This window comes from Rhinolophus sinicus, linkage group LG05 (assembly GCF_036562045.2).
Source record: "Rhinolophus sinicus isolate RSC01 linkage group LG05, ASM3656204v1, whole genome shotgun sequence".
In the NCBI taxonomy this organism is placed as follows: Eukaryota; Metazoa; Chordata; class Mammalia; order Chiroptera; family Rhinolophidae; genus Rhinolophus; species Rhinolophus sinicus.
Window position 1 is genome coordinate 49,481,039 of NC_133755.1, and position 56,380 is coordinate 49,537,418.

Consider the following 56,380-nt stretch of genomic DNA (forward strand, 5'->3'; position numbering starts at 1 on the left):
GACAACATGTGTTTTTTAGTTCCTAGTACAGCAACTTGCCCATAATAGGCTGACATAGTTATAACAAACTAAAAACAGTTAACATTAATTTTTTTCTTATCATTTATTCTTGTGGCATATGTGATTTAAAAAAGATCGAAAAGCGACTCCAAAGTAATAATAATTTACTGGGCCATGTGTTAAATGCTCCACATGACTCCCAGACTAAAATGGGTTAATGGCCTGAGGTAAGAAACTCTAAGTTATATACAAGTGAATTTAAACTTGAAATGTACAAGAAAGAACTTTTTATATAAAGAAATGCTTTTGTAAAATATCTTTCTTGAAAATCAGCTTTTCTTATCCTACATTACCTTGATTTTAACTGGGCAAGCACACTTATTAGCAGTTCGCCTCACTATGGTATCCTTTTTGTGCTCATAATTCATAAAACCATTGAAAAATCACTATATTAAATAGGGCAGGAAGAAAAAGGGACAGGGAAGAGAAACCACGTTTGGACAATATCACCTTTTTTTTTTTTTTACTATTGGCTTTGATATTTGGTTTTGAACTTAACCTAGCTTGAAGTGTGTTAGAGAAAGAGAGAGAAAAGAGAGAGAAGAGAGAAATTGATTGAAAACTGATTTCACGTACTAGTTTTCATTTAGAATGCTAACAAACTTCAGATCATTAAGAAATGCTACAAACACACACAAATCATTGCATAAAATGCTAATATAACAAACAAGAAATGACATTATGCATACACTAAAACTAGCAGGCCTAAACAAAATAATCTTAGAAACAATTAAAACACATAAATATAGCTATAGCAGCTATAGATGATGCAAACAGTAACCCTATATTATTTTTAAACACAATAAGGTTTCTGGTCTCCATCTATGAGAATCCTTCCAAATTACTACAAAACGTGCCAATTCTTTCTCTAATACACAAGCAGAATTCTGTAATTTTCTTGCAGCAATAGCTATTAGAAAATCTTAACCTCATCAAGAAGTTCACAGAACATGGAAAAGACTGAGCTTACTTAATTATGGTAAATATCTTACCTTCACAATTTAAAAGTAAAAACTTTTCAAAAGACTTGACCAAAACATAAACATGCTGTTCTATATCCCTCATGATTCGGCCAAAAAAGCTCAGTGAAGAAATTACAACTTTTTGAGTATCACACTCATAGTCTACTCTAAATATTTTAATCTAAATTATTAATTTCTATTTCTGACACTAACCATCTGAAGGCACCTCAATATCACTTTATATGTTCTTCATTCCTAAGGAAGTTTCAGGGGTAGAACACAGAAAATACAGAGAGGAAAAGATGTAGGAAGTAATACAGGCATACCTCGTTTTATTGCACTTTATTTTATTATGCTTCACAGATGGTGTGTTTTTTACAAATTGAAGGCAAGACCTTCCACCAGCAAAAAGATTACGACTCACTTTATTGTGATACTCACTTTATTATGGAGGTCTGGAACCAAACCCGCAATATCCCCAAGGTATGCCTGTACTAAATTTGATGCAATCCTTCATTAATTTCAGTGTAAAGCGTATATAGCTTTTTCTAAGCCTAGCCCACCATATACATTTAGAGTCAAGTGATTAGTCAAAAGACTTACAATATCTTCCAAACAGTTGCAAAGAACTTCCAAACTGGCACAAAGGTACTAGTTTTATACAAACAAGGCAGTGAAGGGAAGTTAAAATTAACTACAGGAAATTCTTTGGGACAAAGTTGAAGAGAATTCTGAATATATCAGTATTGATTTGAGATATGTGATAGCAACTATGTGTGGGGATTTCCAAGAACAAGATAAAATATGCCATTCAGCAGAGACACACACACACACAACTGCAGACACACGAAAATAAAAACCACTTTCAGGAGATGAAAAAACAAAGAATAGGACTATCCAACAGGTATATAACCCATCTTCAAATTTAAATCATATTGTCAGTTGTCCAAAGCAACTCAAATTTGAAGTCTGTGCTACGAAATTGTACAAATATTTTGTTGAAGGCTGGAGAAAACCAATGCACTAGTATACTATTTAGCTTCCTAAGCTGCCTTGCCCTACAAATAACAAGCAACAAGTTTGAGAGACTAAGGTTAACCTAACTTAGGTAGAAATCCCACCAAGAAATGTTTTCAGGTTTTAGTACACAAATTTCAAAATAAAGCATAGTAGCTTTATATATAACTTAACAAAACCTTAACTAAACGCCCAAGTACATTGCCACTGGCTTTAGATCTTCCAATTAAATGCACTACTCTTTTATTGGTCTGAATGGAATAGAATCATGGTAAAACAAATACCAATTACTTTTAAAACACACAGTCCTCTCAGATTGAAGTGAAGGGTCCAGAAATCCAACACCCAGCATCCCTTAAAGTAAATCAGAGCTAAATCTATTTCTGATACTGACTTGAATATAGATTCTATTTTCAAACTCCCCCACAAATTACTGTAAAAATATGAGGCAATTTCACAAAAATCACAAATTGAGTGGAATAATTATAACTGATATATAAATAAGGATTTACTTTAAAGAAAAGGCTTAAAGGAGTGATATTCTAAATCAAAGTTTTAAATACAAAAGGTGTCTTGTGTTGCTTTATCGCCCAGAGTGTCAGATGCTCCTTATTCTACAGTTACAGATTTGGCAAGATTCCGGGGGAAATCAACCTGCAAAAAAAGAGCAAGATTAAAGAGAATGTACAGACTGGGTGTGGGGGGAAAGGGGTTCCTACAAGCAAATTATTTTTGTTTATAAAAACAGTAAACATGTTTATTAACCACCTTTGTTATAGACTACAAAGAATTAAATTAGAAAATATAGTCGCATAACGTGTCTTGAAAAGACTTGAACTCAGTTAGGAAAAAGAATTCTAAAGGAGCCAGTTCAGCACACAAAGAGCTCCCATGGTCCTCTATCGAGGTGGCAGTCTTGTGCGGGGACAGTAGAAATGCGTAAGAACAGGATGTCGTGGTAGTCATTCTTGGACCTAGAATTCTAAAAGTCCTACACTGTGAAGTCCTAATGTGTGTGACAGTCCCAGTAGCTATCCCATTAAGAAATACAGAAAGAAAACAGGTGGAAATTTCCCAAGGAGGTAATCTCTAATAGTGGAGGTAATCGCCAAGACTTCTTTAAATTCTCTGGGTAAGAAAATGTTACAATGTAACCTACAAATTGGGCCATGCAAATATAACAGGTGACAGATACCAGATGGATTTCTCAAATGCTACTGTTCAATAGTTAGAAGGACAACTATCAGAGTGTACCCAGGTAAAAAGCCAGCCCAAGATCACAGCAATGGTCCATCACTTACGTCATAGCCTCTCAGCACAGCAAGGTGGAAAGCCAGCAACTGTAAGGGGATCACGCTGAGAATACCCTGCAAGCAGTCCACTGAGTGGGGCACCTTGATTGTTCTTTTTGTGTTCTTAATAGTCTCCGTATCTTCCTTATCACAAATCACCACAGGGCGTCCCTGGGAAAAGCACACACACAGTTACTGGTAAGCAAAAGGCAGGACTGTGGCAAGTGAAATGTGCACATTTTGTACTCCGCAATTTACATGTGGCCTCAGTGACACAGGCTTTATTTAAACTCACGATCCTATGTGGTCAATCAGACTGATCTCACTTACAGTCAAGGAAACGGAGGCTTTGCGGGAGTCAGTAATTTGTTTCAACTCACACATCTAAGAAATACCAGGCTCAGTACAGCTACTCTTGAGTTACAGTGAGGTTCTGGCCCAATAAATCCATCGTAAATTGAAAATATCATTAAGCTGGAAGTGCATTTAATCCACCTAACCTACTGAGCGTCATAGTTTAGCCTAAACATGCTCAGAACACTCACATTAGCCTACAACTGGGCAAAATCATCTGACACAAAGCCTATTTTATAGTAAAGTGTCGAATAGCTCATGTAATTTATTATACATATTGCTTTCACACCACTGTAAAGTTGAAAAATCTTAAGTCAAACCATCATAAGTCAGGGACCATCTGTACTTGAATCCAGGTCTGCCTGCCTTCAAAGTCCAAGTTCATAAGTATACATTGTGACTAGAGATTAATATCTTTGAGGATTTATAAATAAGGCCAAATTATATGAAAAAAAAACTCAATTAAGCACAGCACCCATAGCATGCATGTAAAATCCAGCTCCTCCTGAAATGTACACTTAAGAACATTAAATTAAAAGGGAGCCAGCATACCCTAATTGAGGAAGACAGGATTTGGAGACCAAGATCTCATTTTGGGTCTTGGTTTTGCCTATTATGAGATCTATGAGCTGGGTCCTGTCAAAACCCTTGAGAATTTCAAATTCCTCACATATAAATTTAAACATGTCTTACAAGTTACCTACTGGGCACTGGTCTATCCCGTTAAATGTAATTAAATCCAAATAAGCTTTAGTGACCCAACGCTTCGACTCTCAAGGTGTCCTCACAGCAGTCTCTGACTTACCTGCCTAGCAACCACCTGCTGAAAAGCATTCTGACACTTGGCGTAAGTGTGATCTCTCATGATGATCATGATGACAGGCATCAACTTATCCACCAAAGCCAGGGGGCCGTGTTTCAATTCACCAGCGAGGATGCCTTCAGAATGCATGTAAGTGATTTCTTTGATTTTCTAATAGGGAAGAACTAGATTAGTATTCAGTCTGTTTTTCAAAAATCCATTCTTAAGTAAATATTACACAAAACATCTGATGCCTAAAGTCACTGTCTATTCACCTAAAAGTATTAAAGGACCACTGATCTGTAAATATAACCAACAGGCTAATAGATCATTATTCCTATAATATCAACAAGTGATTAGAAGTTTTAAAACCTCATAAGAACTTTTCAAGATTTTAGAGTATCGTGAACGTCCTCATATTTCTTTGTAACTGTTCTCCTACTTGCTTCATGTGTGACCTGAATTAAATCCCACACCTAGAAAACTTAATCTTTATTTTATTCATCTGGACAACAAATTAACCCAAATTACTTGCTAAACCCAAGTTATCATGCTAAAATGTACTCTTCTTGATTTTCCCTTTTGAATTAAGTATCAATTAAGTGTTACACTTTCTCAAGGTAAACAAATCAGAATGCATAAAAACAAAGGCACTTTTAAAAGTTCCACCTATTTCATTCAATCTAAAAGTACGACTCTGTGCCAGGTTCACAAGTCAACAGACTGAAATTGTACGTTAGAAGACTTACTAGTGCCCCTTCAAGACAAGTGGCATAATGATAGCCACGTCCCATTATCAGGACCGACTTTTGATGATACAGTTCTGTTGCAAGATTCTGAATTTCATCGTCGATGCTCAGTACTTCCTTAATCAAATCTGTTAAAAAGTAACATTAACAAAATCTATGAAAAAAATAAACTGAACCGATATAATAACAACATATTGGTAGCAACTGACAAAAGACCGCTGTTTCTATTTTTCTCTGTGATATCAGTGAGGGATGTTTAAAAACACAGGTGCAAAAGTAGAAAGATTTGTTGACTAAAGTAAACAGCTACAAGCCACAGCTTCGAGGATAAGAAAAGAATTTCACCCATTACCAACTCCCTTGGACAACAAAAGTATAGTATGAGAGTATTTATACCAGGCAGCCGCTTCAATCCAAGCATGATCTCTTTGCGTCTCTCTTGCATGGAGATCCTGTCATCACACATCATAAGGGCGAACATCACAAGGGAAACAAACTGGCTGGTATAAGCCTGAAACACCACAAACAAGCACAGGAATTAGCTGCAGTTGCATTTTAAGAACTTGGAATTTTTCATTTAAAAAAAAGATGAAAATACACAGAAAATTCCTACTGGTTTTATAAGTATATATTGTCCATTATTTTTAAAAACAGCATTAGAAACAGTGGACTGAACCAGAGCCAAGGAAATCTATCACTATTCTCCTTTTCTGAATTTGAACAAATACATATTTCCAGATACAAAATAAAAGTTCCTTACAATGCACTGGATGCTCATGAAATCCCTAATACCCTGGAGAAGGGAAGGAAGAGAAACACGCCAAAGAAAGTGAGTAGAGAGTGAATCTGCTTGTGCATAACCAAAGTAAGTTTTTGATGTAAGTCAAAAGCAAGGGTCTGAAGGACTCTCTTTGACATACTTGCATTCATTTTGTTGGATTTTTTTAAAAATTGCTCTTCGATTTTTCACCTGTGCCTATTGCCTTTTCCTCACTCCCACCTTTTTTTTTTTTTTAAGTTTGGCTAAAACTTTTTGGCTAAAAAGTTCAACTGTATAAGAGTAAATAAAAACAGAAATAATCCTCATTCTTATTCCAGGAATACTTACATTAATAACATGCTATTAATAATATTTGTGAATACTGCCTTCTCTTGACTGTTTTTCTTTTTTTATATTGTTAAGAAAATTAGATTTTGTAACTTTTATTCTTAATTAACATAATACTTTCCCAGGATAGAATGCTTTCTTTCTTGCTTATTAGTGTATAAAAATCTCAAGCAGTTTTTTCATTTCTTTAGACCTCAGATGGCTCATCTGTTAAAGGTACACAATACTTACAAGATAATCATGAGATTTAAATGAAGTAAGTGTAAAGCATTCAGCATAATGCCTGACATATAGGCTAAAAACAAACTTTTTATTGATGAACTAAAAAACTTATGTAGTTCAAAAAAGATTTTCCTGGGGCCGGCCCGGTGGCTCAGGCAGTTGGAGCTCCGTGCTCCTAACTCCAAAGGCTGCCGGTTCGATTGCCACATGGGCCAGTGGGCTCTCAACCACAAGGTTGCCAGTTCAATTACTCGAGTCCCACAAGGGATGGTGGGGAGCGCCCCCTGCAACTAGCAACGGCAACTGGACCTGGAGCTGAGCTGCGCCCTCCACAACTAAGACTGAAAGGACAACAACTTGAAGCTGAACAGCACCCTCCACAACTAAGACTGAAAGGACAACAACTTGACTTGGAAAAAAGTCCTGTTCCCCTTCCCCAATAAAAAAAAATTTAAAAAAATAAAATTAAAAGATTTTCCTAAACTATAGAATTGTGGCTATTTTAAAACTTGCAGTCAAGCTGCCAAGACTTTTTTCATTTCCATTAGCTGTATGTAAATTTAAGATATGACTGTTTTGTCACATTCTCTGCATATTGAGAATTATCCTTTTAACAAATTTTTACCAATTTGACTGCTGGACAATGAACTTTACCATATCCTGAATCTGAAAAATTGAAATTTTATTCATGCTTGTTAGCCATTTAAGTTTTCTCTTGACAATTAACTTCACTGTTCTTCACTTGTTTTTCAACTTGGGTTTTGTTTTGTTTTTAAGTTGGTCTTAAAGAAGGTCTTTACTGTTACATTTCAAATGTTTTTTCCCAATTTGAGTTAACTTTTTATGATATTTATTGACACAGAAGTTTCATTTTTTTAACTTTTATTTAGTACTTTTAAGTTTAGACAGTCCTTCCATCCTAACATCAGTTAAGTATTATTAAATTTTCTTAATTATGTTGTTTTCATTATCCCTTGACTTTTTCTTTACATTTTCCCTTTTAGTTCATCTGAAATTTTAGTGCAAGGTGTTAATTTCTGTTTTTTACTTTTATAAATACCCAATTTTCCCTCCATTTCATCCCACCCTTTCTCTACTGGTTTGTGACATTTTCTATAGTTTAAGTGCTTTGATGTACCAGAGTTATGTTGTAGGACTATTGATTCTGTCTCACAAATCTGTCATTTCTTTACAAAACAATCTTCCTATCCAGAAATATGGTATTCCATTAATTTGTGTTAGGAATTTAAAAGTCTATGAAATTATATAATTATCATCTATTCAACAAATACTTATGGAGCACCTTACACATTTCTTGGTAAAGTTTTTCTAAGTATTTCTTCATAGCTATTGAAAATAGAATCCCCCTCCAAACACACAAACGCATATCTTTTCTAAGTAGTCCCTGTCAGTTTATAGAGAAAATATTTTTGTACATATTTCATATAAAGCACCTTATATGAATTCTTACTCATTCTAAGAAGTCTTTTATTTGATGTTCTTAAGCTCTACAGGTGGTCAATCATATCATTTGCAACCAAGGAGAATTTTGTTTCCTCCTTTCCCATTGTTTTACTTATTTTTTCCTATTAAACTCGATAGAACTAGAGCTGGGACAGCAAACATGTTTCATAGAGTGCCAATCCTAACTCATTTGTAGTCACAGTGAAACATCATGTTGAGAAAGATTCTAAGGCCACCTTTTTTACTTCACAGTAACATAGATAAAAATTTTAGGAAGGTTCCAGAAGAACAGCTAAGGCCCTCCAAAAGGAAGGTCCTAAGGCCTTCTGTTTTGCAGTTCATTCATTCATTTTTCTCTGTTATTTGCCTCTTCCTGCTTTACTGAGTTTCCTTTTTCTAATTTTTTGAGTTAAATGATTAATTTTCTTTTTGAAGATAAAGCATTTAATGCTATGAATTTACCTCTAATTATCACTTTGGCCACACACTCTAAATCTCTAAATTTTTACCCATATTGTTGATGGTCGTTATTTTTTCAAAGTCTTTTTTAATAGTAGTTCTGATATCCTTTTAACTCAACAGTTATTTAGAGGAACATTTTTACGTTTCAGGCATTTGAGGTTTTTATTCACTTTTATTACTAAATCACTAAGATTATTGTGATATGGTCAGCTACTGTGTGATGTATAACTTTAACTTTAGGAAACTTATTCTGAGTTGTGTGTGTGTGTCTATTATATGCTGACTCTCTATTACTCTTCTCTGGATAAGGGATCACTTCATTAGTGAATATTTTCCTGTCATAATGTAGATAATGAGCCTCCTGTATAATAAAACCACAGGCAGCTAATGCTCCTTACTTTCCCAATAGTTAAATGAGACTCCCTATTTCCTCTTACTGGACCTCCCAGCTATCAGGTGCTCAGACATTCCTCTACAGACGGTACCAGCCCATGTGTTCCACCTGCAGACAGGGATTTTTTTTTCCCATGGCACTGAAGTGGATTTTGGAGTCCTTTGCTTGCAGTCTAATAAGCGTAACTCTATTATAAGTCTACCTATTCCTAGTGAAATTTACTTTTCAATAAACCAATTAATCACAAAATATACTATCAGGACACAGGGAGAGACCCAGTATCTTGGACCCCTGAGATACCCAAACTGTTTCCAATCCAAACTGATCAGATAGTGAGTATTCCAGTTCCTCCAGCCCATAACTAAAAAAGTTATTCTACAGAGTAATGTTTCTTTGTTTGGACTTTAAAAAATCTCAACACTCGTTTTCAAGTATAGATATTAATCAGAGTAACCTTAATGCACACATTTTTCCATTGCATTCCTATTACAGCTTAATTTCATGTTTTTTATTTCATCAATGCATACCAGGAAACCAATTATGAGAAAAATAAGTTATACCTCCCATTTTGAATTTACTGAGGTTTGAAAGAATTTACCAGGAAAACGTTGACTCTGAACTTTTACACTTGGTTTTACTTTTTATTCAGCCAAAAATAAAGTTATATTGGTTTATTTTTAAAAATCAACAAAAGTCAGTACTGTGGTGAAATTCTAAACACCTGCAATAACATACAAAAATTACTGAACCTGCACATTTATACCCATCAATTCCTACAGCAATATCAAATTGTCTATGGTCTGATATTATGAGAAACTTATCTCTCTAACCCTGACACAGTTTTTCAGGCAAAGTTGGGAATTTGTAATCAAGACTGTAGAATTCTTGTGCTAGCTCCATCATGGGCCCAGAGATCAGGATCAATGATGAACTTCTTTGATCACCTATTAACATATAAACTTTATTTGCCAGAAACGGTCTATGACTAAACATCCCAAAACTTTTCCAGATTGTCTAAGGCTGTTGAAGAAAACAAAATTACTTTAGAATCCAAGAAAAAGTAAAGACTAAATTACCATACTCACTAAAATTTTTAAGGGAGGCATTTTTTAAAAGAAATTAAAGTATGTACTGTTAGAAGATACTTTTCTTATGCAAGATGTAACCATTAGGGAAAACGGGTGAAGAGTACATGGACTTCTCTGCACTATTTTTGCAACTTTCAATAAATTTATAGTTATTTCAAAATAAAAAGACTGTTTTTTTAAAAAGGATTTACAAAAAAAAAGAACTACTGATACAAATAACAACATGAATAAACCTCAAAAACTTCATGTTAAGTGGAAGAAGCCAGACACAAAAGACAGGCATTATACACTTCCATTTATAAGAAATGTCTAGAAAATGATATAACAAGAGGAGGTAATAGTAGCTGGCAGAGAAGTAGGAGTGAGGATTGACTATAAAGGAGCACAAAGAAACTTTTTAAAGTGAATAAGTCTTTTAAAACTGGATTCTAATGATAGTTACACAACTAAATTTACTAAGAGTATACACTTAAAAATTGGTGAAAGTTATGGTATAAAAATTATACCTCGATAAAGCTATAGAAGAAAGGTTAACAGTACAATCTAGGTGATGGGTATATGGGTATTCATGTAAAATTCTTTTAACTCTCCTGTATGTTTGAAAACTATAATAAAATGTTTTCATAAACTATAGAACTAGAAATCAAAAAAGTTGTATTTCCCCAGCAACTCACAGTTCAAGCAAGGTTTAAAAAAAAGGGAAGTCAACAGCATCCTCTCGGTTGGTGGGTGTACATAAACCACGTTGAAGCCCTTGTTTCACAATGTGTAGTGAATAAAGGGGCCCTGGATTCCAACCCCCAATCAAAGCTGTCTTTCTGGACACTGTTCCAAACATCCACAAGCTGCTGCTTAGGGCAGCTGGTTATTTATTCAGGCACAGAATAAAAACCCAAGCACAAACATCTTACATGTTTTAATTACCACATGGAGAAAATTCAGGTTTTAGCTTTCTGTAAATTACAGTGTTAGCAATATCAAAGTAACCAAGGAACAAAAACCTCACTCAGTTTTTACATAAGAATCACAAACTTTCCACAAAAAAGAAATTCTCCATGAGGTTCTTAAAAAGGAAAAAATATTCCAACGTGGTTATATACATGTTAATATCATCTTCCACGTGCCTTTAATTAGAATCAAATCCACCAATATCTAAGCATCTTATCAGACAATCAGCAAGAAATATTAGACTTACGCAGAAAAACAGACAACTGAAATTTTGTAATCGTAAAGTATACACATTTGTGGAGAGAGAACATCTTTTCATTTACACAGCTTTCTAAGATTCCTATTTTTATTGCTGTATTTATGCATATCCCAATTTCAAAGCATAAAGCAGTCTCACCAGGCCTTAAATAAAAATAAAGGTGCTTTTATAAATCTCCACAGATGTATTATAGTATCTAAAGAGAAACAGATATTGTCCTATAATACTCTTTTTTTTCAATTGCCAAATTCTATACCAAAGATGTAATCCTCTTTACAAACTTTCAAAGGTAATATGCATATTTGGGCATATTTATTAGAAACTATGAATACGTAAATTAAAATGTCAAAAATTATTAGAATTAAACTGCATGTTTCCAATTTGTTATTTTTCTAATTCCCTACTATATATAATAAAAGAAGGGAACGTTATGTATCCCACTGTGGCAGGCAGGAGGAATATAAGTGATGAAGGGGAACAGCCAGCAGAGACCTTTTGAAAATGGACTTAGGTATATACGTTTGTCCTTTTTTCAAATTTTTCAAATGGGGGGTGAGGGAGGGCACAACTAGTGTTTTATCTATTACTGACCCTTAAGTCTTCCAACAATTATAATGATTAGTAAACTATATGAGTTCTGTAAGTGTTAACAAATGAAACATAAGGTGCGGATTAGTCTGCTTCACCAACACTATGATGAAATAATCACGTGAGAACTAAGTCAAGAATTCACCTTGGTGCTGGCCACGCCGATCTCGGGCCCCGCATTAATGTGAACTCCACAGTCTGTCTCCCTGGATATGGAACTGCCGACTGTGTTTGTGATCCCCACAGTTAAAGCTCCTCTCTCCTTGCAGTACCGGAGTGCCATCAGGGTGTCTGCTGTCTCGCCTGTGGAGAAAGGAAGACCTGGAGCAGTTACCATATGCTGTTTCTTAGATGCAAAAACAAAACCTTGACTGTACTTTGAACAATACCATCTATTTTAAATATAATTTAAAGCATGTACTTAAAACAATTAGTAAAACTTAATAGAATTTTACTTTTTAGGGTTTCCTATCCTTTCTCTGAAAATTCAGTTATTTGAGTGTAAAACGTTTTAATTTTACTAATTCATAAAGAATTACATAAGATCAAAATACATGCCTATTTGTGAAGTCATCGGCAATACCATTTTATCTTTAAATAGCAGTTTTGCCAAGATAATTAGAAAGAATGGCTTTCTTTTCCTTCTCGTCTTTAAAATTAGCATACCTGACTGACTAATGAAAAAGCAAACATCATCTCGAAAAACTGGCGTGTTTCTATCCAGGAAATCACTGGCTAGCTCCACCATAACAGGCAACTCAGTCAGCTCTTCGAGAACTTGACGTGTCTGCAAAGAAAAGATGACTTGGTCAAACAACTTTACTTCAAATATTATTTTTCACTGACTTCTTTGGACTCAATGTATAGTTTTCACTTATCCTAATTATTAGAAAAGGATATACGCACATTGTTAGAAAATATAAACACAGATTAAAGCATAAAAATAATCAAAATCCCCAGGAGATAAGCACTGTTAATGTTTTAGTACAAGTCTCTTTAGACAATTATCAATGCATGTATTCTTATAAGCAAATACACCCATGCGTATAAAATACTTTGAGAAGTGGAAAAAGCACTGTTCTAGGTTAGCGCCTGTGTTATCTCCAACTTCCCAATTCTTAATCTTGAAATGACAATTCATATAACTCCAAGTTACTGAGAGATTTCAAATAAGATAACAAGATATAAAAGACCCAGGGGAAAAACTGAACACTTCAAAAGTACTATGTATTCACAAATACCACTGTTCCAAAAAACAGTCAATACACTTTAGAAATCTTGTTAAAAAAAACTCACTACTTTCAAAGTTTGTAGTATGGAGGGTAAAGTAGGGGGCAGTATGCTTCAGCTCAAAGGGCACCTTAACGTTCATTTTACCAAATTTCCATTCTAATGAAATTCCTTCTACTCTAACATCAGAAAATTAAAAACAGTCCAAAATAAACTTTTAGGCAGCAAAAATTTTAAGCCCTATAGTTGCATACATTTAGCTGTTTCAATAACTGTGGAGACCACCTGCTTCTTGAAGCAAGTGGCCCTGCCCATCTCCTGCCCCCATCTCTGCGTTCCTCCTTCACAGAAGTAAAGGACTGCAAAGGTTTCCTTACTTCATATCCCTTTAACCTTTTTGCCACAAATGTATAACAAATCGTTTTGTTGTATAACTTTGGCTTGGCACTTTTTAACAATGTTATAACATCATGTACAGAAAGTCTTCAAAGATAAAATGTTCCTATTTTTAACTAACCTTTTGAATTGAGGTATTTTATTTACTAATTACACAAAATAAGTTACTGACACTAAAACGCTAAATGTTTTTCCTCAAACAAATGTAAATCATGGCTCTCCACCCCAAGTTTACACTATAAAAGTTACTGAAATTACATTCTTCAAAATAAAGAGTAATATACAAATCTAGCAACTTACCAGATATTTAAAAATAATATACCCCAAAAACATAATCTCAAGATATATCTGTGCTAAGGAATAGTTTGTTCTTTCAGTGGAAGCAACTCTTTATAAATAGACAGAATGACATATTTTCATCGTAAGAGGCTAATTTAATGTTAAATTCCATTGCCTGCCACTGTAAAACCCAAAGACAATTAAGAGTTTGAAAAGCAAGCTATGCTTAGAATGATTTCAGTTGATTGTTATTGTTCAGGATACAGAATATATACTTAAAAAAGTAAGTTATACAAATATGTCATTCACATTTGATCCCACCAAATAAAACTAAAAACTAGATAGAATAGAATTAATGACACTATTTAATTAAAGATAAACCACGAGGGGATTTCTAATGTTTGTTAACTATAGTAGCCTTGGCACCCACCAAAAACAAATAAACAAACCACCTTATATCTTCTCAAATTTCAAAATTAGAAAATTCTAACAAAACATATAACTTCTGCCCCAAAATTCAGACTTAGCATTAGATAAGACATTTAATCATTTTTTTTTATTTCTGAATAAAGGGCTCATTCAGTAATAGATCTAAACCACCATTAAATTAGCCAATCCTTAATTTACACTAATGTCTTTAATTCATTCTTTTTTCCCATGCTCAAAATCATCACTTTTTTACAACTCTTCCCTACAATATTCACAGACTTTCCCCCATAGGACCATGTAATTTTTTGGGCGGTTGGGGTTGGGGGGTTGGAGGGATGCTTTAAAGAGTAAAGCCTGTTGAGATGCAACAGCTGGGTGACCAGGTAGTTCCACTCACTAGTTAAATGACTGACTCCCACAAGTGTAGATAATATTTATGCCCCAGCGAATAAAAAATTACTATGTCATGAACTTTGGGAATCATCCTAAAAGTAGCAACTGAGTGTGTCAGGGTCTTCTGTACTTACAGGAGTTGACATCGGCAGCACATAAACTGTCTCTTTATAAGGAAACTATACGTGGATGTGATTTATGGGACTAAAAGACCATTATATCCATATGCTTCGGCACTGACAACCAACACACGTCTCTGATACAGAATTTCAACTTCCAAAATAATTTAAAAAACAAAGCCTGGCAAAAAGCAAACCTCCATTCTCTGCGGAAATGTGCCGACCAAGTAAACTCCTGTTAAGGTTCACACATGGTTCCAGCCATCTGTCTGGGGCCAGTGAACAAGAAGCAGAACCCAATGACTGCTCTTGTAGGAGGAGGCACATGCCCTGGAAACAAGGGTGGGATGGCAAGAAAAATTTTCCACTCTTTGCCTTTCATGAAACCAGCTGCAGGAGGTCTGCCTGGAGATCTAAGGACCTTTCTAAAGCAGATCTTCCACTAATAAATCATTCCACGCAGCTATTAAAATTTCTCCCCCCAACCTTCTTGATTTTTGTCATGGCAACATGAAAAGATAACATGATGTTTTCCTAAGGATATTTACATGGTGTGTTACTGGAAGCACTATGTGTCTGCAGAAATCTTCTAATATCCAACATAACACAATTAAAGTTTTAAGAAGCCACTTACTGCCACCCCAGCATGATAACTTGTTCCACAAGCAATAAGAATGAGACGTCGGCACCGCTGGATCTCCTTAATGTGATCTTTCAAACCGCCCAAATTCACTGAAAAGAAAGTTCATGCATATAATTATTTAGGAAAGAACCATATGAAATAGGTAGTCACTTTTCATGGGTATCCACCACCAATCTGGGAAACAACACTGCTGTCTTAAAGAATTCACATTCCTCTTAGAAAGCAGACTTCTCCATAGCTTTGAAAAGTAAACTAAACAAGTTTGGGGAGACTTAACTGTAAGTCCCCAAACCTGTAACTAACCTTACTTAACACCCACCCCCAGTCCCACACCATTACACTATTTATCATACTCTAACTTGTTTGGTTATTTTTTTATTCCTTCCTTTAGATTAAAAGTTATCTTAAAGGCAAAACTATGGAGCCACGGACAGCACATCAGTAGATGCCAAAGTCTGGAGGTGGGGAAGGGGCCGATGACAAAGGGGCACAGGCATTTTCATGCTGATGGAACTGTGCTGCCGTCACTGTCGTAGAGGTTAGCATTATGACCCTGCTGTGGACGGTTGTGAAACTCACTGAATTATACATTAAGACTGGTGAATTCTATTGTATCTAATTACATCTCAATAAGCCTGCGTGGGGGAAGAAATGGTCTTAGTTAAGTTCATTTCCCCTCCGGGAGGCACCCAGCACAGAGCTCTCCACACAACAGAAACCCTCTCTCCTCAGTTCTTCCCACCTCAGTACACGCCATCGCCATTCACCTAAGGGCAGAACCCCTTGTTGCTCCCGCCCCTCCTTCATATCCACTCCGCAAGCAAGTCCTGGGGGCTCCACCTTCAATCGCACCTCTACTGCCATCACCGGAGCCCACTGGAGCTCATCCGCCTTCAGCAGCGCCCCCTCCACACACACACACACACACACACACACACACACACACACACACACAGAGGCAGATGCAGACCCTGGCTCAGACTGCTCCTGCTCCCCTCCTGGTCCCCACTGCCCTCCCTTTCCCTGTCGATTTACCCAGACAGGGCAACATCCTAACTGGCAACTGCATCTCAGCCACTCGCTCCTCCAGTGCACACTGCAGACTGGTACCCAGTTCACCTCAGTAAAGTTCTCATCACCCCTGGCTCCTAAGTCTCTCCTAAGTTTCCTAAAAGCTGTGCAATTTCTGAAAAAAGGAGGTACCCCCACACGCCCTCCACGTCATCTTAGAATGCGTTCATGGCCCTCCTTGACAGCTCCTCTCACCTTCTTTCCTAGACTTACTGTTCTTCACTGCTCTTCAAGTACTAGATGGGGCAGACAAACGAGGCTACATGTTATTCCACAGAGCTTGGTGGTGTTCCACTACATCCCCTTGGCTAATACTGTTCCACCCAACTGCAATGGCTGCATCTCATCTTCACCTATTTAACTCTTCCTTAGACCCACACCTGCCTACTTCGTGAAGCCTTCCTAGCCCCAAAGCCCCATCCACAAACAGCTTCATTCTCTTTCTCTAAATTCAACATTAACCTTTAAATATTTCAACATTAAACTTTATGTCTAATGCCATTTACCCTATTTTACCTTTGCTTAAATAATTACATATTCACTCCCCTTCTAGATTAGAAGAACCTCAAGGAGGAGACATCAGAAAAAACTCTCCTAAACTCTCCTACAGTCCTGGGTACGTTCAGCATGGCCCTCTGCACACAGATGCTCAATCCATAACTCAGCCTTCAACAAATCCCTCCTACTGGCAGAAAGTCTGATGCTGCTCAGAAAAGAAAAAGGTAGAAAGACGGCATTTATTCAGAGAAATCACCCTCTATCAATTAGCAGGACGTGACATGAAAGACACTTAATACCATACATATGACACAGATTCAGAAAAAGACTTTTGCGTACCTGTTACTATTTCTCAAAACCTAATTCCTAACACTGAGAAGCTTAGCCCAAAGCTTATTTGTTAAAATGCTTATTAAACTTGCCATGATAATTGAGTAGTGTGCCAAAAACCTTACAGCAATAAATAGTTATGGACACCTTGTGACCACAGAATGTCGATCTTGCTTGGGCATCCCAGCAAGGTGCCCACATTCCTGTGACACAAGATAGACAATTTCCACACATAAGACCAGGGTTGCACTCTCACCTCTACCTTAAACACAAAGAAAGGTACAGGCTAACCCATAAGGCATTAGGCAAACACCTGGAAAACCCTCTGGGTAAGTTCAGACCTTTACTCATTTATAAATGAAAGAGAAAACCCAGACTAAGCAGATACGTGTAAGCTTCCCAGTGAGGGGACCAGTCTCATTCTTAAAATTCTCAGTACCCAGGACAGTCCCTGAGACACAGTGGGGCCCAACCAAGGTTTGTTGAACTGAAAAGAAGTTAAATGTGTTCAATGGCACACCGAAGGACTTTTCCTTCCCCAGGAAACTCACCCTAATACCCCTACAACTCACAATAATTTTCAAATGTGACTTTTTAGCCATTTTTATGACCACTTTATTGAGATATGTATGTCGCAGCCCATTAAGTCACCCTTTTAAAGTGTATGGCTAGTGGTTTTTAGTATATTCAGAGTTGTACAACCATTACCACGATCTAATTTTAGAACATGTTCATCATCCCCCCCAAAAACCCCAAATCCATTAGCAGTCACTCTGTTTTCCCCCTTCCCTCAGCTCCCGGCAACCATTAGTTATTATTCACTTCTTCTTAATCACGGTAAAATATACAGAACATGAAATTTACCATTTTAACCATTTTTAAGTGTACAGTTCAGTGGCATTAAGCACCCTCTGTTGTGCAACCATCACCACCATCCATCTCCAGCACTTTTGTATCTTCCCAGAATCAAACTCTGTACCTACTAAGTAATAACTCCCCAGCCTCCCTTCTCCCCAGGGACTGGTAACCACCAATCAACCTTCTGTCTCTATGAATCTGACTCTTCCAGGTACACCTCATATCAGGAATAACACACTGAGGACTTTTAAAAGATGACTGGGCCCACTGGTGGCTGGCAGCCACAGCTGCTCTATACGGCTCTCAAGGACAATGCTGCCAGGCTGTCAATGTCCACCCCCACAGGAGACTCGGAAATAATAAAATAATGCATGTGTCATTACCAGTATAATCATCGAAGTTGACTCTTCCTCTCATTGTGTTCACAACTGACTCTGGCTGCTCAAAAATCTCCTTCTGCATAAATGAACTGAAGTTACCTAAAGTAATATAAATTATATCATTAAAACAAAACTATGCCAAAGAATAAGAAATTTGTACAAAACTGAAAGTACACCTCCTTTAATATAATCTTAGTAAATAAAATGAAACAAAAGGTTATGCAGGCGAGAATAATATTCATATATGACATTTTACCTGATATGAAAAAAAATGAGTAAGGAGGAAACATCACATTTATTAACTTCATACCTAAAATATGCAGTTATAGAAAAACGGGAGTGGGACAAGCTTAAGTTTTGGAGTCAGATTTAGGTTGAAATCAAGCTATCTTTACTAGCTAAGTGGCTCTGAGGAAATTTCTTAAAATAAGAACAGCAGCTACCTCACCGCATTGGAGTGTGGATTCATACAGCAAAGACATGACATATAGCAGTTACATGGTAAACATTAGCTTTTATTCCCACCACAACCTCACCAGAAAGGAGAAAAACCATCACCACAGTAATCATAATAGTTAATAGCAGCAAACATTATGTAGGGCTCACTAAGTGTGTCAGGCACCGTTTTACGGGCTTTACATATATTAGCTCTCTCCATCCTCAAAATGGCCTAATGAAGTAGGTCCTATCGTTCCCATTTCATATATGAGAAAATGCAAGCGTAGCGAGAACGAGAGGAATAAAGAACAGAATACAGACTGTGTTGATAAAGCATCTTAAAAATACCATGTACTATTTAAATAATCAATCTCTTTTTTAATGTTAGAAACAATAAACCATGAATTAGTTTGAAGGAGAACTACTGTAAAACTAGCAGATCAATTCTCCAAAGAACCATCCCTTTTCCTGGAGTTATCCCTTCACTAATCACGGGAAAGATTTCCTCACAGTGCGTTGTCAGGTTCCTACACTAGGACAGGAAGTAGAATGCATCCTTTCCGTTTGACCCCAAGCCGTAACAGACAAAAGCTCGCACCCTTCATGATCTGCTGGAGTTCCATCTGCAGAGAATGCACAGCTCTCCCAGGGTGATCCCCCGCAGTGCGTTTAATCCGATGGATGGAAAGCCGGCCGTCTACCACAGCTGCTACATCATCATCCTCAAGAAAGATGACGCGATTGGTGTATTCTATGACAGCACTGTACAACATTCAAGAAGATATCACAATCAATAATCAAGGATGACTGTTACAAATAAAACTACCATAAAGACACAAGGACCAAATTTAAGTACAAACTCTATCCTCCTGCACTATCACTGACAGCATTCTGGTTATCAACGCCATTCCCCACAGGGCAGTAGGGCTGAGGGCGGTCACCGTGGACAATGAATAAAAGGATCTCTTTGCAGCAACATACACAGAATTAGATTACATCAAAAAGAAGCATGGTTGTTTCTTCCTCATTCTAGCCATCACTAAGTCCTTCGATTTTAACTCCTAAATATTTCTCAAAGCTTCTGTGTCCACCACCACAAGCCAGTGCAAGCTACCATCAGCTCTTGGCTGGATTGCTACAGCAACCTCCTACCGTGTCCACCCACACTCCCTTTACTCTCCCTCCATCCATTCATTCTCCATTTCTGCCAAAACGGTTACAAAAGGCAACTCTAGTCAGCATTTCTCCCTCACCCAACAAACCACCTGGCAGCTTCCCTCTGGCTCTTAGGAAAACAATAAAAGGCCTTACTGTGATCCCCTATCTCCTCCTCTAGCCTTACCTCCCACCAAACTTCCTCTCTGGTCCAGTCCTACTCCTGCCCATCCCAAGCTCTCACAGGCTGATCCATCTGCAGAGAATGAATGTTCTTTCCTCCACCTCTTCACTAAATTAACTCCTAATATCTCAACTCTCAATTCAAGTATCATTCCTTTAAAGAAATGTACCCATAGGAGAGTAAGTCACCCTATTAATTAACATTCTGTAGCTCTTGTCACAGCTGGAATTCTACACTTGTGTGACTACTGATTAAGATGTCTCCTCCATTAAGGAAGCGCTCCTTAAGGACAAGTAATATTTTTATTTTTATTCACCATTAACTCCTGAGCCCAGCACATGGCTTTGCTGGAGTGTTCAATACGAAGGTACGAGTGACTGAAAAATGTCTGAGATGCTCCTGCAACCTCCAGTTTATTTAAGCCATAACTGTCAACTCTGTAACAAACCTACTTAATGACAGTAATAACATATCTTAGCACTGACTACACACTTTATACATCTGTAAACATTAGAAAACACTAAAGCTTGTTTTCTCACGGAGATATTACATTCCCTGCAGTCCTAAACTGCATCATTTTTAGATCCCCTTAAATGAATGACTCAAATACTTGTTGACAATTTGAGTGATTCCATTTTATCCTCATTACTCTTAGCATTTATAAATACAACTTTTATTTATTATAATACATCATTTATTATTTACAAATACATCTAAGCATCCCACTGCATTTCCTCTCAAAATCTCTTCATCTAGTACTACTTCCTTTGCGAAAGTGATTATGCTGCCAATTACTTCTAAATTGAAAAGATAAGTGTCTACGTTAGACTAAAAGTACAATGGTTTAGCAACTATACTATAATTGGTGAAATACTAGCCATTCTACTCTCCTCCCTCTAAAAGCCTCTCCTCCCTCCAAAACCTGGGTAAAACTCCTAAAATAACAGAAAAAAAAATACAAGCACTCAGAGTAAACACAATGGAACAAGTCTCAAGGACAATTATCTATCTGTATCTACCTTTGTAAACTGACCTATGTGCTTTGAATTGAGAGAAAAAGTGTTTGTCGAATCCCATCTCCAAAAGGTCACCTTCACTTCCTTTAATTAACAAAGTTCTCCTATACAGCATGACTAGATTTATACAAAATGACTTTCTGGTTTCCTGTAGCATGAGAAGTTTTATTAAAAATTCTCTTTGAATCAACTGAAGAAGCTTACCTTGCATCAGAAGCAAAGTAATACTCCACCGCTTTCTCTTCAACGGGGAAAAGGCAAGTTGTGCTGTCCACACGAGAGAGATTGCAGCTTCCTTTCTTATCTTTGCCTAGAGCACAGAGTTAACAGAATTGGCAAACATGTAGAAAACCACGGCCAGTATATAAATACACATAACTTTCTACAAAAATCAACAGAAAACCATAGCAAGACAAAATAATTTCAGCAACTTTTAAATGCCAGGTAAATCACCTTATTTCCATGCAATAAGTCAAGAACAACAGAGAAAAAGTGTAGTGAAATGGCAACTATCAAAGATGGCGTGGCAGATAACAGTGCTACATTATTAATATTTTTAATATAACACTTCTTTTCCAAGTAAAAGGCAGATAATTCATTAATATCACTAACTTTTGTTCAATCCAAACTATGTATAATCTAATCACAATTTAACTATATAAAATGTGATGGAATTAATACAAATTTGTATTTAATATAAGTTTAATATAAGTTTGTATACCTAAACTTATCATAAAAATTACATTTAAAATATCAAAATTGTGCAATGAAAAATAAAATGCAGACTACTGGCATAGCAATTTTTATCATCTCACAACAAAATTTCTCTAGATTTTAACAGTAAATCGGTATAACAAATCAAGATGTAGTCTACACTAATTATAATTCAAAAAAAAAACTAAGATACTTATAACTCTTTAACCACGCTATATCATATGTGGCACCTACCAATTAGGAGTGAAAATATTATAAACCCGTAACCTCTCCTTTCTTAAAATTGAGTTTTCTAACATTTCTTATAAGTCAAGATAAAGTATGGTCCTTTTGCAACGATAACATCCTTTCAATTGTAGCACTTTAGAATCCTGGCATCTCTACTTAATTCATCAAGTCACTAATAAAGATTTTTTTTTCCTTTTTGCTCATTCACAACTAAAGTCAACACTGGAAAGCATACTGAAGTTTGACAAATTAGCCAAACATAGAAAAAAAAATCTATTAATTGAAGACAAAAAAGCATCTTTCTCCAAGATTAGGACATAGACTTTATTTATAATCTACGGACAAAATGGCCAGAGAATACCATAAATACACTTGTAAAAACTCATATTGTGTCAATCCTTTAAAATGCATGTCTATAAAGACTTGGAAATAACTATTCTTAGAAACATACATCTAAAGTTCTCCACAATCCATTATTATTTGGTGTGGTTTCGGCATGAAAATAAAATAGCTCTTCCCATCCAAATTCAACAGCAAAAAAGATAACACATTTAAAAATATAAGTATAAGGTAACATCCTAGAAAAGATAATACTCGAGAAAGATAAAATAGATGAGTGTTTGCCAGGAGCTCGGAATGGGGACGAGGGTTGACAACAAAGTAGCAGCTGGAGGGAACTTTTTAGGGGATGGAATTTTTCTGAATCTTAATTGTGGTGGAGGTTACACAACTGCCTGTGTTTGAAAGAACTCGATAAATTGTACATCAAATAAAGTGAACTTTTTCCCATCCTCTAGTTTTCTTCCTGGAATATAGATGTGGTGTATGGAGCTCTGGTTGCCACCTTGGAACATGAGGATAAACAACACACTCTTGGGATGACAGCATGATGGATTGGAAGGAGCCTGGATTCCTAAAGGTTTTGTGGAGCTGCCATACCAATCCTGCACTGCCTTTGTGACAGAGGAATAAACTTTTGTCTTTTAAGAATGAACTTTACTGTACATAAAAAGTGAATTAAAAACTAGGTAAAAGGATAGCCCAGCATCTACATTTTTTAAATCAATACAACCAGCTTTGGTTGTAAAACGCCCTAATGGAACTGCATTTCACTACATTCTTTCTCCAAATATATGTTATTTCATTCTTCAAGTGACAAGGGGTATTTACTTACAGTATTTAGAAGAATATGAGGTATCATTGCCAATTTAAACAAAAAGGATATTACTACTTGACATTTATAACTCTCACAATCTATAAAATGTCTTTCCATATATTGATTATCTCATCTGGTTTGATTTAAGTGGAATACAATTATTATCATCCACTTTACTTGGTCACCTGGAGAAAATACAATAGTAAAAGCCTGAAAGCCAGTCTAGGGTTCTCCCCTCTACATAGCCTCTTCAGTAAGAGGCCAGACTTTTTAAATTAAACTCTGCTGAGCTGCACACACTATGTACCTACTAGGAGCTAGAGAGATAAATGTCACTAAAACACAAACTCTGATCTCAAAGAGATCTGTCTTATGATAAATTTTTCTTCCAACTTCCTAAGACCTTAATCAATGTTTTTCTAAAAGCAGCCTAACATAATGTACAAAGTAACATATAGGTAATGTATACACGAGCAGAATTATTAACAGAAATCTGGAATTCTGAATCTAAAATCTGTACTCTCACTGGTAGACTTGTTTTTCTCTTGAAAAGGGAGTGAGGGGGATGAGAAAGATAAAAAATTCTAACATCTCAGGATTGAAGGTTATTTAAAAAAGTAACTTTCTGCTACAGATAAAATAGTGAAAGTAGCCACTATCTAAAAATGAATAGGTTTAGAATACTTTGCTAATTTTTTCTTTCAAGAAACCAAGAATTATACATTAATAATACGGGTTCCTATTTCCTGAATTTACCACTCCCTGTCTTACATAGAAAGCTTTTAGTAATAAGTAAATGGAAAGAGCATATTGTGGGGGTTTTGTCTAATTATATCAATAAAATGATCCAGAGTTTGCATAACTGAAAGCTCTATAAAAAAATAAACTTCAAACATAAACAAAAAAAGAACAATAATTCCAAATTCAAAGAAAGCCAATCAAGATATTGAATGTAAATCTAAAAGTAAAATACCATGCATAAAATAAAACATTTAAACCTATGTCAGTTAAAAGTTAGGCTGAATTATTCAAACTACCACTGAGTTCAATCTGTAATAGCCTACCAAACAATGTTCTTTCCCTAATCTTAGCATCTTATTTATAATAATGTATCCTACCTGATTTTAATTTAAAGCAAAGGAAAAAAACTTTACAATTTCAATTACTTTTTCAAATCTCAGGAACTTTAAAGAAACAAATTACTAAAAGCAGTTTTCTAAATGCCAAAAGCAGACAGACAAAATATACTCTGCAAATTAGAAAAATGTCAAAATATGTTTCCCCATAAAATAAGCACATTTTTAGAGGCGCAGCACATTCATTCACTCCAAGAACAAAGAATTAGTAAAGAACGAACAAAAGAGGATAAGATTCCTCCCCATCCATGCAGAGTGCATTTCCCACCTCTTTCTCCCTGTGATCCCCACCGTGTGAATTTTGATCCAATCTGAGTCCTAGCTACGGATATACAACAGAAAAAAATTCTGCTCATCAGAGAAATCACAAAACAAATCTTTTTCATATCTAGACAGAACTATATGTAAGAGTGAACCTGACCAGAGGCATTTATTTCAATTTAAGGAAAACAATTCTTTGTGTCTACTGCAATTTATACATTTTCCCCATGGTATGATATAGGAAGTGTTTTTACCTGTTCTGTAGAGTATTGGAATGTGATCAGTAGACAGTTTGTGTTCACTTCGTACACCAATCAACAGAGGGCTGCCTCGTCTATTAGCACCAAATTAAACAGAATTAAACCATTTTTACAAATACTGCATTAATGATATAAAATTTAAATTGATGACAGAACACTCTTCAAATAAAAGTTCAAATTCTCCCTCCAAGCTCAACTTCAGATATTAACAAAATGACATAAACAGAATTTTAAAAAAATATTCAATAACAGAGGTTGGCAAACTATGACCAACAAGGCAGGTTTGTCTATTTTTACTGGAACACAGCCATGCCCTTTCTTTTACATATTTTCCACAGCTTTTACACTAAAAAAGTAAAACCGGGTAGTTGCTACAGAGGCCACATGGCCCAGATCGAAAATATTTACGATCTGTCCAGTTACAGAAAAGATTTGCCAATCCCTATTCTATAACAATACGCTTGAAAATTTTTTCCCTTTTCATGTTAAATGCAAACTTTCTTTCGATATATGAACAATATAGGAACATTTAGTGCCTTTTACTTAGTCACCCTGCCTTCAGAGGTAACTGTCTCTTATCACATCACGGGACTCTTCACTGTTCTAAACCAGACTTCATGATTAGGCTTAACTATCCTAGGAAAAGCAGTGCTGGTACAATTACCTAGGACTCTGTCTAGCATACTTCAAAAAAATATGGATAAAGTTAATGTTTTGAGCCTTAAAGTAGAGAATATGCAATATGCAAATTCACAAAGTAATGGTGGTGCCCCACTACAAACAAAAGGCCAGTTATAAATGCCAAAATGTATTTGATTTATTAAGGGATTCTGTTAAATGGAAAAGTGGTAAAACAACTGACAAGAAAGAGTATATAAAAATACGCTCACATGACTATCTCTAAGAAAGGGCAAAGCCTTTATAGTGAAGGGTCATTTATAGTGTACAGAGAATAAACTTATAATTCAAAAATTTCAAAGTACATATAATCATTAGTCATTACTAAATCTATATATACCTTGTGCCAACTGCTTGGCCAGGAAAATGAACACTTTTAAATACAAGGGCAAAAGCACCTTCCTAGGGAGGGAAAAAAAAAATGCATTAGTAATATATATTATAATCAATTATCAAATGTGAAATGCCTAAAACATACTGCCTTTAGCACAGGAATTTTTTGGTTACACAACTGCTCTTTTGCACTAGTGTATAAACGAGTATAAGTTTTAGATAGACACTTCCTCCTGAGTTTTGGTGTATCCAAGACCCACTTTTTAACCAAGTCTACTCTTGAAATAGGTTCAATAGATAATAGGCCCCAAACAGACCATTTTAAAAGTCACCATTGTACACGGTACCAACCTTTCTCAACAGATACATCATACCTTCTGTTCTATCTGTTAGTAAGGGGAGGACAGAATTGGGAAAGGTCCCAAGTCAGATCAAAACTCATTTTCTGGCCCAGTAATTTTTTACCAGTTAACTTACACTCTTTTTGACCTTGATATTGCAGATAAATATAAACAATCGTAATTATTAACATGCACAACATACCACCTCCTCAACCCAACCTCCTCAGGTACAGGGACTAAAGAAATCAAGAATGAATAGAGGAGGAACATGAGGTAGGAGAGGGAAGGAACCACCATAGAACACAAACTGGTTTATACTATGAGTAGAAACAAGAAAAGGCTGGGAAGGCACACTACTCTCCCTTGAGTAAAGGAATGAAGCAGGGCTCTATTTTCTCCATCTTCCTGTCTCTTCCTTTACTGCAGACATCATATGATTGGGTGGAAGTGGGACGTGAGGGTCGGACCTTCACAGAAAAGTAAAGGGCTTTTAAATGGGAAAGCTAGAGTTATGAGTGGGAAAGGGGGTGGAAATCACTATGCATTTAGACTTTTGTAGATCTTTGATTATCCTTCATTTTTAATTAGGGCAACTGGTATGGAATCAAAAAGAATACCACTTTTCTCTGGGGCTGGGAAATAATATTCTATAGTGGCACAGAACCATGGAGAAGTCCCCATAAGGAAAAATATGGAGTTCATTATACGGGCTCAGAGACACGCAGATGTTATCCCAGAATAAAAAATGTGCGTTTCACTGAAGCTCCCCTTGTGCTAAGTTATTGACTGGAATAAGTAGGAAGCAAGAAAGTGATGAGTCCTCGACTGTGTGGACTGTGTGCATATTGTGTGTGGCATGTATGGGTGTGCGTGTGTGTGTGTATGTGTGTATACATAGTTTTGGGACAAACTGTTTGATTTTTAGATTACTTTTAATTCCCATGACACTAAACTACAGTGAAAGAAATAAAATGTTTAGTGTGTATGGGAAAGGAAAGGTCAATCAGTCAAACAACACTCTCAAGTATTCAAATTGAATAGTTACATATATATGAAACAAAAGTCAAAACTATTTAAAAATGAGCACAGTTCCTGCTTCTCAAACTTAACTTTAAGAGTTATTGTGATTAATGTTGGCAATAATTATCTTTAAAAGTATGATTTAATACCAATTGTTGGATAACTCTCTCCACCAAGGTAGTAAAACTGGTATCTTGACTTTCCCGATTATCATACATGTACTTAACGAGCTTGGCAATTGTCTCTGTGTCTGTTTCAGATTCAAAGTCATAGCCTTTGCTTTCCTGTAATTAGAAGGAAAAAAAATTGATACATTTGAGGAAGTACACAACATGTCCAAATCTCTACAGAACTTTTTCCCCAACTCTCAATAACCAATTTCTAATCTTTTTTTACCACACTACCCCATTACCCACTGTTCAAAATTAAGGTCACTATTTAATTATAGTGAACCCAAAACAGTGAGGTAGTCTGTGTAACTGAACATACATTTATAATTACATAAATCTATATATGCCACAATGAATTAAATACATTTTAAATAATTAAAATATAATGAAATACATAATACTCACAAAACACAAATTCCATAAAGAATATGATGATTCTTTATTTAATAATGATATTATACTGTCCAATACAATAGCCATTAGGTATATGTGGCCATTTAAATTTAAATTGATTAATGTGAAATAAAATTTCAAGTTTAGTTCCTCAGTCATACTAGCTCAATAACCATATATGGAGAGTATGGAGAGTGATTACTACATTGGAAAGTACAGCTATAGATATCCATCACTGCAGAGAGTTCAATTGGAGGAAGGAAGGAAGGAAGGAAGGAAGGAAGGAAGGAAGGAAGGAAGGAAGGAAGGAAGGAAGGAAGGAAGGAAGGAAATTGTCAAAGATCGGTGTCTTTTTAGGTCACTTTACTTACCAAAAACTTTTTCAAGTCTTTGTAGTTGGTGATGATTCCATTGTGAATAACAATAAATTCTAAAAGAAATAAAGGTATTGATGACAAAATATTACAGGTCTAGTAAACATTATAATCATTACTGTTACGAGATTTTTCTCAAGTCAAAAATGTGTCACATGCTATACTTCAAGGTATAATCGAGTATTATTGACTTTTCATTATCTGATTATCCTGAGGTAGATCAACAGCACAATTTATGTGGCTTAGGGAAGCACGCAATGCCAGGCAGATGGGTATAGTGGGGAAATACAATAAACTAGTGTCTAGAGACATCAATTTCAGTTGTGGCTAAACTAGTAACCCAATGTCACCATGTGAAAGGAGCAAGTTCCCTGGGTCTGTTTTCTCATTTACAAAATGAGAGAGTTCAACTAAATAACTATTATTCTCACTTCTTTGTTCATTCGTTTTATGCACACGACATTCCTAAGTTTAAAGAGAAAAACTTTCAAACTAAAACAACCCTATTTACACTAAATGTGTTTAAGAACCACAGCTTAAAAAGTTAGAGTTAAGAAGTACAAATTGGCAGGCACAAAATAGTCATGGGGATGTAAAGTACAGCATAGGGAATATAGTCACTAATATAGTAATAAAAATGTATGGTGTCAAGGAGGCTAGTGGAGCGATCGCTTCATAAGTTATACAAACGTCTAACCACTATGCTGTACACCTGAAACTAATATAATATTGAATAACAACTGTAATTGGGGAAAAAGAACTAAAGTTAAAGAAGTTAATAAGAAAAACCAGTTATTCAGTTCTATAATTAAATTTATTTATCTGAGGTCCAGATAAATAAATCCTGGAATGTCAGATAAATAAATGTTAAAATAGCATTCCAAGATTAAATATATATGATAGAGGGATATTTTCATCTTTTTTGATTAAATAATTTTGGAAAATGTAAGAATGGATAATCAAGAGTTGACAATATTATTTGTAGCTACTGATAGTATACATAAAGACTACTAATATGAATTTATTATTTAAAGTTCATATAAGTGAGAAGAGAAGTTACCACTAAACTCAATTTTGTATTACATTATAAAAATGTTTTTAAAATACTTAACAATCTGACATTTTGTTCTGACATTAAATGAGCTTAGACTGAATGCATTCATTACAAACCAAATAACAAAAATTTTCACTAGATCTTTAAGAAAAAAAAGATGATACCACAAAATAATACTACAAAAGTAAATCTTTTAAAAAAATGTTTGGGGGCAGCTGTTTGGCTCAGTTGGTTAGAGCGCTGTGCTCATAACACCAAGGTCAAGTGGTTCAATTCCCACATGGGCCAGTGAGCTGTGCCCTCCACAACTAGATTGAAAACAACGACTTGACTTGAGCTGATGGGTCCTGGAAAAACACACTTTTCCCCAATATTCCCCAATAAAAAAAAATATTATATATATATGTTTAATGCTAGAACATAAGAGAACTATAAATAGCTGATAGCTAACATAAAGCCTTAAATTTAAAGCCAAATTCTCAAAATATAATCTAGCTATAAGTTTTCAGGAATCTTTTATAAAGACCTTGTCAGAATTAAGAGTTTGCGCTATTGTTAGCATTCCAGTCCAATTCAATAATAATTCTGTGAAGCTCAGAAACCTAAAAAGGTAGCTTCTGAATTAAACTGTAAAATCTTATCTCAAAAAGGATACATACATACATACACAAACATATACATATGCTATATACTTGTAAGTATTTGCTTATTTTTAAAAACAGTAGACACTAAAAAAATTTGTTCAATTATTGTCTCCAGGGAGAGAAGGTATAAGGAAACTGAGATAGAAAGTAGACTTATTTTAATACGCTTTTTTTTAACGGTGTGACCTCAGAACTATGCAAATATTTTAAATAGTTGTAAATAAAATTGGTTTTTAAAGAAAAATCAATCCCTAACACTCAAAATAAAGTAAAACATATTATAATAATGCTGTATCCAGCTGGTAGCACAACCACATACAGAAGGATTATTTATTAATTTGATTGTACAGCCCTAGAGAAAGATACCGTAAGGACAAAAAAACGAATAAGAAAAATTAACAAACAACAGTAAATATACTGCTATGCTAGTGTTGGTTATTATTCTGTTTTATGTATATCATGTGATAGACAAATAAGTATGTTGCTAGTGTTAAGACCTATGTTTTTAGGTGTGATTGAAAGGAGATACACAGATCAATGAGGCTAAGTAAAAACCTTATAGCCCTGGATTTGAATTGGAAGTGTTAGTTTAAAATTATGTTGTGTTTTACCTTTAAATTTAAATGTGCGCATGTGCACACAGAGGTACATGTATTTTCTAGCTCTGCCCACTGAAAAGGTCTAAGTGCGATGACCTGGCTTATAGTCTTTAAGTATCATTTCCACTAAAAGGAACTAGGGCTGCCTTAGAGAAATGGTTGATTCCAGATCTGGGGCAGGAGTAGATGAGCATAGGACATCTTGGTCTACCAGAAAATAATGCAAACTTTTGAGCCTACTAGGGTCACATCAAAAGGACTCGGGAACCAACCTGAATAAGCTCCCAATGGCCAAAAATGGGAAAAGCTGTGCATCAATATGGATAATTACTTCAGCGTTTGAAACAGATGAAATATTTTAAATCCTTGAGTTTATAATAACAATTTGAAAAGGAACTCATTGTTCATTTTAGAACATTTGAACCACTTCATTTTGGAAGAATGGTAAATAAAGAGGAAATAAAGCAAACATTTATCCTGCCTTTCCTATATACCCTGTACTTCAGGGTAACCACACAGTTGATTTAGAGAAGGTTCTCTTTATACAAGTATTTGAGACAATAAATGAAGGAATGATAGCATTAGACTACCACCAGAGGGTGGGAAGAAGAGACACGGAGAGTTCATCAGTTATCAGAGGCACAGGCAGAAACCAACAGACTGCTCACATTCCTGAACGTATGCTGAAACTTTGACTCAACTTCTAGAGGGTTATTTCAGCTCTTATCCACAGAGAATAGCCAACCACCAGACACCACTGCATCCTGCTTATGCATGAACTTTCCAGGCTGTTGGCCACAACCAATCCAAAAGCAACAAACATTTCTTCCTTACCATACACCTATCCCAGAACTAGCCCCGCTTCACCTATTCCCGCCTTCCTTATCTATAGCCAATGTAAATTCTTCCAAATCAACTTACATCTTTTTTCTCCAAACTCACTGATAAAAGAGCCACGTCAATCTCAGGATGGAAGACATGTTTGTCTTCTCCTAGTCTAGCCCTGCTGCCAGCGGTTTAGACTGTACATTTTAGGACCTGGTCCTTTTTCTGGCTAGCAGATGGCTCAATAAAGCCTTTTTCAGAAAACTTTCAACCTTGAAGGTTACTGTTTAACAACTGTATACCTCCAGATGTAAACAAACACCATACCAATTTATAATAAATAGAAGGGACAGAGAGACAAGTTAAATGACCCATGTAAGCAATTAACAAGATCTAAACTGTAGAAAACTCTATAGGATAAACAATAGCGTAAACTGCAAGGAAAAGGAAAGAAAAGGAGAAGTCTCTTAAGAGACTTCAGAGACACATCAATCTACTGAGTCCTTACCTTTTAGAAATACACATTTAATATTTACAAATTAAATGCTATAATAACTAGTTACCTGTGATACAGTTATCTATATGATATCTACTGGTTTCCAAAATAATCTGGAGGGGTATAGATAAACATGACTTATCATGTATTGATGTATGTTGAAGCTGGATTCAACAGGTTCTGTATATTCTCTACTTCCGAACATGTTTGAAATTTTCCACATTAAAATCATGAAAACATAAGTGCTTCCATTCTTCTCCCATTACTGGCCCTCTACAATCATTCCACAGCATGCACAATCTGTCCGTACCATTATTTTTATCAGAGCGCTGGGGATGGCTATTGACAGGATTGGGTTCGCCATGTGTTGCCCAACGGGTATGAGCTATTCCAAGATGTACATCAAATTCTATATCCAAATCCATATCCTGTTGTTCTGAAGAAGATAAAATGAAAAATTCCAATATTAAATCATGCTGTAGAGATAACGCTATAAGCTATATTTAAATATAATTATTACAGTGCTGCTCACCTGGAATATACAATTATTGAAACTGAAGATCAGGCATATTCAAAATAGTAATTAAAAGACTTAGAAGAAAAAATTAGACATATAAAAGTAAATTTATTTTCTCAATGACACACAACCTTATGACAACAATTTCTTTGGTCCCCAGTAAACGTATCACACAATATAAACTGCAATTATGGAGAGCATCCAAAGTCAAAGAATAGGTCCCTGTGAAGAGAGCAATGCTATAAAAATATGGGGTTATAGACTAATGCTCCTTGATCTTGTAAAGCAGCTATCCTAATTCCTTTTCCCTATGAGCCATCTCTTCTTTCTTAAAAAAAAAAAAAAAAAAGACGGTTGTAGTTATTTAATAGTAATGTCCTCCTTCTAATTTCCTAAACACAGAATTCATCTGGCTAAGATAAAGCTAATCAGATAACAAAGCTTATCAGAATTAGGTCTAAATTAAGAACAAACTTCTGAATAGGAAATTCCAAGCACTTTATCAGTCTTTGTGGTTTTTATACTGGCTAACCAGAGGTCATTCTAAAACACAAATCTGATCAAGGAATTAAAATCCTTGGATAGACTTCCATTGCTTAAAAAAGTGGCTTGCATCGGTGCCTACAGGACTCATTCTAAACCCAATCACAAGGCTTTGCCAAAAGATCCTCAAATTCTAACATACAGCCAGAGAACCATTTTCTCAAGATAAAGCCCTACCACCTTTTCACAGCATACAGGTACTTCACTATCTGTTCCCCATCTACCTTTCCATCCTCATCTCCCACACCTCTCCAATTATCCCGCAAAGCTCTCAACACACCTTTTACCAATACCAGCCAATATTTACTGAGAATTTCGTGCTAGGTTCTACCACTGTGACCCACGCCACCATCATCGCTCACCTGAACCACTTTACTTCAACAGAATTTTAACGGGTTTCCCTGAGTCCAATCTCCCATCTGTACAATCTAGTCTTTGCACACCAACCAAAGTGATCCTTTCAAAACGAAAGTTAGATCATGTCACTCCCCTACACAAAATTTTCTAACGGCTTCCCATGACACACACAGTAAAATCCTTCGTCCTTCAGTTCCTACGTGACCTAGCCCTCAGCCACCTCTCCAGCTTCATCTCCCGCCACTCTCCCCCTCACTTATGGCACTCTAGCCCCACTGACTTTCAGCTGTAAGCAGACCAAGCCCATACAGGGTCTTGGCACTTGGTGTTCCCTCTACCTAGAATTCCCTCGTTCAGACAATCACATGGTCTGTGTTCAAATGTCACCTCTACCATACTTTTTCTCCATAGCACTAATTACTACCGAACATTATCCATTTATTATCTGGCCCTCTCTAAAACAGTAAGTTCCATCAGGGCAGGGGGTTTGCCTATCTGGTTCTCTGTTTTGTCCCCAGGGCCTAGACCAATGGCTGGTATATAACAGGTACTCAACAAATATTCATTTGGTTATTGAATCCTCACAATATTCTGTGAGGTGGGTACTACTGTCTCCATTTTACAGAAAAAGAAACTGTGGCTCAAAGAGGTCACAGAATCTGCCTGCCATAGGTCATAGTGAATAGGAAATAGAGACAGGATCTGAACCCAAATCTGGTTGATTCCAGAGCCTAAGATTAAAACCACAATGGTAAACTCTGCTGTACTATTACATTTGTGACATGTTGCCAACCTGGTTTCCACCAGAATTTGAATACTACAAAAGCAACAGCTTGCCTTGTTACCTTTAAACCCTAAGCATTAATAGCTACATAGGGTAGATATTCAAATCTTTGTTGGATGGCTCAATCAATGAGTAGAAATAATCATCAATGTATTCTTTCCTAGCTTACCTGTGTTTTGAATAATTAAGGTGACCAAATAAATGACCTCCAGAAAAGTAAAGGACAGTTTATCACTGTTTTACAAGCTAATGTAAGCAATGAAAATATCTGACTAGGTTTTTAGACTGACTATAATTACAGTAGTATACCCCCCCACACATGTGGGCAAGCAACATTGGAGCAACAAGTCTGTAAATTGAGTCCATTCAAGTTCATGGTAACTACCAAACCTACTTATTTCACTGTTGCCATTTAAGAAACATGTACCTATGTTACCTATTCATTAAACTGATAGTTCATTCAATTTCCCAACAGTTCACGACATCTTTTCTATTCTCCTTAAGCCTCAATCCTACCTATAGTCCCTCAAGTTCCTCTTTACTCAGCTTTTCCCCCTCACCTCATAATTCTGTTTGAGTTGGCTTTTCTTTTACCTTTCACTCCTACGAAGGCTAACTCCCTACCTGGCCCTTCACCCTTCTGAGCGGTAATCCTTCAATAATTTCCTTGTTTGCATCTTCTATCTTCCCACCACCGCACACCCAAGGCTTGTCCTCTGCATACCTTTTCTCAGATGTCATCCTTCTCTTTTTTTTAATAGTTCAAACATTTAAATTTGCTGGCAATAGTAAAGCCTCAAATACCTACACCCAGAGATAACAAATGTCAACATATAGTCATTTGTGCTTTTTATCTTTTTGAAGATAGAAACTGTAAAAAATGCAGTTGATGCCTACTTTATACCCCATTCCTTCCGAGAGGATTCTCAAGTTGATGGAGAACCTTCCCCACTCTGCCTTCAAATTTCTATTATGCTAATAGATGTCCATAAATCATAGTATTCTTCTGTGTTTTGTAAATGGTCCTTACACTTTACATATCCTACAGCAGGTTGCTTTTTTCACCCAACATTAAGTTCCCAATAATTATCCATGCCCCTACACGCAAAACCAGATTTAGTGCCTGCCTTTCAAAAGTTACATACGGTCATTCCCTATCATTACAATGTTATTTTCCCATTCCCTTACTGGTAAACATATAGGTTATTTCTAAATTTTGCTGCAATGAATCTTCTTGTCATGTCTCCTTGTTTATCGTGTTTCTTTCAAGTATATGCCCAAGAGTGGAAGTGCTTGGTCACAGGGTGTAGGCACCTCCCACCCAGACATTGCCAGATTGCTCTTCAAAGTGATTTATCAGTTAAGAATTCACCACCAATGTCTGTGAGTGCCCATTTCTCCATCACTTCCTGACTTTCCTGTAGGAAAGGAGGAAATGTTTCAATGTTGACATTCAAAGATGGTGATTCTGGTCACAATCTGCCTTTTGGCCTCCCACATTCATCTACCAATAAAGTAAATAAAAAGGACTACGTACTATTCCATCAACAAACTTCCTTCCCTGTTATTATCTTTACCCAAGCGATTTTCCTCAGAAGGTTCTCCCTTCTGACCTTCACTGTCCAGATATAATCAGCAGCCATTCCTTATGCATCCCTAGACTCACCAACTTGTGCGAACTCTCCCCTGAATCTTACAGCAATTGGTTTATTCTCTCCTGGAAAACTTATACTCAGCCTGGTATATGAGATATTTATACTACAGCTTCTGAAGTGTACTTGTTTAGGTGCCTGCTCTAGCTCTAGTTAATTTCACCCATAATACACACAAAATTAGTACTGATGTAATTTTTTAACAGGTACTACAAAGCTAAATGTTTAGTTTATGTGAAAAAAAATGACTAAATCCATCATTTTCCTCTTCTACCTGCACTCCTTTTACAAGGATTCTGATGGTATCCATTTGAGCAGGTACATAAAAAAACTGAGGTTTCCTTGGTTTTGTGGAGGATTTTTTAGTTAATGTTTTTTCAATCAATTTACTTCAAAGTTTTTATTTTTAAGTTTCCTGTGAAAAAATAAAATGCATAAGCATAATATTATGTGTAGTCACACAACAGCCTAGCCAACTGTCCCCTCTGTGTCTTTCCTTAAGGAAAGAAGAGTCTGTGAGACTGTGCCTTTCTGGGACTCTGTTCCATCCTTGTGTTTACACCTTATGTCTCTCTATCTGATCTCCAAAAGATGGTTTGCAGCCAAAGACAGGTAAGATATCTCACGGGAAATACAACCCAAGTCAGGCGGAACCTAGTGGAGACCCCCAATGTGATGCCTTAGAAAAATATGGGAAGGGGCCTTGCCTCCCCTTCCCCCTGCCTAGGAAAAGCCACTGCTGGCTCTGGCTTTTCTCTCACACCTGATTGTGAGAGAAGTCGTGAGGACAATAAAGATCAGTTCTCTCCACTTATCTCAACGGAACTGTTACAATATAAGAGACTTGACCCTGAGAGGGTACATACCGTAATTAAGACATCATGGGACCTTGTGCTTCGACTGTTTACAAAGGGTGATTGGAATAAACACTTTTCTGCTATGATGTATGAGTCTCACAGACCGTGTAAGAAACAATGTTACTTTCTTATATTTGTATACTTACCAATAAAAACCTCCAGTGGGCTTTATTCTGGGCTCCAGTCCTCTGAGACTGTGAGGCCCCCTGGCCTTCGGAGAGATTTAACTACATTAAGTCTCTGTTTCTTTCTTTCTTAAAAACTTAACCCAAAGCCACCCCTTCTCGTTTCCTCACTGGCTGTGTTGCGCTGGACGCAACAATTATGAACTATATACTGAGAAGTACATCCTGTTTAATGGAGTGTGTATTCCTAGGCAATTACTTTATGCCAGGGAAGTAAAGAAATCGTGAGGACAAACGTGATACTGACCTGATCATATCAGACCTACTAAAAGGTACAACATCCAGACTTACTATACATCCAAACGCGGTTTTTAGTCCAAACTAAAGATGATCACCAAGTGAAAACACATGAATAAGGGCAGCACTAAAAGTATCTAACTCATTTCCTTCCCTAATTAATGTGATCATTTTTGAAACTCAGGTACATTTTAAAACCAATACAGACAATAACAAAACTACTTTTCTTCCCTGCCTTCAACTTTAAGAATCACCAAATGGACCCCAAAGTATGACAAGAAAGGTAATTTGGTAGGGAAGGGAGAAGGAAGAGAGGGGATGGGGGGACAAAAAACAAACTAAGTACATTACTGTGAACTTCTTCATCCAGTGCTTTGACTTTCCCTTTCTTCTTAATGAGCTGGATTTTGCAGGCATTGGCTTCCCAATCTTTGTCATTGCCTCCATCAAATCCCACACCTAAATCATCAAGAGGTAAAATAGCAAGATTTAAAAACTGGTTATTACTTAAGATAATCATTATGAGGCAAAATTTTTAATTAAAATCTTTTTCGTCTAATTAATTCATTTATTTATCAACTCAACACTTACTAAACACCTATTATACATCAAGAACCAAGACAGCTACTAGAGACAAAAATGCAAATAACTTAGTTCCTGTTCTCAAATTTCTAAAAGTCTATTAAGAAGACAGGCAAGGAAAGCATAACTGCAATACAGTGTGGTTTCAGGTTATAATAAAAGTACTATCGGTTGCAACTGGAGTACAGTGGAGAGACACAGAACGTGAGCACTTACCTCAGAAGTAGGATAGAAGGAATAAGGAAGTAGCAGGAAATACTCTCTTGAGATTCTACTTAATTTCCTAAGGAATTTGAAAAAGTTACCCTAAAGGTACTGGACAAACAGTGAGAAGTTTCAAGAAGAAAAATCACATGGCAAAAAGTTGAGAAAACTCTCTTTGGGAACAGTATAGAGGATAGACTGGAGGAAGAGAAACATGAAGAAGAAACCAGCTCTCAGAAGTTTCAGCTATAGCAAAGCACAAAGGAGGAGGGCCTGAACTAAACAGTGGTAATGAAGACAGATATGGGTGATATTGGGAAATAGAAATGAATGGATGTAACGTGAGAAAGTGAGAAAAGTCTGGGACACCTCCTTAAGGCTCACAGGACTTGAATGATTGTTGATAGAAAAGGAACACAGAAAGAACAGAGAGGGGAGTGGGTTGAGAACTCGAGTGTATTCAGTGAAGTCTGAACATGCACAGTTTATATTGTATTTTATTCAGGAGGCAGTGGAACATACAGGTCTGCAGCTTGGGACAAACATCTGGATTTTAAGTCGCCAATATATAGGAGGTTGATGAAGTCAGAGCTCACCCATGAACATACAAAGTAAGAAGATACAAAGTAAGAAACGTTAACATTTAAGCAATAGGTGGAAGAAAAGGAGCCCCCACAGCAGACGGAAATCATCACCATGTAAGGAAGAGAATGAGATGTGTTGTCAGAGAAGCTAAGGAAGGAGAGAATTTTAAGAACAAAGGAATTGACAAATTGACTTTCCATTAACTGAGGAAAAGTCATGGAAGATAAATGCCCATTACAACCGGCAATGTTAAGTGTACAGAAAAGAGTGAACATAGTAGGCCTGACACTACTATCCTTAGAAATGCCTGATTACAAAGTTGCCTTGGCTGGTACCTGGGAACTTGGATTTCAGGAGGATTCCCACCCCCCTAACTGATTAAGGGCTCACTGCACCTAAACTGCTGGTGTAACAACATGGCTTATGCTGAACATCCGCTTCCTTTCTAGGAGTCAGAAATTTTGGTACATGATAGACAGAGGGTGCCTATGTGACCAGCCCCCAATGAAAAACTTGGGCACCAGAGTGGCTAATGAGCTTCCTGGGGAGACAGCTTACACCTGTTGTCACAATTTGCAGGGACAATTAAGCACATCCTGTTGTGACCCCATTAGGAGAGGACTCTGAGCTTAACCTGGTCTCCTCCAGACTTCACCCCATGTGCCTTTTCCCTTTGCTGATCTTGCTTTGTATTCTTTTGTTGTAATAAATCATAGTCATGAGCACAACTATATGCGGAATCCTTCTAGGAAATCACCAAATCTGAGGGTGGTCTTAGGGAATCCTCCTGATTGTAGTTAAGGGAAGGAGCTAGAGCAGAACATAAAGTTGACAGAAAGTTATTTTTATTTGCTTTGCTATTTATTTAAGGTCGAAGACTCTTAGGCAAGTTTATATGCCAAAAGCCTGGAATCGATGGAGAAAAAAAATTAAAGTTACAGGAAAGAAAAAAGATACTTTATAGAGTAAGGCCTTTAAAAACTTTGTTCAACCAACAATGAAAATGCCCTAGATGATTTGTTTTTACAGCAACATTCTTTACAAAAGAAGATACCTATAAGAAGCAATGCTGTACATAAATGGTAATACTGTTGAAATTACATGAACAAACCCTTTAAAAAGGGAAAAATTCTTCATATTTTAGATTTACCCAAAACATAACAGACATTAATAAGGAATCTAGTCACCTAAAACAAACGAACAAAAAGAAAAACAGCTCTATTTAGATGCAAGAATCATGCAAAACCCATTAATATTTTTTTTAAAGTAAATACCAGCAGAATCATATCCTCTGTACTCCAGTCTCTGAAGGCCTTTGATTAGGGTCTCCAAGATTTCCCGTCTTGTGCGAGGGACATGGTAGTTTAAGTACGCAAATATACCTGCAAATAAACAAATATTTAATAGAAAATTCTGTCTAAAAGAATACAAATTAAATAATTATGACAAATTCCTCATTTGCATAATTATGTCTAAGATGTACAAAAATGTGAAGCTCGAGTCCATCTTTAAAAAAAATAAATAAATCCTCTCTTCAAACTGCCTGAAGGCAGTGAAACTTTTCCAAAGAGGAATTTCTCATTTATAAAAGACAGAAGCAAATATGTCAAAATAAATGTGTTTGTTTTTTTTCAAAGCAGCTGGTCATTTATCTGCTATTATTGCCATTTTGTCAAGTGAAATTTAATTTTTTAAAAACTAACCAATCAACAAATTTATGGTTTATGTTCTAAATACTGAACATTGTTTAAAGGAGAGCATTTCCTGAAATAAGTTTTCAAGCATCATATGAGCCCTATAAAACTATACAAATGAAATTATTTTTCTTACTTCCAATGACCATGTTATCAATAACATTTAGGAATAAATAAATATCAGTGATGTGAAAAACACAACCTGAATAATCTAATAATAGGGGAAAATGGACAAAAATATAGTCTTAAAGAAAATGGCTTAAATCACTTGTTCACCAGATACTAGCTAATGACAAATAATTGCAATACGTTTACAAACTCTTGTGAATTCATAGAAAAGGAGCAGTAATTTGGAAATGCAAAACTAGAAATTAAAGAACTAGTACATGTGAACTGAGTCAGAAAAGCAAAGAGGTAGTAAGCAGAACATAGGTAAAGAAAATCCACATCTTAGGAACAGCAGGATGGAAATTATCTGCGATCTTCCATGATTGTGCTTTGGCCATGATGGATATAGCTCCAGAAAAACTGAAGTGCAAAATATGAGGAAATGTAAGTTCAAGTTGCCTATTTATGAAAGAACTTTCCTTTTTCTTAACTATATTACCCTATAATGCCACTGTTTCATTAGAGGATTAAATGAATTCTGTGGAGAACTCCAAAATGACTAGTCTTTATTTCTACTTGAAAAGATGTCTTTAGTTCTCTAAATAGATTGGTCCTACGGAAGCATTTTAGCATACAGAAATACCGCACTGTTAATATCCAACAACGAAGCCATCATACATGTATGCTGCCACCACGACCAGTACATTACGACTGTTTTCAAATAAACTATCATACCCTTCAAAAAAAAAAAGGAAATCCACATTTTAAAACTAAAAGCCAAAATAACCTGAAACAACTGTTTGAACTTTCCAAAAAAAAGTAGTATAAGGCCAAGGACTTACAGAAATCCTGTATTTCATTCACATTAAAAAGAAAAAACTTTACAATTGTAAAGAATTTTTAAGTTATCACGTGTCATACAAGCATCTCACTTTCACAGCACTAGAACCTTGCATGAGATCTGTAGCTTTTTCTGTTACTGCTGTTCCTTCATAAAGTACCTTTAATATGAACAAACTAAACCATTTGATTGTAAATCCAACTTTTATGTGTTCTACATTTATTTCCCCCTATGGGTCACTGACCTTTGCTAAAAATGAAATTGCACACAGAAAACCGAGTCTCAAGTATTTTTTTCCCCTTTTTCTGCCTCCCCCACCCCACTCTGGTTCAAGCAGCTGTATGTCAGCCTAGTTGTGTAGGACACAGCTCCCTGGCCCATGCTGGTATTATGCACCTTGCGCTTTCCCTGGCTGAGGCAGTCGGTCGCCCGAGGTTGGTAGGCGGCTCACAGCAGTTCTCGCCGGCTGCAGGCAGCACGGCACGGGGTAGCCCCCGGCAGCTCACGCCAACCGCCCGCTGCTGACGGCAGCCCAGCTCCAGGGAGAGCTGTTATTCACAATCTTAGCTGTAGAGGGCGCTGCTCACTGGCCCATGTGGGAATCGAACTGGCCACCTCTCAGTGTTAGGAGGAGCACGGCGCTTCAACCACCTGAGCCACCGGGCCGGCCCCAAGTAAGTTTTTTTTTTTATTAGATTATTAAAGGACAATACATAGAATATAAATCTTTTCCCAAAATGTTACTTAAATATAAATGTACTAAAGAATATTGATTCTCGATTAGTCTACTCTCCACGATTGTGACTAGCATCAGCTAAACAATCTGCTAAAGGAGGATACAACCTAGCTCATCTGAAGGTCATTAATTAATAAAACATATTGCACTGTCAAGACTTGTCTGTAATCTGAGGCACTCTGGAAAGTCCAGTGCTGCCAAATCCCAATTACTCAGCACAACCAGAAAATATCACTACTAAATCATCTATTTTTTTAAGAAATGTAATTATGATGGTAAAGTAATGCATCTAGAGAATTAAAGATTACACATAATCAAATACCAATGAAAAAATGTTAAACGTGAATGATATAAAACTGGCTGTATTTAACACAAGTTAAATACTCAATACATTTTTTTTTTAAATTTCAGAGTAATTCACATGTAATATTAAATTCAGTGTTTTCAATACATGTGACTTAACTGCATTCAAATTTGATATTTCTAACTTCAGCCTCCTTGGTTTCCACTCGCTTATTGTGTCAATCTTAAAATCTTGCGTACAATTTCATAGGAAAAGGGATCTTCTCAACCAATACCCACTTCCAAACAAACTTTAAAAATTGTGACTGTTTGATAAATAAAATTCACACTCAACATTTGTTAGCTCATAATAAAGCACTCCTGGAAAAAAAAAGTACTCTTTTGTTAAAGAAACCTGCGAATTCTTTGAACTCATGTATATCCCCAAAAGTTTCCAGTATACCTGCCTCTGCTTCCCCTTCTGTTAAATGAAAGGTTTGACTGAGAGATGCTAAAATAGTTTTCATAGCAAGTGCTAACAAGTTACTAACTGGTAGTGGCTGTGGAAATCACCCACTAAAAACGATTCAGTGGCCTAATTTCCTAAACAGGAAAGAAAGCCATGGATGATTAGCAACATCTATTACCTAGGGAGTGACAGCACATGGGCCACATATTTCTTACCTCTGTCACTTAAGGACATCTATGGTCCCCTACTAGATGGTCTATGATTTCTGAGAATTCTTCTCTGATTGCTTTAGAGACATTCCTGATGATTTTGACATTTTTTAGTACCTTTACAGACAGGACTTCTCTCCTCATTTGTTTGTTATGACATTTACATGATTTTGTTCTGTGTACACAATAGCTACCAAATTAAAACAGGAAACCTGGTGAAGGGCCTTATTATTTTCTGAATCAAGCAGCTCCTCAAACATTGTTTCGTTCAACATCCTTTCGTTTTAACACTGATGAGAAAACACTGTTTCCCATTTGGGACCATTAACTGTGCGGAGTTCGCACGTTCTCCCCAAGTCTGCGTGGGTTTTCTCCAGGGACTTTGGTTTCCTCCCACACCCCAAAGATGTGCATATGAGGTAAACTGATGTGTCTACACTGTCCCAGTCTGAGTATCAGTGTGAGTGGCCCTGTGACAGAAAAGCATCCTATCCAGGGCTGTTTCATGTCTTTCTCCCTGAGCTGCCGGGATAGGCTCTGGCCATGAGTGACCTTGAATTGGAATAAGCACGTTGGCAACTCATTCTTACTTGTTTTTATTCATCTTTCTTAAGCGTATGTATAGCTCATATTTATTTCAATGTTTAATATTAGAAATGTTTTGGGTCTTTATTTAGAAGGTTGGTGATGTTTTTGTGATCAAAAATATGCCATAGGATATTAACCCTTGTTTATATCAATTAGCCTACAATTAAATTGGTTTCGTTATTCATCTTTTCACTTAAAGTCGCAGTTTCCAAGAACCTATCCATGATATTAAATGAGGACTTACGGTATATTGTTAAGCATTAAAAGTAAAACAACATATAAAATATGAGGACATGTTTCTACAAAACCATATTATTGCACCTAAGAAGATAAAGCTCTAATATTCCCTAATATGTTATTCAAATTTTCTATATTATCAAAAAAGTCTTTTATGGCTGATTTGTTCATTCTAGGATATAATAAAGGATCATACCTCACATTTAATTATTATGTCTTATTAGTCTCTTTGAATCCAGAACGATCCCCCTGAATGCCCTGTTTTCTCCAAGACAGTGACTTACTGACAAACCAAGGCCAAATTTCTTGCTGAATGTCTCACCTTCTGACTGTGTCTAATTGTTTCCACGTAGTGTGGTCTAACCAGTTCCTCTATTCCTTGTATTTCCTGTAAACTGGAAGGTAGACCTAAATACTTGATTGAGTTAGATTAAAAATTGGAGACAAGAATTATTCACAAGTATGTATGTATTTTATATTGTCTGTTGGTCCCCTATTAATGATGCTAAGATTCATCACTGGTTTAAGGTAAAGACAGTCAGATCACTTACCCTATGATATTCTGAAACCATCTGCAAAATATTTTCTAGGTCTTTAGATATTAAGAATTTCAATTTTGATTTTAAGACATTCGTATTTTCTTTCTTTATGGTCCATATAATAATGACGCATTTCCCGATAGGTGGCATCATCATAAGTGAAACACCATATATCAAATTCCAATTCCAGTTCCGTTGCCCAAGATGCCGAAAGGGAAGGAGGCTAAGGGGAAGAAGGTGGCGCCAGCCCCTGCTGTCGTGAAGAAGCAGGAGGCCAAGAAGGTGGTAAATCCTCTGTTTGAGAAAAGGCCCAAGAATTTTGGCATTGGACAGGACATCCAGCCCAAAAGGGACCTCACCCGCTTTGTCAAATGGCCCCAGTACATTCCGCTGCAGCAGCAAAGAGCTATTCTCTATAAGTGTCTGAAAGTGCCTCCTGCCATTAACCAGTTCACCCAGGCCTTGGACCGCCAGACAGCTACTCAACTGCGTAAGCTGGCTCACAAGTACAGACCAGAGACAAAGCAAGAAAAGAAGCAGAGGTTGTTGGCTCGGGCTGAGAAAAAAGCTGCTGGCAAGGGGGATGTTCCCACTAAGAGGCCACCTGTCCTTCGAGCAGGGGTTAATACTGTCACCACTTTGGTGGAGAACAAGAAGGCTCAGCTGGTGATGACTGCCCATGACGTGGATCCCATCGAGCTGGTGGTCTTCCTGCCTGCGCTGTGCCGTAAGATGGGGGTACCCTACTGCATTCTCAAGGGGAAGGCCAGGCTGGGGCGTCTAGTCCACATGAAGCCCTGCACTACCATCGCCTTCACACAGGTTAACTCGGAAGACAAAGGAGCGCTGGCTAAGCTGGTGGAAGCTCTCCAGAACAATTACAACGACAGATACGATGAGATCCGCCGTCACTGGGGAGGCAACGTCCTGGGCCCCAAGTCGGTGGCTCGCATTGCCAAGCTGGAAAAGGCAAAGGCTAAAGAACTGGCCACCAAGCTGGGCTGAGTGTACCCTGTTGGCGTTTTCTGTACATAAAAGTAATAAAAAGTCTCCTTTAAAATAAAATAAAAAAATTCCAATTCCAAACCTGCCTCTGTTTTTAAGACAGGAAGCACTACTATTACCAATAATCATTACTATCATTTTTGGGTTTACTACTGAAACGACAAAAAGGAAAAGAGGAGGAATAGAGGAAGAAGTAGGAGCAGAATTTCTCCTTACACAACTGAGCAGGAACTAAAAGCAAGAAAAGGATGACACACATAGAGAAATTTTCTAAGACCAAAGTATGGTAACAGAGCTGGGAGAAGGAAGAAAGGGGATTAACCTAAATCATTCCTGGTTAGGAAAATGGGATATAACGGTGTTGAATCTGCCAGTTTCACACGCCAGCCCCTTGACAGTACTGTTGGCCCAAGACAGTCCACCTGTTAGGGTTAATGGGTTACCTGTAATCTTGAGGTAAACAGGAAAATATAATGGCAAATAACCAGCCTATCAGGCATGCAGAGCATGTGTACAAGGGAAGCAGTCAGTCATACCTCAAAATGGTGCTGAGTAGAGTAGAAATCACTAGATTGACCCCTTTTCCAGGTCTTTCAATTGTCTTATCAAACCTCCCAATAAACAGTTCCGCTTAAGGTAACTAAGTTTAAACATCAACTCTCCACTGCTCTTTGGTAATTGCTCCGATACCACACACAGCAGTTGTATGCAGCAGAGGAGATTTTCTACTCCCAAATCAACATGTGCTCCTGAAGCTCCTAAAGCACATGTTGGAGTAAGTATGTCCCTAACTGAAGCAGATGCTCGCACCTACAGGCATCATTCTCAGAAAACGGCAGCTTCAATTCAATGACATGAAAGCACTTACGAGTACCTTGCTTAACAAAATGTTCACACACCACCTGATCACAGACTTGACATACTTGGTTGAAAGCAATTTAGTTGTAAGTCGAGACTATTAAACCTGATTAAAATGAAAACTGAATGCAATTAGCTGATTAATCAAATTATTCAAGTTCCTATGCCTCGTTGAATTTATGTCCCGATGAATAAGAAATTTTACTTATATTTTTTCACTTGACAACTTCAATATTTTCAGACCCTAAACATCAGAATTTATAAGTGTTAAGTGTTCAGATTCATTATCTAAGTTTTATACTTTCCGAATTAAAATCCATCTACAATGCCATCTACAACAACTCAGTTTCATTTAAAAAGTTCTTCTTATATATAACACAAGTTTACTACTTAATTCATCATCATCGTGAAAGACCAAATTACACAAATGCTACAGAATGAATTTTGAAAATCTCCTCTTTCTACCTCCACACAGGGAAGATAAATAACGACCATTAATTCTATACATTGTCCCAATCCTTCAGCTATGAATTTTTCTACACATATGAACCTAGAAATATATAGCTTTAGAGGGCTTTCTTTAAAACACATACATTTGATGACATTACATATATACCATTCTGTGCTTTTTTCTCTTAAGATGTTGAGATCATTCTCTGTCAGCATAACACATCTTCTCTATTCTATGTAATGGCTTTATATTAGTCCATAATAGTCATATTGTACCTAACCATTTCCCTATTAACTGAGGTTTTTCTACCTTTTTGTAGTTACAAACAATGCTGCAACTAAAGTTATACACATCAACTAAATATGTGCAATAAAACACAGTGAGTGCTACTATAATTAGGGAGGTACATTCTAGGTAAGATTCCTTTACAAGATGAAACATTAAAATAACATTTTCTACATTCCTAAAAACACAAAGCAAAAATTATATGGAGTGACACAACAAGGAATTTCAATTATTTATGTGTTTTTTAAATTATTTAAAAAAAATTTTCCCATTTACAAAATGCTGGTTCAAAGTCCCTTACTTTGTTGTAAGTAGATTCTGCCACCAGAAGGAGCTCCACAGCTCCCCTCTTGCTCGTTAACACTCTGGAACTCAAAGCGCTGTGTAAACCCTGAATATCTGTAGTTATACACACCCTCCCAGGCTTCCGACATCACCATCTTTCCTGAGAAAAAGCATGCACTTCCTTCTCACAAACCCTCTTCTCCAACAGTCCATCTCTCCCACTTCTCTCGGATCAATCACGTCAGACCACAATTTTTCATCATCCTCACAAGCCAGTTCTTACTCCTGCATCCCGAGCAGGATGCATTTCCAGTAAGGTCCATCCATTTCAGGTCCATTCACCCATTTCAGGTCCACTTTCATAACAGCCATCCCAACTGATGACCAATCATGTTAACTCATAGTTTGTCTAACTTTCCAACTTTCCCCAGATATTATTCTAAAGTCTAGGCTACTCTCAAATCCCTATTTCTTCCTTTCCAGCTTCTTTCTCATTTTCAGTAGTCTCACTTTATAGTACTGAAGTCTTCATTTTCGTCCTAACAGTATAATAGCATACATACCTCTTATCCTTCTTTATAAGCTCCAAAAAGAGAAACGTATTCTACATACTACTCCCTGAACCAGGCTGTCCTACTCATAACTGTTGGTAAGCTATGAAGAAGAGGCTGTCCCATGACGTGACTGCCATCTGTCCTGCAATCAGGACCCGGGCCAGAACATAAGTTGCTTTCCACAAACCCCCCTTATTGATCGTAACTGATGTTCATTCTGACATAAATCAGTATCTCTCCTTTGCCTCCTGCCATGTGCTGGTTCCTAGAATGGATTGTTGTCCTGATTTGGTCAATATAATTTCCATACCTGGTAGCACTCACGTACTAGTACCTGTGACTGTCCACCCACTTTTACCCTATATAATTCTCTGGCGCCTGCCAAGTGACACAGGGATCCATTTCGTACTACAGTCGCCCAAGACATGCCTTGTATGTATGTTTCCCTTAGTAAATTCTATTCATTACCAGATTGGAGTGGCCAGACTCTTCAGTCTTTCCTTACCCCTCCACCCCCTCACGGAGGTAGATTTTTCAGTCTTGGGGCCTTTCCCTGGGTCTGTGTCTATTAATATTCCCGGTCAGACAATTAAGTTCACAAACTCATCCTAGAAAAAGTGCTAGATCCCTCATTGCTGAATATCACTACAGTCACCTCCAAAGTACTCCCCTGGGGAAGTTATGCACCGACGCCAGCGCCTAGTCCTCCCTTCAAAGCAATCTGGAACTCTTTTTCTGGAATGGCCATCAGAGCTGTCGTCATATTACCCTTGATGTCCCGAATGTCATCAAAATGTCTTCCTTTCAATATTTCCTTTATCTTAAGGTAAAGAAAGAAGTCATTGGGGACCAGATCAGGTGAGCAGGGAGGATGTACCAATACAGTTGTTTGTTTACTGGCTCAAAACTCCCTCACAGACAGTGCCCTGTGAGCTGGTGCGTTGTCATGATGTAAAAGCCATGAATTCTTGGCGAAAAGTTCAGGTCATCTAACTTTTTCACGCAGCCTTTTCAGCACTTCCCAATAGTAAACTTGGTTAACTGTTTGTCCAGTCGGTACAAATTCGTAATGAATAATCCCTCTGATATCAAAAAAGGTTAGCAACATCAGTGCAACAAGTTTGGGAACTTAGTTGTCAGACCTTGTAAGTGATTTCTCAACTTTGTAAATACAGAACTTTTTGTTAACATCAAAATATTCTGAGGATCCTACACAACATTGGGTTGAATTTTTATTATCCAACTTTTATCCAATTTACAGACAATGCTTAGAATATGAATCAATCAATGGATACCCTGTAATAACAACTTTATGGTTCATAGGTCTGGGACCACAGCTCTAGAACTCAACTTTTCAACTCTATCAGGGCCCTCAGTTCCCCAACTCTCCCTGCTTTGTTGGTATCCTTACCCCGCCTCCTCAACACAAACTCATACATGCAGCCTCTCTAAGGACATCGTTCTAGCCCAATGTAATGAACTTCTCTCGGCGGAATTAAACATGAATGACCTTTTTCTACCTTGGCAGACTCTGTCCAAGGCAATAGACTACGTTGGAACTCTTCTGCCTCTAACACTGTTCCTTGGCCTCATTTCCTGGCACTTCTATTTCTTTTTTCAAACCCGCTGGCAGTACTTCTCAATTAATTTCTGACTCCGCTCACTGTTGGGTAACATATGCCATCAATGATATCTTTCACAGGGCACTAGCTCTCTCCCAGCTGGCACTATTCCTCAACATAAAAGTCCTGCCCGATCATCCACAATGTTCCTGGCCTAACCAGTTTCTGAACTTCTGTTCATTCCACTTGTGGGCTATAACATGGCAATGAAAAAGGACTGTCTATTATTACCTACACCTGTTACATGTGTATTCACTGTTTCCTCAAATCAGACAGCAATTCTTAAAGGCAATTCCTTTGCTTTAATCATCTCTCCAGCGGGCAGAGTGCCAAGTATAAAGGCATCACCTCAAATATCTTCTAAATGTGAAGTCAAAAATCCCCAAACCACAGAGAGAGAACACTATTTGCAGAATGCTAAGTAGGGATGAGGTTCCATAATAAAAGATGTAAGAAATACTGGGTTAAACAAAGTTAAACAGTTTATTTGTAGGTCTTCCTAGAATCTTTAATCTTGCTAATTGCAAATCTCCAAAAGCAGAATTTCCCAAACTTTTGTGTTAATAAAACTCTTTCCCACCTCCTACTGCTCATTATCAGCCCCTATTAACTTCTCCCTTTCCGGGGAACACATTTGAGGAAATGCTTATTAAGCAATTAATTATTGTCTTTTACAACTACTTTATATCCAGCATGATCTTTAAGGATATGTTAATAGTACCATTTTATGACTTATCCTAGCAGCAAGTCTCAGCATCCCTCAATTACTCCCAAAGCCATTAGACAGTATAATTACAAAAAACTTTTTTAAGAATTCATTTCAGGATACTTTTAAATTGCAGCTCCCTCACTGCTTTTAAATATAATCGCATTTACAAAAACTCTATTTATGTACACTAACACTTATTTTTTTAAAAAAAAGCAAAATCTGTTTAAAAAATGTGGGTACCTGAAGCAACTTGACATTCTCTCACCAAAGGCAAAGGTAAAACAATTAAAAAAGAACTAGTATAATTTCAAAGGATCAAGAATAAGAGGAAGATAAAATAAATTTGGAAAGCAGACACACTATTAGTCTCTGGGAGGTTCACAACATTTATTAGCACATTAAATGTTCTATGAAGTCCTCCAATTAAAGAAACCAATTCAACATTGTTTAATCTGTTGCTCCCAAATTTACCTGACCATAGAATCTTTTTTTGTCTGATTAACACTTATTAACATCCCAATTCAACCTGGTAAACACTGTAACAGTTTAATCAGTGTATCAGATTGTAAAAAAGCAGATCTCAGAACGGGCTAGCCCTCATTATTCTGCTTTAACATTCTGCAATGTTGAAACAAAAAAATCTTTTAGAAAAACCTGAATAGGCAGCAGGTAACCAGAAGTTAAATCTCTAAATTTTCCTATTGAATCTCATTCCCCACTCAATTTCTCTGCCTAGAAATTTTAATGATTAAAGATGTGGGAGGAAAACAAAGGCAAACTCTTGTCTTCACAGTTAACCTTCAGAATTTACATTAGTTCAGGATATAAATTAGTTCAGGACCATATTCCAGGAATCATGAAAAACTCCAGTCTGAGTTAAATGCAGGACCTCAGAAATGCCTCAAATACTAGTTCTTTCTTTAGTATTTATAACCTGTCTGTTTTCTCAGCAATAAAACTCTGTGGCATGGGGGTGTTGGCTAAGTGAAAACTCTCAACATCTAGTCTCCATCCTGCAAGCCCGACTCTACTCTGCACCTTTTCCAAACCAGATCAGATATTTTCTTTTATAGTACTTTGATTTCCTTTTTCCTGGAACAAGATGAAGAAATGACCTGAAAGCCAGGTATTTAACCAGGCACACACCTCATGATTCAGGAACAGTTAATTACCAAATGTAGCAAACAAGAGTAAACAGTTTGCAAATTCACTACTTCACAGCTCCAAATCATATTACCTGTTTTGTAAAACCACTCTACTAACTGGACATAGCAAAAATACAGTATATCTGATTCTAAAGTGAGCAACACTAATAATTTCAGCAAGCTGTTCATAGGTGTTTCTGTTTCTGCTTTTTAACCTACTCTAAATTTAAACCTGCTCCTCCTTTTCAGAAGCTGAAATTAGCATAATGTTAAATACAGGAAAAATATACACTGAGAACAAGGCACCTCCAGCTCAGTTCTTTTGCAAAAGGCTACAAAGAATAAGTTTCCCAGATAGTTTAAATTCTATTAAAGTCATTATTTCCCTTTAAAAAGTGTTTTTTATTCTTCCAGGAGTAAAGTCAGTTGTAAATTTCATTAAGGTAAGAATAGAATTCTTTATACTGACAATGGCCAAGTTAATACCAATTTTAGTGCATATCAAGTCATTCCAAATATATTTCTGACAATCCCTTTTAGCTAACACTTTTAGGTAATATTGAAACAACTAAGTCTCAAAACAAGAGCCTAAACTTTATGTTTTAACTGTTCTAGGTAAAACATTCATTAAATGTAGACCAATATTTTTCCTAGGGAAGTCTTTTTAAGTGGGTGCACATGCGAGTGATCAATGATGTATGATCTATCGCCACGGTCACTTCTGGCGGCTTCCACAGAGGATCAGGTCTAAGCCCATTCACCAAGTTATTGATTGGCAATGGTTTCTGTTGAGACAGGGTGGAAGAAATAAGATCATGTGTAATGCCATTGTCTTAGCTCTAGTTATATTTCTGTTTTCTATTGGGCCTGACCGAAAGAAAGCAACTAAAAATAAATTAATTTTAAAAAGGTAAATACTAGAAGAATACAAGATAAGTCCAAGAGTCCTCACCTGATGTTCCACAGGTTGCCTCACCTGGTAGACTCTTGTGAAGACACCTCCCTCCACAACACCTCAATTCCCTCAACCAATACAATCCCCTTTCCCGATACAAACATTTCCCTTTTCTCTCGGTTCCCTTCTTCGCGCAAAACCGCCCCTTGCGGCCCCCCAGGTCCTCTATAGGGCCCGCCCTCCTCTCAGGTGCCTTCCTAAATCCACCACCCACCTCCAGCTCGTAGAGACCGGCCCCCACCCCCAGTACCAGCAGCCACCCCGGGACGCTCCCCGCCCATCATCAGACTTCGCACCCTCCACAGTCCCGCTCCCTCCCGTGCCTCAGGCCTCAGCGGCGCCCGCACCGCACCCCAGCACCACCCGGCAACACGCCCCCCGCCCGCGGCCCCTTACCGCACATGATGCAGGAGGCCCAGTCCGCAAGGCGAGGGGCGAACGGCTGGCAAGATCGGGAGCGCACACGAGCCTGTGGGGCGATCGGCGGGGGTTGGAAGTCAGCGGGGCGCCGACGAGATTCCCTCCGGGATGCGACAGCCTGAGTAACGACTGCCTCCTCGGCCTCCCGGGCTCGCCAGCAACTGCCTCCTGGCCCCGCCCCTCAGCGCGCACCGCGCCGCCGCCGCCTCCGTCCGCAGATCTCATTGGGTCACGTCCGCGCTGCTCACGCGCAGATCCCGCCTCCCCGCACCGCCCCGCCCCGCCCTTCCCCGGAGCTCACGCAGGCGCTGGCCTGCTGGCTGCGAAGACGTGGCAGCGGCTCGTGGCTGCATCCGCTTGGGGTTCCTGGAGCCGCCCAGCCCTTGGGCGAGCAGCGGGAGGTATAGCGCCGCGGGGGAGGAAGAAACTAGGTGACTGGCAGGGAATGTCGGAAAGATAAGGAAAGAGTAGAATGGAATTGTTAACAAAGCAAATAGCGTTGGGGCGCGCGCCTAGTGCCGTCCAAGGCCCCAAGGTCCGGCACCCCACGAAGCGGGGAAAGAGGAGGAAGAAAGCAGGAGGCCTGATAAGAGGATCCTGAGGCACAACAAATCAGAGTGGGAAAGGGACATAGGCCGAAGGGGAAAATGCAAAGAATTGAGATGAGGAGAGACCAAAATTCTTGATTGCAAAACTCCATGCAGGTTCGGTCAGTCTTTCTGGTGATAGGCAATTCAGTTCTGGACTTAGCCTCTATTGTAATATAGTTGGCTTCTAGAATCCCTCGGGCGCCCGATCCGCACCCCCATCCATTGCCTCCCTCTCCCCCAGTTTTGTTTTTTGCCGAGGGGCAGGAGGGGAGACTCCTGCTCCCCCACCTGAGAGGACTGTAGGAATTGCCTAGATTTGACAGCCTGACGTTTGACTCATGAACGATTAATCAATTCTATTAATGTACCATTCCTGCCAAAAGAAACTTAATCAAAGAGAGATGATGTTTCTGAGAATTTATTACCTGAGCATTTGCTTTAGGAAGATTTAAATGGTTTCTTTTGTCAAATATAGGTGGTTACTGTAGCTCTATTAATGATTCTAGGATAGAATCAAGTAAAAACTTGTATGGCACACAGAACGTGGCATGGACTTCTGACCCCAGATGTCTCATCTTAGCTCACACTACTGCTGTCTTCCTACCCCAACTTCCATCCCTTTACACTCCAATAACGCTCAACAGATAGTTTGAGAATTGGGCGAACATTCTCAAGTCTTTTGCACACATTGGTTACACTTCACAGAATCCCTACCCATCTCTACTTTAATGCTACCTCTTAGGGAAAACCTTTTTTTTTTTTTTAATCTTCCCCAGACAGACTTAAGGACATGCATTAACTTCTCATTCTTTGAGCTTCCCCCTTTAAAGTAATATGCTTTGATATTTTATTATTTTTTGTACATTTCCCTATTAGGGTAAGTTTCTTAGGCTAGAACAAGTCTTAGCAACCCAACACCTAGTATAAACCTTACTAACATAAAGTAAGGGATCAAAAATGCTTTTGAGTGAGTGGAGAAAAGTCAAATGTTCTTAGCAGAATTGACTTCTATGGCTAGTTATATGATCAAATGAGCAAAGGACTTTTCAGTTTTTTCTTAGAGGGAAAAAAATGCATTTTTACCACTGGCCTCAAAAAGAGGCCAGAAAATGTCACATTTAACTAATAAAAGTATTTCAAAAATTTAAGTCCTTTAATATTTCAGGACCTTAAACATGTTCTTAAATCACCCAGAGCAAAGTTTAAAAACAAAACAAAACAAAACAAAAAAAAAACACTGAGCTGTTAGATAATAGACAACATGTTTCTTAATTCAAGAGGCAAAGTCTCTGTGGATATACATCTGAACCTCAAAACCCTCATCTGAGAGTTTCTGGTAAGACCTCAGTGATATTGCCAAAGAGTCAAAGTATGAGTCCAATGTTTGAGCAATACCTTTGTGCACTGCCAGAAAACCTGTCAGTGCTACAAAGAAAATGCCAGCAGTACTACCAAAGTTACCATGCTCAAACTATAATAACCTATTGTACTCCTGGCTTTCCTCTTCTGCTTGTTACTACTCCATCATGACTGTCAGTTTGTCTTGTCCATCTCCATGCTACAGCTATTTTGGAAGGTGCTTATGCACCAGTTGAGAGGAAGAAACTTTGAAGGCTCATATTCCCCAACAGTTAGTAGACACAGACCAAGGGAGAAGTCCCAAGACAGAAAATCTACCTCCATAAGCAGAGGGCAGGGAAAGACTGAAGAAAGGCTGGCCACTCCAGTCTGGCAATTAATAGAATTTATTAAGGGAAACTTACATACAAGGCATGTCTTGGGTGGCTGCAAGACAAAATGGATCCCCACGCCGCTTGGCAGGTGCCAGAGAATTCTATAGGGTAAAAAGGTGAAATAGTCGTGGGTACTAGTGCGTGAATGCTAGCAGGTACTGGAAATTACATGCTTGACCAGTACAGGACAATAACCTGTTCCGGAAACCAGCACATGGCAGGAGGCAAGGGCAGGGTGCTGACTTATGCCAGAATGAACATCAGTTACAATCAGACAGTCTGTAAGAGGGGTTTAAGGAAAGCAACTCTGTTCTGGCCTGGGTCCAGCTTGCGGTACAGTGGCACATCGCACAACAGTCTCCCCTCCACACTCCACCCCTCATGACCAGCTCTTATAATCTCATACGCCTCTCCCCCCATTCCAGGAAGAGCCCTGAGTGGTCAGTGAGGAACTTCAGTAGCAGGGAAGTAGCTTGCTTACTTGCCCATTGACTGCATTGGAGATACAGTTGGCAGCACATACAAAAAGACATTAAAAGAAGCAGTCTAGGTATGAGTAACAATTATTTCCAACCTGCCTCCCACCCCCACCCCCGAGGGCCCAAACCAGTGGGTTACTGGGTCATCTAGGCTTGGGGCCAGATCATTTAACACATTTACTTGAGTTTTCATATATGCTAACAAAGAAGAAATATTAACAGATTCATCTAGTAGAAAAACAGAACATTTAGTTTGGATGATGACACAGGTTCCCTTCCCCACTCCCGGAACTGGATGCACAGGAACAACAGAAGTCTAAGATCAGAAAGATAAATATTTGGTAGGGACTTAATTGGGAGATCGTCTCCTTTGGTGAGAATTACATTTGCAGCCTGATCCTTAGATGGTAATGCGGCCGTAGTCTGTGGAACCTGGCCAGGCTGTGTAAACCATATTTGTTGGCCAGGAGGAAGTGGTGCTCTCTGGCCTAAGGAGGTGAATAGGAAGGGAGTGTATCAGACTAGGACTGCTACCATCCCCTCTTCCAATGGTGCATGTACCGGTCCACATACGAGTATATAGCATGTCTCCATGGGTCCTGACCGCATTAGGCTGACAAGGTCCCCCGGGGACTGAGCAGTTCTTCCCCACCCAGGGCCATGAACTAACGGACCCATCCCACCAGAAAATCCCAATGCAGATTCCAGTAAATGGTCCCTGTTCCAGGGAATAGGGATTGGTGCCCTCATTATCATAGGTTGGTTCATGGCAAGCGTTGGGACTATTGCTGTCCTTTGTTCTCCATACCTTTACCACACTGGGTGCCTCAGCCTGAGTTCCCAGCCTGGCATAGGGAGCAATAGGCCTCATGGGTTGGTCATTTAAATGTATTAACACTGGGAAAGCACCTTCGTCCACCTAGTCAAAGTAGGTTTTCCAATCAATACCTTGTCTATTGTTTAAGGACAGCATTTTTCCAATTCCACCAACCCAGCTGCCTGTGGGTTTATATGGGACATGAAAACTCCACTCAGTAACTACATTTACCAGATCACTATATTTTAAAGCCAGCTCTGCCTCCTTAGCTGTGCACCATCCTACTTGGACACTATGGTACCCACTCTTCCAGTGTACCCAATCTGTAGTGCCAACGGAGGGGTCAGTTGCTAAAGCACCTATTTTTCCCAGGGCATCTTCTCCCTGGTTACCTGG

The 56,380-nt window shown here is 37.6% G+C and overlaps 1 protein-coding gene and 1 pseudogene across 2 annotated transcripts; one reads left to right on the forward strand and one right to left on the reverse strand.

Moving 5' to 3' along the window:
• Positions 1–1,349: 1,349 nt before the first annotated feature.
• On the reverse strand, positions 1,350–52,566 carry GFPT1 (glutamine--fructose-6-phosphate transaminase 1). Of its 2 annotated transcripts, XM_019718397.2 has the most exons (20): positions 52,342–52,566; positions 39,648–39,755; positions 37,354–37,461; positions 32,181–32,306; positions 28,250–28,308; positions 27,465–27,599; positions 25,962–26,023; positions 24,938–25,017; positions 24,691–24,744; positions 21,393–21,498; positions 19,432–19,595; positions 18,399–18,494; positions 15,250–15,347; positions 12,436–12,556; positions 11,915–12,072; positions 5,633–5,747; positions 5,237–5,364; positions 4,491–4,658; positions 3,341–3,502; positions 1,350–2,693 (listed from the first exon to the last, which is right to left on the reverse strand). In XM_019718397.2, the coding sequence occupies exons 1-20, from the start codon at positions 52,346–52,348 to the stop codon at positions 2,649–2,651; spliced, it is 2,100 nt and encodes a 699-aa protein (XP_019573956.1). In that variant the 5' UTR covers positions 52,349–52,566; the 3' UTR covers positions 1,350–2,648. The 2 variants fall into 2 exon arrangements, with proteins under 2 accessions (XP_019573956.1, XP_019573958.1); XM_019718399.2 differs by lacking the exon at positions 24,691–24,744 and having other exon boundaries at positions 52,342–52,535.
• Positions 44,273–45,126, forward strand: LOC109438500 (large ribosomal subunit protein eL8; annotated as a pseudogene).
• Positions 52,567–56,380: the final 3,814 nt, after the last annotated feature.

What these genes read in the sequence shown, in the direction of transcription:
- GFPT1 (XM_019718397.2), bottom strand. An exon ending in CAGAGGATATGATTCTGCTG is followed by an intron (nt 37,462 to 39,647) that starts GTATTTACTTTA and finishes TTGATGATTTAG; the next exon opens with GTGTGGGATTTGATGGAGGC. An exon ending in GGGATCACAGGGAGAAAGAG is followed by an intron (nt 21,499 to 24,690) that starts GTGGGAAATGCA and finishes TCTGTGCTCTAG; the next exon opens with GCAAAGATAAGAAAGGAAGC.